This window comes from Mixophyes fleayi, chromosome 4 (assembly GCF_038048845.1).
Source record: "Mixophyes fleayi isolate aMixFle1 chromosome 4, aMixFle1.hap1, whole genome shotgun sequence".
NCBI lineage: Eukaryota > Metazoa > Chordata > Amphibia > Anura > Limnodynastidae > Mixophyes > Mixophyes fleayi.
Genome location: NC_134405.1, coordinates 53,424,253 through 53,496,341, shown reverse-complemented (window position 1 = coordinate 53,496,341; position 72,089 = coordinate 53,424,253). Strand labels below are relative to the sequence as shown.

Genomic DNA, 72,089 nt, shown 5'->3' with positions numbered 1-72,089 from the left:
GGGAGGCCTAATTATAAAATGTGAGTGCTATTGTTTTAACACCGGGGCTGGTTGGAGTTTTCTAAATCTCATGTACCCATTTTTTTCAAAATAGGGCATCCAATATTCCAGGATCAAGACAAGAAGGAACAGAGCTAAAGAAACCAGCTGCTACAAGTGGTGAAAGTGACCAAGACAGGTAGGAGAGAGCAGGACAGTCTGCCAACTTTCCTGAATCTGGTGGACAGTCCAGAATTTGGGTGACTGTCTAACTTAGTCAGGATTTGGTCTGATTGCAAGGACAGTTAGGAGGTATGACCCGTTTCACAACATTCTGCTTGTGAAGGCAGAGCTGTGTACTTCTAACAGTAGGGCCTGTGTATTTGTCTAAAATGATAACCATGGGCCCGATTCATCAAGGTACGCAAACGAATCGGTATTTGCGTTGCATACTTTGAGTGACGCAGACACTTACGTGCGAGAAATAAGAACCTCAAACTCCAAAAACACACCCACTTGTGGTCTTCTACACTTAAGTGATGGAAATAAGAATCGCAAACTCAAAAAAACACACCAACATGCGGATCTTTAAACAAGGTAGAAGCACAAGTGACGGATCACAAGCAATTGACGTGAAGCTAAGAAATGTATATGTCACGCCCAATGTGGGAGGTCCGAATAGTTTGTTTACACGTAACAAAACACAATGCCTGTGGCTTATTTTCACGGGATAGCTCTTTACTGATTAATCATTGGCAAATACCAATGATGTGGTACACTGTGAACAATGTTTTACGTTTGCTATTAATTAGTGTAATACACACTTTTACCAAAAAGACACATTGCTGAAGGCCTTTGTGTGTTTTGGATTTCAAGTCGCCGTATAGTGCGCAAAATGCATGGACATGGCTACATTAAAAGCACATGAATAATGAATCTATAAAAAATGTATGTACTATAAATCCATCAGAATTTTCAGGAAAATGCATAGCATACTCTTCCATAAAGGATACACACACACACACACACACACGAGTGTATACAACCTCCACACAGATAAAGGGCTTCTGTCTGGATTAGAACTCATGACTGCCTTTATGGAAAGTGGGAGAGCTACCCACTATCACGACCTGATGTTTGAAAAAATAGGAAGAACACCAACAATACAGCATGCGTGCTACACAGGCAACTGACACTTAAATGTACTCTTCATTATTCACACAAATTACTGACAAAATAGGAATTTCACAAGAAGCTCAGTGGTTAGCACTTTGAACTCACAACACAGCAGGTATGAGTTCTAATACAAAGCATATGCATAACAATTTTGTGGACTGTAATCATTTGGCTAAGAAGAAACGTAGAAAATTGACACAATGGTTTTTTTTTGTTTTTTTTTGTTCTTCACGTTCAACCACATTGTAAAATATGCCCTCATATTTATCCTGTATTGTAATAAACTAATTTTTTGGAGGGAACTTTCAAAAAGCCTCAGGGCCCACAGTTCACATGCACATTATTATGTGCATGCTGACATTTACTACTAGGAATGGACTAAGAGGGGGGTGGGGGGAGGTTTGTAGGGGACAGCCTCCTTGGAGTTAAATGCAACATTGCCTGCAAACCTACTTTCATCTGGATACACGGCGTACAGGATCATCACGCTCCCAGAGGAGAGACACCCAGACCAGGGCTTGCCCCGAAAGTAACGAGATTAGATAGGCCACCTTGGCTCTTTGAGTAGGAAAATGTTGTGGTTGTAGTTCGAATTGAATCGAACACTGGTTGAAGAAGCCTCTACAAATCTTAGGGTCCCCGTCAAACTTGGAAGGAGGAGGAATCCGAAGAGAAGAGGTAGTGGTAACTGGTACCTCTGGAGTGGGAGGTTCCGGCGCCGGGATGACGGGAGGAGCAGTAGAAGCAGCAACCTGAATAGAATCCATGCCAGCGTTTGAAAACATTGAAGAAGTTGCCGCTGACCACCGTCCTGTTGTTCCACTCGATGGAGTAGGAAGAATCATGTCTTTAGCAGATGGTTCCCCAGTAGAATCCGTCATGGCCTGTTGATACTGTCCCGGTTTGAGGGATTGGATTTTTTGATCAGCCCAACTTGGCGCTACTTCTAGCAAGGCGCGTAATCTAACGAACGGACGGTATTCACCAGGGACCACCGCAAGGTGGTTTGGTGTTAGCTGCGTCCGCCCGCAGGTTGCGGCCCTTACCAGGATTGTCAGGTGAGACCCTTCAGGGGAATGAGTGGAATGGGATGAACAGGATACAGCAGAAAAGATGGAGCACAAGCTCTGTAGACAATAGTGTAACAGAATAATGGAGTGTAAACTTTTGTGGAAAGTGGTTTAGCTGAGAGAGCTGGAGCATAAGATCTTGATGTGAGCGATATAGCCGAGAGAGGTGGAGCGTGAGCTCTTGTGGTCAGCAGTATAGCTGAGAGAGATGGAGCGTGAGCTCTTATGGTCAGTGGTATAGCTTGAGAGAAATGGAGCGTGACCTCTTGTGGTCAGAAGTACAAATGAAGGGATGGAGCGTAAGCTCTTCAGCCAATGGTACAGCGGAGAAAGATGGAGCTCTGCAGCCAGCAGCACAGCTGAGATATGGAGCTCTATAGCCAGCGGCACAGCGGAGATGAGGAGCTCTGAAGACCATATAGAACACGCAGGGAGAGAGACGGAACGTCTAATACCAGGCAGGTAACACGATCAACAGGCACTGAGGAGAAGGGGGTAGTGCCTTTTTAAAGTTTGGAGCCAGAATGGGTATACAATAGGGAGCATGCAAAGGACATAAAAGATAGAGTCTGCGCATGCGCAGAGTCGGAGACAGGACGCCAGCAGCCGGAGCATGGAATCAGCGTGAGGCATGTGAGAGTGTCGGGCCTCGGTTATAGAAGCCGAAGGACCGCTGTGGGACAATACTGCAGCGATCTGGCTGATGGTAAGCGACAGAGCAATGACTCAAACATACGGCGGTTCCTACCACATCTAGTAAACATTGCAACGAGCGCTCCACCTGTCTCTTTTATAAGTGAGGTAATTCTACAGCTAATCCATGGCAATGATCGATCTCTCCACATGTTTCTTGGATAAGTGAGGTAATTCTACAGCTAATCCATGGCAATGATCGATCTCTCCACATGTTTCTTGGATAAGTGAGGTAATTCTACAGCTAATACATGGCAACGAGCGCTGACACCCCCTGGATGCGTGCTTTTATCAGACACACCAAGCCAGGGTGCCAGACAATGCACTAAAAAGAGCAATTGAAATTCACAGTAAAAAGCCAGTTCATTAGTGAGCTTAGAATCAGCCCCAATGAACTGCTTTAGGGACGCTATTAATCAACATGATCAAAGCACCTTTTCTCTTTATGTGTATATTACACCATAAACTTCTTAGTGCAAATTAAGAAAAAAAAGCTTGCAAAGACTTGTAGATAAATAAAAATGACCAAAGCAACTCTTCTATAAAAGTTGTATATTACACGCTACACTTATTAGTGCAAATTCAGTAAAATAGAGTTTAATCCCGGCTAGGCCTAAAGGCATGTTAGACCAACAGTGCTGTGAAGTGATATCTACACTGTGAAGATGATGTCATCATCATCACCCTCATCAGTGTGTACATCATCATCACAAACTGTTAATTAATCTCCGCTGAAATCCGCCATTAGAGAAGTGTCTGTACTTGGATGTATTTGTCGGTAATGGCCTTCCCTGTGGAAGATGTAGTTCATTTTGATGAACATCGTCTTTTCCACATGTTTAGGAAGAAACCTCCTGACAAGGTTCCCAGCTTTGCTGAATACTCTTTCTGAGTACACACTGGAGGGTGGGCAGCTTTGGTATTGCAAAGCAAGTTTGTACATGGGTTTCGAAATGGCTTGTTTTTCCGACCAGTATGGAAAGGGACTGTCTGACATTCCATATCAATTAACTCTTGAAAATATTCCTCCACCATTCTTTGCATGTTAATAGTAGGATTGGATGGAGTTATGGCCAAGGTCACACTTTTTTTGGTAAAATCTTTCAAACCAGCCCAGATGTCAAACTGTTGTGGTTTGCCACCTGCACCATCCCTGCTTCTTTTTGGAAAGTGCAATTTCTTCTGAGCAGAAGCTGCCTGAGAAACTGAAGGAGGAGACGTCATCAAGCCAAGGCCCAGTTCAGCGATCAACTTGCTGACTAAGAGCTCCTTGCAACTGTTCAGATCTCTGTCATTTGGAAGCATTGAATCGATGTAGGTCTTAAACCTCGAATCAAACACAGTTGCCAAAACATAGTGATTCGACTTCAAGATTTTAATAACACTTGGATCATTGCGAGGCGAATTAAGTACTTGATCTACAAGGCCAACATACTTTTTGAAATTGCTTTCTTTAATTTCCTTCAGTTAGTCAAGCTGCTTTTCCAAAAGTCGAATTAAGGGAATGACTTGGCTCAAGCTAGTAGAATCTGAACTCACTTCACATGTCACAACTTCAAATGGTTTCAGAACCTTGCACAACATAGAAAGGATTCTCCACTGTGCAAGACTGAAATACATTCCCTCTCCTTTCCCAATGTCATGGCTTTTGCAATACGCTTGTATGGCTTTGCGCTGTTCCTCCATCCTCTGAAGCATGTACAGGGTGGAATACCACCTTGTTAACACCTCTTGCTTAAGTTGGTGGCAGGGCAAATTAAATTGTTCTTGGAGCTGCTGCAAACTCCTACATGCTGTGGCAGAATGCCGTAAATGTCCCGAAATTTTACAGGCCACCAAAAGCATCTCCTGCACCCCACGGCTTTTTTTCAAGAAGCTCTGGACCACCAAGTTTATTGTGTGAGCAAAACACGGAATGTGATGAAATTCACACAGCTGTAATGCTTGTGCAATATTGTTGTCTTTATCAGAAATAACATATTCTGGGGAGAGTCCAAGTGGTATAAGCCATGTATTAATGACATCCCTTAATTTTCGTAAAACAAATTATCAGCTGTATGCCTGTTAGTGAAGCCGGTGATACAAAGAGTAGCCTGCCTGTGAGAAATGTTACGTTGTGGTGTACATGCTGCTTCTGTTCCTGCTTGTGAAGGCGAATGACCAACCCAGTGGGCTGTCACAGTCATATAATCTTTGGTTTGGCCACTTCCACTTCTCCACATATGTGTGGTTAAGTGTACAGACGGTAGAATGGCCTTTTTGAGCCCAATTAGTACATTTTTACGGACGTTTTTATACAGTTGAGAAATAGCTGTTCTTGAAAAATGGTGTTGCGATGGAATTTTGTAACGGGGACACAAAACATTAATTAACTGTGAAAAAACAGCTGCGTTTATAGTGGATATTGGGCATAGATTTAACACTAGCATAATCGTCATGGCGTCTGATCTGCTTTGCGACTGGGTGACTGCTTTCATACTTGCTTCCTCTAGCAAAAGATTGTTTCACAGTTAATTGTTGTAAAGTACTAGTGCTCTTCTTCTTGGGCTGCTTATAGGTGGAAGATTCACCACCACCAGCAGCAGTGGGACTATCGCTCAAGAATTCTTCAGAGGAATCAATTATAGTGCAGGAGTCATCAAGCCTTACCAAGTTGGATGCAGGGCTAACTCAGATCGCTACTGAGGATATTGATGAGGATGGTGTTGTGGGTGTGGATTGCAGGTGTCAGGATGTAGGTGAGACAAGGGTCCTAGCTGATGGTCTGCTTGTTGTTATTTTTTTACCATATCTTTCAGCTTTTCCCAACACCTTGCCATAAACTCGCGTCAAATGGCGTAAGATGGATGAGGTTCCAAGATGGTTAAGGTCCCTCCAGGGCCGCCGAGAGGGGGGGGGGAGCGGGTACAGTTTACCCGGGCCCGGCCATGCCAGGGGGCCCGGGCCGGGCCCTCGCTGCTAATTAAATTTATTTATTATTTTTTTTTATTTTTCTCTGTTGCGCTATTTTTTTTAAAACTTTTTTTATTTTTATTTTCCCGCGGGGGGGGGGGGGGGGGGGGGTTCATGGGAGCTGGAAGAAAAAAAAAAAAAATACTCACGTGATCGCGCGGCGCCGTGTCCCTCCTCTCCTCCATTCACACTGACTGCTGGGCGTGACATCATCAAGTCACGCCCGTCAGTCAGTGAGGAGCGCCGCAGCCAGCAGGAAGAAAGAAGACAGAAGAGGAGACAGAAGAGCAGAAAAGAAAAGAAAGAAGTTGACAAAAGGTAAGTAAAGAAACGGAGAGGCAAGGGGAGGAAAACAGGGAGGGACAGTACTATAAAGAAAGGGGACAGAGAAACAGAGGAGGAAAAAAAGGAGAGAGCCACAGAGTAATAAAAAAAAAAGTGGGAGAGAGGAACAGAGGAGGAAAAAAAGTGGGAGAGAGGAACAGAGGAGGAAAAAAAAGTGGGAGAGAGGAACAGAGGAGGAAAAAAAAGTGGGAGAGAGGAACAGAGGAGGAAAAAAAGGAGAGAGCCACAGTGGAATAAAAAAAAATTGGGGAGAGAGGAACAGAGGAGGGAAAAAAAGTGGGAGAGAGGAACAGAGGAGGAAAAAAAGGAGAGAGCCACAGTGGAATAAAAAAAAATTGGGGAGAGAGGAACAGAGGAGGGAAAAAAGTGGGAGAGAGGAACAGAGGAGGAAAAAAAGTGGGAGAGAGGAACAGAGGAGGAAAAAAAAGTGGGAGAGAGGAACAGAGGAGGAAAAAAAAGTGGGAGAGAGGAACAGAGGAGGAAAAAAGTGGGAGAGAGGAACAGAGGAATAAAAAAAGTGGGAGAGAGGCACAAAGTAAAAAAGAAGGGGGAAAAGCAGCATGGAGGTCGCAGTGTGAGCATAAGGGGGTACAGTGTAGTTGTGATGAAGGGGCACAGTATTGTGTGTGTGATGGCACAGGGGGCTTGTTGCAATGTAGTGTGTGTGAGGTAGGTGGCGGCTAATTAATGGGCGCTATTTTGTTTGTAGGGTGATGGTGAGGCAATTTAATAGTAGGGACTATTAATTTAAGATGGGGTGGTTTGGGGGCTATTGAATCTTGGGGTGAGTTTAGGGAGAATGAGGTCTATTTATTAAATGTGACTATGAATTATTTAATGGCAGTGATGGTTGCGGGAAATAGGTATTGCTGGGGCTGTTTGCAGGAAGTGAAATAGGTTTATTTATTAAATGTAAATAGTATTATTTTAATGTTGGGGCTGGAGGAAGGCCTAATTATTAATCGTGGGTGCTATTGATTTAACGCCGGGGCTGGCTGTAATTTTCTAAATGTAGCCATTTTTTTTTCAAAATAGGTCCTTCAACATTTCTGGATCCGGACAAGCCACAACTAAAGAAACCAGCAGCCACAGGTGGAGAAAGTGAGAAGAACAGGTAGGAGAGAGCAGCACAGTGTGTGAAATGTTGTGATTCTAGTAGGCACAATACCAATTTTTGGTGAATGTTGTGCCCAATGTAAGGTGTAGGCCAAGACTGAACTGTTTGTGTACACACTGCATTGTTTGTATACTACACTGTGGTGGTAGATGTCCTGAAAGTCAGGAGTGCTTGAACATATGTGACGCTCCGGCGAATTGAGAGCCTAGTGGTTTTTATGTTAGCCACGCCCCAATGGCACGTTTGCCACGGCCCAAAATGCATGACCACACCTCCCAAAATTTTTGCACCGCCGTTTGGCTAGCTACGCCCCTGAATGCATGACCATACATCTAAATTTTTTTGCGCCGCCGTAAGGTGGCGCAAAAATTTTTTGGGGCTTATTTGACTATGAGGGGGGCCCCATGAATTTGTTGTACCCGGGCCCTGAATTCTTCTTGGCAGCACTGGGTCCCTCCCTCGACTGACTGTGGCTTTACATACACTACAATTGGCTAGACAACTGTTGTCTAGATTTGGGTAGAAATAATTCCACACATAAGAAGTGGCTTTTTTGGTCTTATGTCCAGGCATGACAATGGCCTACTTCTTGTCATGTGCCAGAACTGCTTCCACTGGTGCAGTACTTACACAAACAACCTCATTCTCATCAACATCCTCATTAGCGTCGGCTACACATATATCCCCCTCATCATCTTCCAAATCCAAAGTGGCATCCTCAATTGATGTATCACCGGCTACACTCGGGCTGTTCAGGCACACATCCGTAGAAATGCTGAAAGGGCCCTTTTATGGGTACACTATCAGAATAGTCACGATTATACATACCACTAGTGGATGGACTCTCCTCAGGAAATGGTGTAATTTCTGATTCTGAGCATAAATTTTCCTCTAATGCCGTACGGTTTTCTTCCAGCTCGGCTTTCACTCGTAACAGTAGTTGTGCACCACTTTTGGACTCCAAATTACTTGGTCTTGCTTGGTCACGAGTGACCTTACAAGAAAAAGCCTCAGAAACATTTTTAGATCTTGCACTAATAGAGAAAGGTGAAGGCCTCATTCTTTCTTTGCCACTGCGTGTGTAGACTAGCATGTTGGCAATATTTTGTTATGGGCAGTTAACTTTTCCTATATTACAGCTCTTTTTCTCTTCAACACGGTAAAAGGTGTTTTTTTTGTTGGATTTTTTCCCTGACTTCAAAAGACTATGTACTTTCACATAGGCTATACTAGATGACGTACAGGGAAGACTACCATCAGGACTGGTGGCAGCAGCTGTTTGCTGCTCCTGCTCATATGTATACTGCTGTGGATCCCCGAAGTTCGGGTGGGTTCGGTTTCAAGTAATTTGTGTGTGCGTGCGTCTGTGCGTGTGTGTGTATGTGTGTATGTGTGTACACATTTTAAAACAATACAACGAAAAACAAAACAAAACATAGATTTGTCAGCTGTCACATAAAACCCTGCTGCCTCTTTGACAGCCATGTCCGCCCTGGTGTAGATTCGTGTGTGTGAGTGTAGACTTTATTAACAGCTACTTCAGTTGGTAATTGTGTCACCTTCACAAGTCCTCCATGTGATGTCCTACTTTATGTGCTGGCATTGCTATAAAAAGTTCTTCAGTCGCCTCAACGTCACCACCTAGACTAGAAATATGCTGAAGACCAATGTATATCAATTGATTTTCCCTCTGCCAACTCACATGCCATTTTCAATCCCCCATCTCCAGCTACTTAGCTTAGTGAGAAGGGCAAAGGGATCTATTCTCTATAACACTTTCTTCAAATATAATAGTATCCAGTACATGTCTGTCTAACAGTGAACAAATATAAAACATGTAAATTTTACAATTTCTAGGGTTTCACATTTTGTCAGGTCTTGTGGAAAAATTCCTACTCCAATGTTCTACACAGAGATGCATATATTGTATGTCTAACCACCAGCGATCCACCCTTTGTGCATATATATAAAGACACACTTTTCACAGGAGACAAAAAGGCAGATATGCATTCTATAAAACATGAATCATATTCCCACAACAAAAACCTTTATCCTTAAAATCAGCAGCCTCTATAGACATAAATACAAACCCCTAGCTGCTTCTGTGACTTATGTCAATCTAGTGTGTGTATCCCTGACTCCGTCTGATGTCACAAATGTCTTAGCCCCATAAAAGAGACCATGTGTACATGTTTTCGTATCTTCTTTACAAGAAAAGAAAGTGAGATACTGACAAGAGAAGTAAAGACTGTGAAATAGGAAAGCCAAGAGATGATAAGAATACAAGGCTTTGAAAACAAACAGCGTTTTTGGAGCTCCCTAAACTGTCACCCTAATTACCGCTAATTAACATTGTGTGGCCACCCTAACTGTCCGGCCCGACTGGTGTATGTTAGGAGAGCGCTGCCGACCCGCCAGCCTGCTTGAGGAATCAACCATACCCCCGTGAGGTCTGCAACAGCCTTCTGGCGCCGGAGAGGTGCCGCAATCCCCATTCCGCCGCTGCACCTGAGACATTGGGGCGGACGATTATCCTGCAGACTGATCCCCTGCTGAAAGTCTCACTGTCTGGCCCGACTTGTCACTCCGCTCCGCTGATACGCTAAACCGGAAGTAGCAGGCGCCATCGCCGGCTTCACTTCCGGCAAGGAGTTAGATGAGAGGCACGCTGGGAACACTCTTAGAAAGTGTCTGACGGTCCACGTCTGGATCCAGCCCAGCTCCCCTGATGCAACGGCGGCCTTTGACTGGAGAGAAGATACAGACCTTCACCTGGTGCTGACTGTGACTGTACCTGGCTGTGCTGTAACTTCACCTGACAGCAGGTCTGTGTTTATCCCCTTTAAACTCTCACTTGCTCGTCTCTCCTATTGCTGTACTGGGACATATAATATCTTTAGATCTAGCTACACTGCCACCTTGTGGTCATACTAGATTCTAAGCTTTAACTTTTAAAGGGAGCTTCTGCATAAATTTGAGAGTGCTTCTCCAGTATAACGTGCTAATAACTGAGAAGGCAAATCTCTTGGAGACAACAGCAGTAGCAACTATTGACAGTGTTGTGAAGCCTGGAGCATCTGTCGGAAGAGTATCCCGACTAATGTCCTGCAACTGTAAGTTGTAAAATTATGTCATCTTAACTCTAAACATAGTGGAGGTGGAGGAAGCGTCATGCTATTGATGTTCTAAAACAAAGTGTTGAATATTTTTCTGTTCAGATTGGGAAATAATTGCAATCCTGCGCCACAAATCTTTATAGGTTTTGATCTCTGCATAATCCTAGAAACGTCTGGTGGAACTTTTCTCTCACCAATATGTCTCACAAAAAAAAAAAAATGAGCAATACTCCTAAACATACCATTATTAAGGCGCTAGAAAAGGCCAGTGGCCACTCTAAAGCATTACCGGATGCAGCTGACCTGGGTTCAGACTCAGACAACAACTCTTTACCTGAGACTGCACTTACTTCCAATGATGTGATTGCTATAGTCACAAAAACAATTCAGTCAGAAATGAGAGCAATTGTCTCGGAACTTCGTTCAGAAATATCGGACCTGGGATCTCGAACGGATGCTGTAGAAAATCAACTAGATGCAGTCTCTAAGCATCAACAAACAACAGATACCGAGATAGCTGAACTGCGAACAGAATTTAACTCATTTAAAGATAAAATAGAAGATCTGGAGAACCGTAACAGACGCAACAATATCCGGATTAAAAATATTCCAGAATCCGTCTCTGCAGAAGCTCTACCTGACTACATTGAGGGTTTATTCCTACAAATGATACCAGACTTTTCAAAAGAACACCTTATCTTGGACAGAGCGCATAGAGCCTGTCGAAGTCGTATAATTGGATGAACGAAAGTATATTGGTTTAATATTGGTTTGCCGTGCGTATTGCGAAGCGTACGCCACGTACCACGCGGCGTGATGCGATCGCATGGTAAAATACGCACGCACACACTCGCATTACAACATTTAGTTATTTATACAATTCATATTCATATTGGTTCCGTTACACTGTAATTTATGAGCAGATAGCATTTGATGTATTATTAGTTTATATATATATATATATTGATTACATGTACACTTCAGTGTTATTAAAGGTTTAGGTTATAGGAAAGGTGTTATGCCTGATATCATATTGAAGCCCTATTCATCAGTAGCTGACCGGTGCAGTTGGCGAAGTGATCGCACATTGCATACTTTAGTTATTGATATTAGGGAATAAACCTTTTGTATGATGCTGGCTATGAAAGGAGCAGACCCCCTGGAGAGACGACCCCCTCCTTTGGATCCTTTAGATTGAATCAGCCTATGAACTGTTTACCCTGGAGCCACCCTGTGTCTGGACCTATAGAAGCAAGCTACGTCATCTCTATTGTTCACAATGAAACACTGACTGTATATATATATATATATATATATATATATATATATATATTTATTCATAGCTGTGCATCCAGACCTCAGTCAACTCTGACACAGTATTCTAACAGATATACTGTCCATCAGGTCCCGTGGGTGCGCAGCGAGCACATGCAATTGCATTGGTATGTATTTATCTTTTGGTATTGGCTGTGCTGTACTGTACTGTACTGTATCATGATATAATAATGTATTGAATTGTTGACTATTTACATCTGCTAAAATAAATCACTTTGTGCGTTAGAAACACAATACAATCGCTTGGGCAATGCTTATTTGAAAACAATAGAATTACTTTAATAATTTGGGGGCTCGAAGGTGAGTTACGTTACCGGCAGGTATGCAACGCTTACGTTATTTGGTTCCTCAACAAACGGTGGATTGACGGACGCGTCGCATAGCAGGAAAGAACGCAATGTGTTTAAGACCTGTGGTTTACTTTGTGTTGAGAGACCGAATGTCCGTCATTGCATAGACTGAAGGAACGCTAATTAGAATCTAGGGACAAGAAAGAAAAATGTTTCTTTTTTTTGTCGTTTTACGTTTTAAAGTGTATTGCATTGCTGAGCGTATGTGTATTTCCGGCTGTGCGTACGCGAACTTCCGGTAGATTTTCCACGTGGTTAAACAATTGTTTTGATAGTTATTATATGTATATAGTATAATTACTTGTGGAAACCTCTGAGACATTATTACTGTTGTTGGGAACTTTTAATTTTTTGCGCAGAAAAGGTGTATAGTGTGTGATTTTGTAACGTAGATACACTGTTTATTATTCATTGTGCTCAGTTGCTGTCTGACGAGGCGGATTGCCAAACTGAAGGACGCTATACAGGGCAGGTATACCGAATGCGAAAACCGGGTTTTCGCAAAGCGCTACCAATAGATCGCAAGGTTTGCTAATAATTAGTATTGGTAGGCTGTGCGATCTAACTGCATGACAACCATCAGTGCGAATTGGTGAAGCAGATAGGAGGGATTATGTTGGAAAGGCTGGTTGATTGTATCGACTTTGTTCTCCCAGTTATAATAAACTCAACAGATTTTTGTGGTTTAGCCAGGGCATCGAGGAGCTGATAGCCTTTGGGTCCCACAGTGATAGTTTCTGTGTTAGGGGTCCTTGTCTAAGACAAGAGGAAGCGAGTGGACGCGGCTTGTAGCGAATACGTCCACGGACAGTAAGAGATCTCTAGCGGTAGAGTGATTGTAGAAATTGTTGAAATCAGTATATCTGTGTTCCGCATAGAAGGTTGTGGTAGCCGGGCTATCTAAGACACTGTTCAACATGGGTGCTAAGCATACGCTAGAGATGGCCAATGTACTGCCTAAAGAAGGCCTTAGGGATTCAGCAAGGTTTTGCATGTGTAATAAATATGGTGCATACGCAACGGCTTATTGCAACACAGGGGTCGAGATGACCAAAGAGTGTGTTAGGCCTTTCCCAACAATAGGGAGTTTTAATGCAGAGGTACAAAATAACGTAAAAGATAAAGTACGGTTGAGTAAGTCAACGAAAAAGAGAAATAGAAATAATGATTGTTTAAAATTGTGGCAAATGGAAGGTAACACGTGGCAGAGCAGCGAATGTTCAGCGGAAGTAAGCGTACCGGAAACAAGCATTCCGGAAGTGTGCATTGCTAAGCGTGGCGAACTGAGCGCAAACACGCCCCCGACAACTTCGGTCGGGGCGGGAAGTACAGCCAGTACCAAAAATGTGAAAACTGTAATTAGTAACCTGTATGTTGTTTTAAGTAATGTTAAAAGTAATGTTTCAGGACAAAGAAGAGGGACGGCCCCACCAGCAGGGGCAGCGGCTGAAAGTGGTGAGAATAATGTAAAGGTTAACACAGGGGGAGACATCCATTGTACTGCAGCAGCAACATCAGCAACTAGTTCAGAACATAGTCATTTGGTAGACTTACATCCTGTCTGCACTACAACAGTTCCCAATGGGAAAGCGGACAGAGATGGTGATGTTCCCTTAAAACATGTAGCAAAGCATGATACATGCACTAGATCTGAAACATTTTAAATTTTGTCTGATTTCCCTGATCCTAGGAAAGATTTGACCAAATGTCAGCAGTTTATTAGATATTATGTGTCACGATTTGCACTCTGCAGCTGCTGTCTGCAGTGACTCTTTTGGATTTGTTATGCTTTCCACTTGTAGTACCACTGCCCACCAAAAGGGGCACTGTGATACTTGATTATTCTCCTTGATCACTGGAAGTGGTTTCAGCTGCATGAGGCCTATTTATACCTGCCTGCTTCAAACAGTCTGGGCCAGATCATCAGGTCATTCTGAGGAGCATTCCCTGTGCTCAGCTTCTATCTGCTATCTGGACTCCTGCATATTTCTTCGTTGAAATCCACTATTTGCTGTTACCTGTGTCCTGGACTCCTGCATCTTCAACCATTATACCTGGTACTTGTAGTTCTACGCTGCCTGTTGAAATCCACTATTTGCTGTTACCTGTGTCCTGGACTCCTGCATCTTCAACCATTATACCTGGTACTTGTAGTTCTACGCTGCCTGTTGAAATCCACTATTTGCTGTTACCTGTGTCCTGGACTCCTGCATATTTCTTCGTTGAAATCTACTATTTGCTGTTACCTGTGTCCTGGACTCCTGCATCTTCAACCATTATACCTGGTACTTGTAGTTCTAAGCTGCCTGTTGAAATCCACTACTTGCTGTTACCTGTGTCCTGGACTCCTGCATCTTCAACCATTATACCTGGTACTTGTAGTTCTACGCTGCCTGTTGAAATCCACTATTTGCTGTTACCTGTGTCCTGGACTCCTGCATCTTTAACCATTATACCTGGTACTTGTAGTTCTATGCTGCCTGTTGAAATCTACTATTGCAGTTACCTGTTTCTCATCTGCACTTTGAACTGTCTCATGAGTTACCTTGTCATCTCTGTTTATTAATAAACTCATTATAATCACTTATCTCCTCTCCGTGGTCATACCTGGGAAATCCTGACAGTATGATCTGGCCATAAACCAAGCCTGCTGCTGCACGGCTTTCATCTCTTTTGGAAAGGATTTCCAGGGAAGTGACCTACTCCGTTTTCAACATTAAGACTATGGCTGCTATTTCCTCAGAAAATTCCCTGTTCCAGTTGCTCCAAGTGGACATTCTTCAACTTCGCACTCAAATAGCGCAAGTATCTTCCTTGCTGAACCAAGTGCTTAAGCAACTTCCAGTTTCCACCCCTAATACATCCTGCTGTAAGGAGTCTAACTATGCTGCTAACATTTCATTACCAAATTTGTCTGCCTTTGACTCTCTGCAAGCAGTACCTCCCAATATTCCTGTAACAAATTCCAGGTTTTCAGGTGCTCCACGCCCTCACCTGACCGAAGAGGAGCGATGGTGCAGGATGACCCACAAACTGTGTCTTTACTGTGCCAGTGATGTACATTTTTTACAGGATTGGCCGCTCCGTAGACTCCGACCATCTTCAACCTCTATCTCCAGCTCTAAATTACAAGCTTCTGTCTTCATTCCAGACATGTTATCTGCTCCCATGAGAACCCAGGTTCCCCAGTTCAACCCAGAGGGGGCGCTGCCCTTAAAGTCTGCTCCAGAGGGGGCGCTGCCCTTAAAGTCTGCTCCAGAGGGGGCGCTGCCCTTAAAGACTTCTCCAGAGGAGGCGCTGCCCTTAAAGACTTCTCCAGAGGGGGCGCTGCCCTTCCAGTCCGCTCCAGAGGGGGCGCTGCCCATCCAGTCCGCTCCAGGGGGGGCGCTGCCCTTCCAGTCTGCGCCAGAGGGGGCGCTGCCCTCCCCGTCTGCTCCAGAGGGGGCGCTGCCCTTCCCGTCTGCTCCAGAGGGGGCGCTGCCCTTAAAGACTTCTCCAGAGGGGGTCCTGTCCCTCCAGTCTGCTCCAGAAGAGTTGCCAGTCCATGCGGTCCAGCACGAGTTGCCAGTCCATGCGGTCCAGCCCGAGTTGCCAGTCCATGCGGTCCAGCCCGAGTTGCCAGTCCATGCGGTCCAGCCCGAGTTGCCAGTCCATGCGGTCCAGCCCGAGTTGCCAGTCTATGCGGTCCAGCCCGAGTTGCCAGTCCATGCGGTCCAGCCCGAGTTGCCACTTGGTGCTGTCTGCCCTCAGGCTTCTCAAAGTGCTGTCTGCCCTCAGGCTTCTCAAAGTGCTGTCTGCCCTCAGGCTTCTCAAAGTGCTGTCTGCCCTCAGGCTTCTCAAAGTGCTGTCTGCCCTCAGGCTTCTCAAAGTGCTGTCCCTGCCAGGCCTGCCGCCCAGTCCGGGCCTGCTCCCAAGTCTGCCGCCCAATTTGGGTGCCCTGCCAAGTCATCTGCCCAGTATGGATTGTCTTCTGCCAAGGGGGTCCTACCCAAGTCCCAAGGGATGTATGTTCAACCCGAGCTGGCCGAGTCTCATGCTAATTCGAATTCACCTTCTGTTCAAGTCTTCCAACCACCTACTTTCAATGGGGATATTCAGCAATTTCGTGCTCTTATTAAATTCTGTACATCCTATTTTCCCTCTGTATCCAACCTCCTTGATACTCAACGAAAGAAAGTGTTTTACATGTTGGCCAACTTTACAGGGGGAGCTCTGGAATGGGCAGAGCCCTTAATTGAAACCCAAGATCCCATTCTGTCTGATTTACAGCTTTTTACTGAGGCCGTGATCAAAGAATTTACACCAGCACCTGCTATTCTCACTCCCAGTGCTTCATCTATGCCACATGTTCTATCTCCAGCTACTCCCACTTTGATATTATCGTTTTCTTCACTCCATTTCCAGCAACCCTCTAAAAACCATAAAAAGAAAGTGAAGAGGAAGAAGAAGAAGAAAGATTCTCCTGGATCTCAACTCCCCTGTGGTGTGGTTTCTATACCCTTCCCGTCCTTGCATGAAGACTTCTCAAATACATGCCCAATTCTGGACTATGACTCTGACTTTTCTGACCATTTCTAGTATTTGGGCGTCTGGAATCCGCCCTTTAAGGAGGGGGTACTGTCACAATTTGCACTCTGCAGCTGCTGTCTGCAGTGACTCTATTGGATTTGTTATGCTTTCCACTTGTAGTACCACTGCCCACCAAAGGGGCCACTGTACTACTTGATTATTCTCCTTGATCACTGGGAGTGGTTTCAGCTGCATGAGGCCTATTTATACCTGCCTGCTTCAAACAGTCTGGGCCAGATCATCAGGTCATTCTGAGGAGCATTCCCTGTGCTCAGCTTCTATCTGCTATCTGGACTCCTGCATATTTCTTCGTTGAAATCCACTATTTGCTGTTACCTGTGTCCTGGACTCCTGCATCTTCAACCATTATACCTGGTACTTGTAGTTCTACGCTGCCTGTTGAAATCCACTATTTGCTGTTACCTGTGTCCTGGACTCCTGCATCTTTAACCATTATACCTGGTACTTGTAGTTCTATGCTGCCTGTTGAAATCTACTATTGCAGTTACCTGTTTCTCATCTGCACTTTGAACTGTCTCATGAGTTACCTTGTCATCTCTGTTTATTAATAAACTCATTATAATCACTTATCTCCTCTCCGTGGTCATACCTGGGAAATCCTGACATTATGGTAATATGTATGAGCCAACTAATAACGATTGGCGAGTATTATTGAAGACATGTGTTCCTCTCAATACTGATATACAAAAGTTCATTAATGATTGTATGTTGGAGGAGGATAAATCCTTAACCGAGGATGATAATCAGGACAATATTAGACAAATAATCACACGGTTGGCCATATATTTTCCAGTGATAGTGGACTGGAGTAAAGTTTTTACTATCAGGCAAGAGGATAGTGAAAATGCAACAGACTATTTTTGCAGGGCTCTGATGGAGATGGTCAAATATACTGGGGTATCAGACATAAAAGATAATGTAGATTACAGAGAGGTTGCTGTTAACGTTCTAATGGATGGATTCAGGGAAAACTTGAAAAGTAGGGTGCAAACTTCATTACCATAGTGGAGAGGAAGTACTGTAAGTGTTCTCAGGGAGTCAGCTATAGGACATGATAAAAATAAACAGAAAGAGACACTAAGTAATAGGGTAATGATGGTAAGTATCCTAGCACTAGAGGGACTGCACACATGACCACCAGCATACAACCCACATGACAGGAAACCCAGAATAGTGAGATGTTACAATTGCAGAGAAGAAGGACACATTAGGAGAGATTGTAACAAAGGAAAGTGACAAAACACATAGGGGTGGGTCACATAGATATCATCCAAAAAGGAATACACATAGACTAGAAAACTCACACCTGCCCGCACATGTTATAGCAGCAAATGCTGTGCGTGAAAGCACTATTCAACTCTAGAGTTCAGGTCAGACCTGTAATCCTACAACTAGACAAAGTAAAGTTTAAAACTGTGGTAAGTATTAGTGTGCAGGAAACGGATTTAAAAAGTAATCTTTGTTGATTTTGTTTGTTTTGTTTTATGTTGTCAAATGCTTGTTTTCCTAATCGCTGGCCGATGGTAAAGAATGAGAATGCTTGGTTTGTTGTTTAAAGATAACTATCTTGTTTTTCTTCTCACAGATAAAGGGGACAAAAAATGAGTATAGACTTAGTGATTAGAGGGGTGAGATAGAGAAATAGAAGAATTACTCTTGAAAGACTAATTAACAATAGACAAATGGAGCACTCTTCGTTTTAGGCTGCAGTGTCTCATGATAATTTGTTTGGCTGAGAATCATTATCCAGCAATGAAGTATATACATACTTTGCTCGAAAATATCGTTTATGTATCTCAGATGAGTCATCAACAGTTAATTTTTACATTTCTCTATTATAAGTTAGGAAAGTCCGTTGAAAAGGCATGTAGTCAATGAGATACCGAGTTCTTAATGAACAAATGACGGACGACACTGGATTGCACGGTTAAGACCCCCTAGTCATTCTTGGGAGGGATCATAGTTAAAGGAATACATCCATTTCCCCATAGAGTCAGAGTCCAATCCAGCTGTAATTTTGTTGTAAAAATCTCCCTTTCTGCATCTATGTTTGTATTCAAATCTTTATATTCCCATCATTCATTGCTTTCCTATTTCTCATTCTTTACACAAACGCTAGTCTCTCTCTCTCTCTCTCTCTCTCTCTCTCTCTCTCTCTCTCTCTCTCTCTCTCTCTCTCTCTCTCCCTCTCTCCCCCTCTCCCTCTCTCTCTCTCTCCCCCTCTCTCTCTCTGCTCTGGTGGAGATAAAATCAGACACAGTCTCAACAACAGGGCTAAGACATTTTTTTTTTTTCATAAGACAAGTTCAGAGATACACACACTAGATTAATATGAGTTACAGAAACAGTCAGGGGTTTTGTTTTCATGTGTATAGAAACTGCTGATTTTAAGCAGAAAGGTTCTGTTGTGGAAATACGATTCATGTTTTATAGATTGCATATCTGTTTTGTGTTTTTTTTGTTTTATGATTCGTGCCTCCTGTACAAAAATGTGCCTTTATATGGAGGCACAAAGGGTGGATAGGAGATTGCTGGAGGTTAGGCATAAAGATATGCATCTCTGTATAGAACATTGGAGTAGGATTTTTACCACAAGATACGACATAATGTGAAACCCTAGAAAATGTAGAATTTTCATGTTTTATATTTTTATACTGTTAGACAGACATGTACTGGATACTGTTATATTTAAAGAAAGTGTTATAGTAAATAGACCCCTTTGCCTTTCCCACTTAGTGAAGTAGCTGAATGTGAGGTACTTAGAATGACATGTGAGTTGGCAGAGGGAAAATCGATTGATATACATTGGTCTTCAGCATTTTTCTAGTCTAGGGGGCGATGTTGAGGTGACTGAGAAATCGTTTTATAGCAATACCAGCACATGATTAGGACACTACATAGAGGACTTTTTACAGTGACACAGTTACCAACTGAAGTAGCTGCTAGTAAAGTCCACACTTACACACACGACCATACATGGCTGTCACACCAGGGCGAACATAGCTGTCAAATAGACAGCAGGGTTTTATGTGACAGCTAACAAATCTATGTTTTGTTTTGTTTTTCGTTGTATTATTTTAGTTTTAAAATGTGAACACACACACACACATGCACGCATAAACATATTGGTTAATATATAAAGATTTGTGTTACCTGAGGAATAAACTGTCTGGAAGGTGAAGAGATGTGGTGAGGAGTCTGGCGGACTCTGCAAAGATGGACAAGGTAGACCAATAGAGCCATCCCATATCCCTCCTGCTGATGGGTTTTCCTCCAGGTAAAACAAATACACGTCATCCAATTACCACCATGCAGGATCCTCAAATATACACAGGTGTACCAATGAAAAATGTCTGGGTAAAGGTGTATTGAAATGTGTCTAATGTATTACTGTGTCATACTCAAAACTTTTGTTATTCAATGTGATAGTCCTAGAGTTATAATAGATGATAGGGGTATTCATGTTATTGATAATAGTGGTATAATGTATGAGTAGTGGTAACAAATCACATACTTTCAGTTAGCCATAAACCAGTGTGAACATAAAATAGTGGTACTCGGTAGAACGAATTGAATAGAATAAGAGTTGGAACTTGATTGAAGGGACTGATAGCTTCGGCCACTAGTCCTATCCCGCTACCAAAAGATCACTCCTGGGCAGACTCCTAACCTGCAGTTTTTGAAATGTTCTTGACCCCTCGTGAGATGAGATTGTAACTGGGAGGCTAGGTTAGACCTTGAGAGAAGGTAAATAGTGAGACAGCAACCGAGAACGTCCAAAACACTGTTTCCTGAAAGGTCACACTGACTGTCAGGATGTTGGATCGGGAGAGTAAGTTGTGGAGCAATAATTTCTTAGGCTCAGGTTATTTGACAGACAGGTACCAGGTGTAGGCTACCTGCATCACGGCTTCAAGGGTAGCAGAGACACACTGGTGCCCATTCCACCCTCTGCAGAGGGGCCAACACTCAGAGAAGGGTCCAAGGGCACTCTTGAGTCTGTTCTGGAAGGCCTCAAATGCAGTTAGTAGCACCTGAGCCGAAGGCTAAGACTGTTGTCCAGCATGAAGTTGTAGTTTTTCCTGTTTTGTGTTCTCTCATTTCATTCTCTTCTAAGGGCGGTTAATTCTTTTGATTATTAGCAGGTGAAAGAGACTGGTTCAGGTAATGATAAGGAGGTATTGGAGAGGAAGGAGAAGTTAGTAGCATAATTGGTCCAGCCAATTACTCTATTCAATTCAGGGGTAAAAGAAAATTTGGAAACCTCGGAGCTTGGAGAAAGTGTGAGGGGCTATTGTCTGAGTAGCATTACGTCCGTAAGTACGGTGACCCCATAGTTAAAAAAAAGAGATACACCCAGCGATGCCAGTCCAGTAATATACCCGGACTTGAGCAGGTATCCTTGAGAATGATTATCATTCTTGGGAGGGTAAGGTTTTAGACCAAACAAAGTGCTGGGCATGCTCACACGTGCCTCAGTGATTATAGTAAGTAGGATTAGTTCTCTTTCCACTAAATATTCTTGAGGTACCCGAACTATAGGCGGGAGGTCACTAAGGGAAAAAGTAGGACACCTAGGTCCCTTAGTCTGAAGTCTCCCAATGCTTTGCAAGCCGCTCACTGTTAGATCTGAGTATTGAGAGACTGGGAAGAACGAACAGACAATAGCCCGCCCACAAGTGTTGATGAAAAGAACTGATGGCATTATTAGAAGTGTGTATATTAACGCAAGCTGAAGCAGATTGTATATGACATTATCGATAGACATAGGATGATGCTATTGATGAACATGAAGTGTTTAAATGTATTCTGAACTTAAAGACATGCGTTGGACAGAAGAACCTGTTAAACTTGAAGAACTGTAGTAGAGAATTCTGTATAGCTGATACATGTTCTATTGTACCTTGTACCTTTCCAAATAATGTATTAAGTGTTTTATTGCACCCTTGAAGGGCATACAAAAGGTTGTCTCCAAGCTCCAAAAATGTACGGTTTATAGTAAAAGAAGAAATCGTTTAGAGGATTAAGACTCTCTCTTATGATAACTTGTTTAGATCTACAAACAGCGTGGTCATACACCAAGGGGGATTTGTATTACATAACAAAGAAACATGGTACTGAGATCCTGCATATAACATCTTTAAGGTGATAGTTTATTGTACTATCAAAGGGTGGACTATCAAAGTCGTATAATTGGATGAACGAAAGTATCTTGGTTTAATATTGGTTTGCCGTGCGTATTGCGAAGCGTACACCACGTAACACGTGGCGTGATGCGATCGCATGGTAAAATACGCACGCACACACTCGTATTACAACACTTAGTTATTTATACAATTCATATTCATATTGGTTCCGTTTCACTGTAATTTATGAGCAGATAGCATTTGATGTATTATTAGTTTATATATATAGACATTGATTATATGTACACTTCAGTGTTATTAAAGGTTTAGGTTATAGGAAAGGTGTCATGCCTGATATCATATTGAAGCCCTATTCATCAGTAGCTGTCCGGTGCAGTCGGCGAAGTGATCGCACATTGCATACTTTAGTTATTGATATGAGGGAATAAACCTTTTGTATGATGCTGGCTATGAAAGGAGCAGACCCCCTGGAGAGACGACCCCCTCCTTTGGATTCCTTAGATTGAATCAGCCTATGAACTGTTTACCCTGGAGCCACACTGTGTCTGGACCTATAGAAGCAAGCTACGTCATCTCTATTGTTCACAATGAAACACTGACTATATATATATATATATATATATATATATATATATATATATATATATATATATATATATATATATATATTCATAGCTGTGCATCCAGACCGCAGTCAACTCTGACACAGTATTCTAACAGATATACTGTCCATCGGGTCCCGTGGGTGCGCAGCGAGCGCATGCGATTGCATTGGTATGTGTTTATCTTTTGGTATTGGCTGTGCTGTACTGTACTGTACCATGATATAATAATGTATTGAATTGTTGACTTTTTACATCTGCTAAAATAAATCACTTTGTGCGTTAGAAACACAATAAAATCGCTTGGGCAATGCTTATTTGAAAATGATAGAATTACTTTAATAAGCCCTATGTCCAAAATCAAGTTCAGATCAACCTCCTCGAGACATAATTATAAGATTTCATTATTTCAAGACCAAAGAGAGAATAATGGCTTCCTCTAGAAACGTGCAGTCAATTCCGTATTCTGGTTCGCATTTGCAATTATATCAAGATTTGGCTCCCTCCACTTTGAAAAAACGCAGAGATCTTATTAACATAACGAAAATCCTACGCAATCATTCTATCAAGTACAGTTCCCGTTCCAGTTGATCGTTTCCAAAGATGGTAGGAACTACTCAGTGAGAACTCCGGATCAAGGCCTTGATTTACTCAGACGATTTCGATTTATTCAGGACTCTGAAGCTTCCCCTTCAACTTCTACCTCTCAGCAGAAAAACCCAACCCCGCCGACGTCCTGGCAGCGAACATGATTTATTCATGCTATCTAACTCCAGTCTCTTTTTCTCACTCTGATGGACTTTGTTATGAGGTTTGAGAAAGTTTTTTTCTTGCTTTAACTATGACTCTTACTGTAGATATACATTTGTATTGAGGTTTTATACAGGTTCTTTGCAGATGCCCTCATCTAAAGGAAAGCTAGTTATGATGTCCTTGTAAATACTCTAGAATATGTATCCAACTACCGTCTCACATTATTTAGAATCCTACTTACATAGACCCGCTCAGTAGTACTTGGACCTATTCCAAATCAGAGTGCCCCGCCCCCCCCCCCCCAAATATACATGGAGTTTCCCTCTCCTTTTCTTTATTTGTGTCTTTAATAGTTAACCTGTAATCTGGCTTAACCGGATACTATTCAAACCAACTCTTAGTCCTGGTGCAAACTTGTAAAATGTTTTTATTTGAAATGTTCTGATGTACGACCTACTTGTTATTTACGCCATGTTATTTATAGCATTTTGACTTGTTATATATTCAAGATGTTTCCCCGCACCCACGCCTCTATTACTAGCACAATTGTGCTCCAAACATGCGCTATATACTAATTATGTCTACACTCTTTCATCTTCCTTCCATGGCGCTCCTCCCCCACTAACTCTCACACCTCCACTTCCAAAGAGATGGTGGTACGCGACACACTATTTCTCTTTTCAACAGGTCCTGCATCTCACCTCGAGATCAGAACCGCCTTGTTCTTACTTTCCCTTCTTCCTCATGTGTCTCCCCCTCACCACACCCAACTACTATTTTTGAATAGAGACTCAGGCCTTTTTTGTAGTGTAGAATATCCCTCACACTTCCATCCACCATGAACTTCAAAATTTTATCACTTAATGTCAACGGCCTCAACTCACCAAACAAGCGCACAATGGCCTCACAGTATTTCAAGCGGAAGAACCCAGACATAATTTTTCTGCAAGAAACGCATCTCAAAGTCCCGCACCCTACACTGGCCTCTAAATCATATCCGCACGCTTTTTACTCTTCTGCAGATGCTAAGCGCAGAGGTACAGTAATTCTAATTCACAACAGAGTCCCGCTGTCTGTAGACTCCCAGACATCTGACTCTCTTGGTAGGTATATCATCCTTAGAGGCACCCTAAACCAACGTCCCATAACTCTGGCTTCAGTATATGCTCCAAACGTGCAGCAGGGAAACTTCTATGCAGACTTTTTTCGGCAGCTGTCCTTACATGCAGGAGGTATGATTATCATTGGAGGGGATTTTAATACTATAATAGACCCAGTACTGGATAGGTCCAGTCAAACACATATATCTGTGGGTCATGTCGGGAAATCTAAAAAGCTGAAATTCCAACTGAAATCATTCAACTTGTATGACGCTTTGCAAGTGTTATATCCTTCTTCCAAAGCTTACACTCATTACTCAGCACCTCATGACCTATACTCAAGAATAGATTATTTTTTTGTTGACCATTTGACAACTCAGAGGTTGGGGGATGTTCGGGTCCTCCCGGTGTCCTGGTCTGATCATGATGCGGTCGAGCTGATTCTGCGCTTACCTCATTTCCCTCAGTCATGCCCTAAGTGGTGTCTAGATGAGTCTATACTCCTTAAGAAAGAGCATATCTCCCAGATTTCCCAAACTATCTCTGATTACATCTCCCATAATGCTTCCCCAGACATATCACAATCTGTCCTTTGGGAAGCCCATAAGGCCACTATACGGGGTACCCTCATCAAATTGACAGCACAGCAGAGGCGGAAAGAAAGAGAGTGTATTCTGGAGCTAGAACAACAGATACAATTAACTAAAACTCACCATCAAACTAATCTTAAAAAACGTTTATACTCCAAGCTCCTTTCTCTCAAAGGGCAACTAAATCAAATATTATCTAAGCGAGCAGCTAAAACTCTTCTATGGGTCGAGCAGAAATACTATGAAAAAGGAGATAAGGCGGATACGATCTTGGCTCGCAAACTCCGTGCCCGACGTACTCGAAATAGAATAATGTCGGTGAAGGATGCCGTGGGGTCCCTACTCTTTGACCCTCAAAAGATAGCGCAGCGCTTTAGGGATTACTACGCCTCGCTATATAACTTGCGTCCCACATCAGATGACCCAGCCCAGCTTAAGGCAAATATTAAAAACTACCTTCATTCTTGCCGATTACCTAAACTCACTAGAGCACAATTAGCATCCCTCAATGCAGATATTACGTCAGAGGAAATCTCCGATGCTATCAAAACTTTAAAGCGTCAGTCTGCCCCAGGCCCAGATGGATTTCCAGCTATTTATAACAAAAAATTCTCCCGCCAGCTAGTACCCATGCTCACGGGATTGATGGGATCGATTATGGAAGGAAGCAAATTTGATGGTGCCACCACCAGAGCAGGGATTGTGGTGATACCCAAACCTGACAGAGACCCCACTGAGGTAGGTAGTTACAGACCCATATCACTTCTTAATGTAGATTTAAAGCTTTTTGCTAAAATACTTGCCAATAGATTGGGTCGTGTTCTCCCATCATTGGTCCACCCTGATCAAGTGGGTTTTGTTCCGGGTAGACAAGCCTCAGATAACACCAGAAGAATAATAAATTTAATTCATTTGGCTAATCGCACGTCTCTCCCTGCTCTGGTGGTCGCTTTAGATGCTGAGAAAGCTTGTGTTAGAGTGGCCTGGCCCTTCATGCAGCAAACCTTAGTGAGCATGGGGATTCAGGGAGCTTTTTGTAAGGGAATCTCCGCATTATACCATAACCCCACAGCATCGGTTTTAGCTAATGGTCTCACCTCCTCTCCCTTTAGTATAAATAATGGCACCCGTCAAGGTTGTCCTTTATCTCCTCTACTTTTCGCTCTAATTATGGAGCCCTTGGCAGCAAGGGTTAGAAATAATCCGGACATCACAGGCATCCCCACGAGTACTAGGGACCATAAGATTGCATTATATGCGGATGATGTCATACTTACCCTCTCTAGGCCACATATTTCCCTGCACAGCCTTTTTAAGGAAATTGCGTCCTATAGCTCACTCTCGAAATATAAAATAAATGCCGATAAATCGGAAATCTTTGACTTAAACATTCCACAGCATATTATTCAATCGCTTAAGGCCAATTTTAATTTTAGATGGTAACATAGTAAGATTAAATATTTGGGAATCTATTTAACTAAAAGCTACCCCTCATTATACGCAGCTAATTTTCCCAGACTCCTCAACACAATTAGAAATGACCTATCCCAATGGAATAAATTTCACATTTCATGGATAGACCGAATGGCCTCTATCAAAATGAATGTTTTACCTAGATTATTGTATCTATGGCAGACTCTCCCAATTCAGGTTCCCTCACATATCCTTAAGCATCTACAGCAGATGATTTCCAAATTTGTTTGGGCAGGTCGTAAGCCTAGGGTACGAATGTGTATCCTTTTTAAGCACCAGACTGCTGGTGGCCTAGGACTCCTAAACATATTAAAGTATTATCAAGCTACACATATGTCCCAATGTATTCTCTGGCATTCCCCTACTTATAGTAGAGTGTGGACTCATATTGAATCAGATATATTACAGTTATACTCCCCATACTCCTTGCTTTGGATCTCACCCCAACATAGGACAAGGCGCCTAGCCCAACTTCCTACAGCCCGTTTTTCTGTTTCAATCTGGGAACAAGTGACTAGATCCTATAAAATGTTATCTGAATACCCACTTCTTGTCCCGCTTTGGAACAATAAAAAATTTGAACCTGGCCTAGATCACAAAACATTTCATCACTGGACCTCTCACAACCTCCTCTTTGCCTGGGATCTGGCTCCAATGAGGGTTTTCCCTACATTTTCAGAATTGCAAAATACACTAGGTCTGCCGCAAATTTACTTTTATCAATATTTACAGCTTAGGCATTTTTATCGATCCCTAAGGACTCCTCCCCCGTCAGACCGATGTTCGCCCTTAGAGTCTCTATGTCGCACATCAACCATTACTGGAGGCTTAATATCCACTGTTTACCAGCTGATCAATGGCTTTGGTCAGCCAGATAAGGAACCGCACGAACTAGCTTGGGAGTGGGACACTGGTGTCAGAGATGACCTAAATGGGTCCTTTCTCCTGAACACCGGCTGCTATGTGTTGTGGGTATAGATCAATAGAGAGACAGAAAAGTTCAGATATCAGGCTGAAGCTCAATCTGGTTCTGACCAGCCCTTAGTCAGAGTAACTTTATTTATACATAGAAAAACAGGAAAGAAGATAAGAATACAAGGTTTGTGAAAGCAGCTTGTACATATCAGCAGTTTGTGGTCATGCCAAAAAGCAGATGTCCTTATCTCAGTCACGTAGGCCTCAGGTGGGGATTTGTGGGGTGTGGGTTCCTGGAACAGAAGTTGCTTGATGTGCACATTTTCTTGAGAAGAAACATGTTGAAAGAAGCAGAAGATAAGATAGCATAAGTCATATGATGTCTGAAATAGCCTGCAGCTCTGCAGACTATTTTACACACATACAGCATGTCAATTATACAAAATGCATTATTCAAAAGCTCATAACATTGATGTCTCTTAGATAAACCCCTCTTTTTATCATTTTTATAATTGTCCTGCCTATCCGTTTGGTGTACACAAAGCATTCCTGCACCTGACCTACTTCACTCAATGGAACCTCTTCTAGGCCCTAGAGAATGGTAAAGATACATTCAATCAAGTCTATAGTTTATGTACACCGTTCTAAGGGGGGGAAAGGTTGGGGGGGAGAAAGTTTGATGGTGTCTTTTTAGAGCTTAGTGAGAGCAAGGTGAACCTCTGATTCTGGTTCAGGTTTCTTTATGCTTGCAAGCTTTCTATTGAATACAAATTTATTTTTGCAATTTTTCAAGCAACACTGGAAAAAACATAGGCTTAATTTAAAACAAACATACAGTATTAGCAGAAGAGCACATATCTTGGCTATCCATATCAAAATACCAGAGATCCATGTGAAAATACCTTTACCCCAATTGCCTGGGTTTAGCCATGAGAAAACTGATGTCCACCAGCTGTCGTTTACTGTATCGGGATCAAAATTGTCTTTTCTGAACTTTTCCTTTAGTTCTTTAGCCTCAGTCATATACCTGTCTATTGTCTCCTCTGGGTTATCAGTGTCATTTGTGATGAAATTACAACAATGTATACCATACTCGGTTTCCAGTGTGAGGCAATACCCTTCAGTTTGGACAGTGATATAGTCTAATACTAATTGGTGCTGGATTAGTTGTGTTTTAAGGGCCTGTAATTCCTTCCCTACATACCTGAAGGATTTATCATAGATTTCTGTTATATTGTCTAAAAGTCCTGCAACCTTTATTATCATATTGTAGTTTGCCATGTACCCCCATGACCCTATTGAGATGATGTTGCCAAATCCAATGCCCACATTGTGCCCTTTGGACTTTGCTATGAGGGGGATGTGTTTATTGTCTACTGTCTTGATTTCTCTCTTATCGAGCCTATGATCCCTTCCACTCTTCAATACCTTACTCAGATTATAGTGAGATATAACATAAAATTCAGGGACCAACCAGGCTAAGTAGCATACCCCAACTGAATTTGGTGGGAGCTACCTATATGCATTCTGCCCACATACATAATAGATATCATCTGGCAATAGGTAAGGGATGTCGTAGAATAGGCACAACGTAGATACCTGCAGTCCCAAATGGCATGAGGTATCGTTCTCTTCTTGATTGCTATCGAAAGGGGGCAATGTCCCATTCCAAGTGTGATTATATTGACCATATTGACAGTTAATACAGTTAGAACTTCTTATATTGTAGATAATTCTGTTGCTTATTTTATTTGGGGAACACTGGGCGGAGCATTAGGGTAGGTAAGGCTGAGCGAAATTCACCATAACCCGGCACCTAGATTTAGGGATTGCTCCTAGTGGGAAACTTTTATTATGGTATCTGATACATATTTGGCCATGGGGGGTCCATATTGATTCATTAATGATTCGATTGGATTATATTCCCTTATTGAAACAGTAGTCTGGTCTTATCGTATTAGGGCCTAACTTGACCGTAGGATACCTTGTGGTGTTATATTTGGGGCTGACCATACGTCCACAGGTGAGATTTCTTTCCCTGAGCTTAGTTAATTCCTCAGTGCTCAAAGGTATAGGGACTAGGGCCATATTTTTACCGTTTGACGGAGTACGGGAACATACCCAGCAATTACTGGTGTTAGTCACCTGGCCAACAGTTTCATGGAAATGTAATAGAGTATTTCCTAGTTCTTGCAAGGAAGAAAAAATCAAAGGGACACATGAGAGAAAAACACAAAGAACCATACTCCCCTTCATGGTTTATCTTGGGTTACTGTGGCCTTTTTACAGTAACTGGCATGAATCCACAGATCCTTCCCTTCGAGTTTCACTGAGGTGGGAGTAGTCAACAGTACTTGGTATGGTCCCTCAAATCGTGGTTCCAGAGCCTTTCTCACGTGTCTTTTTACGAAGACTTAGTCTCCTGGCACCAGGGCATGTGTTCCAGTGCAGTCTTCTGGATCTGGGATTGAAGAGAAAACTTGAGAATGTATGTTAGTGAGGGACTTCTGCAGTTCTTTCACATAATTAGTCAGTTCACCTTGGTGTTTCACTAGAGATTGAGGGAAATAACACCCTGTTTTTGGCGGCCCCCCAAACAGTATTTCATAGGGGCTTAGCCTATGTTTCTTATTAGGTGTTGTCCTGACTGAGTATAGGGCAAGGGGGAGGCATTGCAGCCAGGGCATCCCCGTGCTCTTCATGGCTTTCTGTATTTTGAGCTTGAGAGTGCCATTTAGCCTTTCTACCTTGCCACTACTCTGTGGGTGGTAGGGGGTATGGAATGCCTGACTGACCCCCAAATCTGACATGATGGACGTCATTTCCTCCCCGGTAAAGGTGGTACCTCTATCTGACTCAATTACCTCTGGGACCCCATATCTGCATACTACTTCAGAAAGTAGTTTCTTTGCTGTGTTTTTTGCTGTAGCCTTAGCTACTGGCCACGCCTCTGGCCAATTTGAAAATATATCCGTAGCCACTAAGACATATTCATATATTCCACATTTGGGCAGCTGAATATAATCTATTTGTATGCGTTGAAAGGGGTAGAGGGGCTTAGGGGTTACCCTGGGAGGTACTGTTACTGTGTGGCCAGGATTATTGGTGTTACAGATGGCACAGGCCTTTACCAGATTACTGGCAGCAGTGCTGAAGCCTGGTGCAATCCAGTGTCTAAAAACAGAGTTGATTATAGCATCCTTTGAGACATGAGTGGGTCCATGCACTATAGTGGCCATTGTGGGAAAAAGGACTCTGGGAGACAGTGTCTTTCTGTTGTGGCCCATATGCCTTTTGTGCATTCTGCACCCCTCTTTTTCCACTCTTCCCTCTCAGGCTCTGATGCCTGTTTCTGGAGGATTTTCAACATTTCCAGATCTATAGGGGATGTGAGAGGAGTGGCAGTTGCTAGATAGTGTTTTACCAGTGGTAAGTCTGCTGCGGCTCTCGCAGCCTGATCTGCCAGCCTGTTTCCTCTCACCTCCATAGTCTGATCTCTGGTGTGTGCTTTTACTTTCATGATTGCCACTTCTTTAGGCAGTTCCAATGCTGCAAACAACCTTAAAATGATATCTGCATTTTTAATAGGTTTACCATTGGAAGTCATAAAATGTCTATTTTTCCAACTGCTCTGATAATCATGTGCAACCCCAAAAGTGTATCTAGAGTCTGTGTAAATATTGGCTGTTTTGCCCTCCGCATGCTGGCATGCACTGGTTAATGCTTCCAGCTCAGCCTGTTGTGCTGACAAACTTGGTGGGAGGGGTTGCTGAATCAATATTTCAGTCTCTGTTGTGACTGCATAACCTGTTTTGGGAGAGCCCTCCTCATAGTACCTGGACCCATCTACAAACAGGAGTAGATCAGGGTTGTTAAGAGGTGTTTCTTTGACATCACCAGGGGGTGTAGTTTCCTGGTCCATTAAGGCTAAACAATCATGATCACAAGAAAAAAATTTGTGTTGTGTTTCCTGCTTTGTCACAGCCTCAACACTTTCTGTACTGTCTGTGTCTGCAGCATCTATACTGTCACTCCCCTCTTTTATATCCATGCAACTTGGATGCAAATTTGCTGGATTTAAAACTGTGCATCTCTTCAGTGTAACATTTGAGGGTGTCAGTAGTGCCACTTCATATTTAGTTAATCTAGCCACTGAGATGTGTTTTGTTCTGGCTTGATTCAGTATTTCCATGACTGAGTGTGGTACCTGGATGGTGAGTGGGTTATCCAACACTATATCTGCAACTTTCTATAGCAATAAAGCAGCTGCTGCTACTGCCTTTATACATGTAGGAGCCCCTATTATGACAAAATCTAGCTTCTGGGAGTAGTATGCTAGTGGTCTTTGTTTGCCCCCATGGTCCTGCATTAACACCCCATGGGCATATCCTTTTTATTCATGGCAGAACAAATTAAAGTAGAGCTCAGAGTTGGGGAGCCCAAGGGCTGGGGCACTTGTGATTAATTCTTTAATCATTTCAAAGGCTGCTTGTTGTTCAGCTGTTAGGGTAATCGGGCCGGTGGTGTTTCCTTTTGTAGCAGTATAGAGGAGGTCAAAAAGTACTGAGGCGTTGATTAGCCACTCACGGCAGTACCCTGCGAGTCCTAAAAAAGCACGTAGCTGTCTTACTGCTGTGGGGGGAGGGAACTTTTGTATAGCAGTTTTTCTGCTATCTAGCAGGTGTTTAGCGCCTGCTGATATACAGTGACCTAAGAATTGGACTTGGGGTAGAGCTATTTGCAGTTTGTCCTTTGACACCTTGCAGTGGGCTTGTGCTAGGAATTCTAGCAAACTTTTAGTTTCCTTTAAACAGATTTGTCTGCTGTCAGTGCAAAGCAAAAGATCATCTACGTACTGTATTAGACACGTATTCTCGTGTGCTGGGACCCAGGAGGCTAGGACAGTGTGCAATGCTTCTGAGAAGGCGGACGGTGAAATTGCAGCTCCCTGCGGCTGCCTGGTCCAACAAAACTGGGCATCGTTTAATGTGAATGCAGTGCATTCTTGGCTGTCGGGGTGTAATGGTACAGAGAAGAATGCATTTGCCAAATCAATCACTGAAAAGCTGGTGGGTGAGGCTGGGATGTCATTGAGCAAAACGTGTGGGTTTGGGACAATGGGAACATCTATCACCATTCGTTTGTTAATTTCCCTTAGATCGTGCACAAGTCTAAATTGGGCTTTCCCATCGGCCGATCTCTTCTTAACGGGAAAGAGTGGAGAGTTCCAGGGGGAACGGCACCGCCTTAAAACCCCTGCTTTCTCGTACTCTTTTGCTTGTTCACTAATGGCTTCGTTTTGCTCTCCCTTAAGGGGATACTGTCTGCATGAGACAGGGACTGTACCATCTTTAAGCTTGATGTGAACAGGGGGAACTGTGAGTAGTCCAACATCAGTTTTACCTTTGGACCAAAGGGTGTCGGGTAAGGATTGGAAAATTTCTGGGAATGAGTCTCCATGAGGTTTTTATCAGGTTCTGTAACCCGTTGTACCATTGCTAGAGCTGCAAGTACTTTCGAGTTTCTTAATAAGGGGTCTGAGGGTTGTAAGTAAACCTTCCCATCTCTATATTTTATGGATGCTTGTATTTTGGAAAGTATGTCTGCTCCTAATAAATTAACAGGGCATCCAGCAGAGACTAAGAACTGAACATCAATTGTCTCTTCCTCACCAGGTATTTGTACTGGAATAGGGACGGTTTCTTGCAGACTCACGGCAGTACCATTGAGTCCCGTGGTGGTAATTGTTTTATCGGTCAGATATTGTTTGATAGCAGGGGTATGCATTATACATGAACGGCTTGCTCCAGTGTCAAGCAGGCAACGAGTTTCAATTTTTCCATCAAGCAATATGTCAATAAGAGCTTGAGGACCCATATATTTTACAACCCCTGCAGACACTAGAATGCCAATTTCCTATTCTGACTTTTGCTCCTTTTTCTTGAGCCACGCCTTGTATTTCTGACAATCTCTCTTCAAATGTCCCACTTGTTTACAGAAAAAACATGCCCCAGGCGCTGTAGCAGTCCCGGGGCCCCTCCTCTCTGCTGCAGTTTGGACAATGTAAATGGGAGCTTTTTTCTTTCTCTGATCTTCTCTATCCTCCATTGCCCTCAGTATATCCAACAACACTTCTATGTTTAAACTCCCTGCCTTGGATCTGTTTCTAAGCAGAGCCTCTCTCATTTCTAGCTTAAGGCCCATGAGAAAGGTATTTTTCAACAGCTGTACTTCACGGAGTTCAGCAGTGCGAAATCCCCCGTCAGTGTGTTTAATCAGGCAGCGGTCATACCATTTACGGCAGTCTTCACTGTTTTCTTGTTTAAGGGGGGTACCTACTGGGACCTTGCGCTGTTCTGCAGCCACCCATACACCCATTTTTGCCAGGAATGTATGTGCAGAGGCCAATGTCAGGGCATTTTCCCCTTCGGGACATTGTACATTATCTGAATTTTTAAAAACAGCGGTCCCACTTGGACCAATTACAATGTTGGCTAGTTCCTCTAGATCTGACCATGTACAATTGTAAATTCTGTTCATTCTTCTAAAGTAAGCAAGACACTGGGTGGGGTGTTTTCTGGGGTCTGGGCATTTGTCACATATGTCCCTTGTCTCACTCGGGGTCCAGGGTCTGTGCTGTGTAGTGGTGCGCATTCTAACATCAGGGGCATTTTTCACCTGCCCCTGGGTCCATCGTTGTGGAGGTGGTCACAGGGAACATGCCTTGGGGCGGGTCATATCGCTGGTCTGTAGCCTTTTGTGACTGACCACAAAATGGACACACTTCAGAGTATGCCGGGACGCAACGATAACATTGTTTGCAGACGGTCCCATAGGGGAGGCCGACTCTAGCCTTGTCATTCAGGGAAATCTTATCAGGGTTATACGGTGGGGGTCCTGTAACAACAGGAAACACCCATTCTCCATAAAAATTGGGCCGTTGTGTGGGCCTTTGTCTTAAACTGGGACCTGTCTGACCGTCTATAAGGGGTCTTAAATCGGGGTACATTATTGGCCCCGACGGGGAGACGGGCAAGGGTGCATTGCTGGCTTGAACATTGTGGGCTGGTGGTAATACATTTTCTATTTCATCAGTGTCACTTAAATTTGTCAATTGTAAAGTATTATAATAGTCACTGTCATCCTCCAATTCTTCCGCTAATTTATACCATACTTGACACCTTTCAAAATAGCCTTTTTCTTTCAATATTCTCTCATTGTCTTTTATAAACTGTTTCCAAAATGGAACTTTCAGCTTACCGTCTTCAGACACTACTGCTGCTGTAAACAATTTCTTCATTCCTTTAGTGAGGTCTTTACCTCTATGTCTAGACACATACTGTATGGGGCTTAATCCCCCGTATTTCTGGGGCTTGTGCCCCGTTTTGGACCCTTTATTTCCCATCGGGAATTACCTTATGGTCCCTTTATGTGAATGAGAAAATGTTTCCTTCCTTACAGTAGTAAGTTTGCAGGAGGTTTCCCTTTCTGAATATTCCTGACAACTTTCAACAGAATCCAACAGAAAAAGACAATTATCCACAATACTGTTAAGCACTTCAAGGCTATGTCAATTTGCTCCAGATTTTGTGTTATGGTATTATTCATTTCATCTCATGTAAATTTGTAAAACGTGAAGGATTCAAGACATGACAATTATGACACACAAAACAACTCGTATGGTCACTAATATTGATTAATCAATCCCTACCTTGATACCCTCAATAGTATATGTTGCCAGAGTTCGGAGATCTCCGTCAATCAGACTAGGATACCCTCAAACTGGGACACTTCCTCCTTTCACAGAGACAGCACTTTAAGAGCAAAAATAAAGCTTTTTACTCACCAGCTGAATTTCGATGTCTGTCTGTGTGAAGAAGAAGAAGTCCCGATGTCGGGGGGTCTGATGTATTGGAGATCTCGGACAAGAGCCCCCACTGAAACTGTCAGAGATGACCTAAATGGGTCCTTTCTACTGAACTCCGGCTGCTATGTCTTGTGGGTATCGATCGATAGAGAGACAGGCAAGTTCAGATATCAGGCTGAAGCTCAATCTGGTTCTGACCAGCCCTTAGTCAGAGTAACTTTATTTATACATAGAAAAACAGGAAAGAAGGTAAGAATACAAGGTTTGTGAAAGCAGCTTGTACATATCAGCAGTTTGTGGTCATGCCAAAAAGCAGATGTCCTTATCTCAGTCACGTAGGCCTCAGGTGGGGGTTTGTGGGGTGTGGGTTCCTGGAACAGAAGTTGCTTGATGTGCACATTTTCTTGAGAAGAAACATGTTGAAAGAAGCAAAAGATAAGATAGCATAAGTCATATGATGTCTGAAATAGCCTGCAGCTCTGCAGACTATTTTACACACATACAGCATGTCAATTATACAAAATGCATTATTCAAAAGCTCATAACATTGATGTCTCTCACACTGGGGAGACCCTGACACCAAAAGAATGGTCAAAGATTAGAATTAATGTAGCTAAGACATCAATTGCGGTGAGAATAAAGGAAAATTCATGTAAAATTTATTACAGGTGGTATTTAGTCCCCTCCCGTCTACATGCTATCTTTCCTACATCCAGTGATCGATGTTGGAGGGGTTGCGGACTGCGGGGTACCCTGTTGCGCGTTTGGTGGAGCTGTCCTAGACTGCAATTTTACTGGCAGCAAATTCATAAGCTGATTGAATCTGTGACACAGATTAAGATGCCCGATTCCCCTCTTTACTCCCTCCTACCCAGACGGCTTCCTGACGTCGCCCGACCCGTACAAAAACTCATTGGTCATATGGTAAATGCAGCTAAATGTCTGATAGCCACTCACTGGAAAAATATTGCCCTCCCCTCGCTCTCAGCTACCATTAGTAAAATTTGGTCAATTTACAGAATGGAAAGCATTACAGCTGTCCTCAAAGATAAACCACAGAAATTCCAAAATACATGGTCTCCTTGGACGAGCCATTTCAATGCTGAACCCCCATTAACAACCATTTGACACTTATCCGCTCCCATAAATTATGATCATTAGAGGCTTGGAATGTCTTGTATTTTTAAATGGTAATCACAGACAATCTGATTACACCTCCATATAGCCAAGTCTATCGCTATTTTTCTTCTTTGCCACCTGATTTAAGGAACAATAGGTTATAAACTTCCCCCTCCTCTTTTTCTTCCCCTAATCCCTCTTTCCTCATTGTTTGTCTTCCCCCTTTCCCCATATAGCAAAAATAAAAACAACCCTCACTTTTTTACAGAAACATGCCAATTTTCTTTGTGCTGTACATGCTCCCATATATATGCATGTCTGTTATTTAAAGTGAATTGTTTCACATATTTGTCATATGATGTCTCATTTTCACTCCTGTGTTGTTTTGAAAAACTACAATAAAAATTTATTTAAAAAAAAAAAAAAGAAAACACAAGAAAGTTATTCTTAAACAACAAAGGAAACAAACATTTTCATTCCTTACCATCGGCCAACGAACAGGAAAGCAAACACAAGACAACATAAAACAAACAAGCACTAACAACAAAATATACATTTAAATGAGTTTCTTTCTGAACATGCACACTGATACTTACCACAGATTAACATTTGCCTTGCCTGGTCCTAATTTTCTAGCTTTCACTCTAATATTTTCTTTACAATCTTCCCTCAAATGTCCCTTCTTAAGGCAGTTAAAACACTTCAAAAATTTATGTTTCTTTCGTCCCTTATCGTCCCTTGATATGTAATCTTTCTAAAGCCTGGATATTCACCATCATTAGCCTATCACTCTGCGCCATTTCCCTTTTACATATGTTTTTATCATGTTCCACAGCAGACTCTATAATTTAATTTACCATGAGGCCTCTCCAATTAGGAAAAGAGGTTTGTACCCTGGTCTTTAAATCCTCCCTGAGACCATCCATTAGTACTGCAACAGTTACTTCCCTGTGTCCCACATTTTCCTTTATATCTGGTATCCCTGTGTACTTAGTCATGGCTGCCAGAGCCCTAGCAAAATAGTCAGCTGTAATCTCACTACCTTTTTGTTTGATAGTGAAAAAAATTCTCTAGTCCACTATCACTGGATAATATATAGCCAACTGTGAAATGATATGTCTAATATTTTCCTGATTATCATCCTCGGTTAAGTATTTATCCTCCTCCAACATACAATCCTTAATGAACTTTTGTATATCAATATCGAGAGGAAGACAGGCCCTAAACACCACTCGCCAATCTTTATTAGTAGGCTCATGTGTATTACCTAAATGTCTAATACATTTCTGACACTTGGCCAAATCTTTTCTTGGATCAGGGAAATCAGACATAATTGATAACAGTTCAGTCCTAGTCCATGAAAAATGCATTGCTACATGTTTTATGGGAACTACATCATTTTTGTTTGCCTTCCCATTGGGAACTGCTGTTACGCGGACAGGATGTAAACCTACCAAATCACTACATTTTGGACTACTTGCTGGAATTACTGTTGCAATACAATGAATGTCCCTCTTTCTATTAATTTCTATATTATTCTCTCCCATTTCAGCCACTGCCCCTGGTAGTGGAACCGTTCCCCTTCCTTGTTCGTGTGATGCCTGTTGCATGTTACTGGCATGGGCAATGGCTGAAATGACGGTGGGTACATTTTCTTTTTCTGAAACATTACTCTCATCATAATCGGCTGTACTTACCAACCCAACCCAATTTGGCCGCGAGGGCGCGCATGCGCTCAGTTCTCCATGCTCTGCAACGTGCACTTCCGTTGTGTGCGCGCTTTGCACCGCGCCTACTTCCGCTGAGCACGCGCTCCCTTGCCACGTGTACCCTTCTGGTTGCTACAATTTTAAACAGACATCATGTTCAATTCTCGTTTTTGTTGATCGTTTTTTTAATCAACCGCATTTTATCTCTAACATTATTTAACAGCTCTGACTCGAAACTACTGATGTTTGGGAAATGTTTCACACACTCCCGGGTCATCTTGACCCATTTGGCGCAGTACGCTGTTGCGTACGCACCATATTAATTATGCATAACATACTTTGCTGAACCAATCGGCCATTCCTTAGGCAGTACAAAATTGGCCATCTCTTCTTGGCTGTGGACGATTTCAACAGGTACGTCCCCTCAACTCCACATCACTGAGTACCACTGAACAATAACACACGATTGTCAACGTACTCAATGGAGTACCCAACTTCCCAATACCCTGCCTTTCCTAGTTTGAGTACTTTACAACTGTTAGCACCCGATACTTATTATGAATATCAGTGGTTGCAGCGTATTTCCTCCCACATCTCCCAAGTCACAATCACGGCTGCACAATCAACCATGCGGTCCGATCGCACCGCCTACAGATAATAATTATCGGTAAGCTTTGCAATTACAAGTGGGAATGCCGCAAAAACCTGTTATTTTTGCTTCGAGTATACCTGCCATGTATACTCTGTGGCGTCTCTTTTTCCCCTGATCTTTGTTAGAACAGAACGCCACTCACACAAAGGTTTCTTTATATCCTGTCCGCCCTTCAAACAGAACCTTTGTTTTCAGGTCACCTTTTTACTGTGTCTCGTCAGACACACCTGAACAAAATCCCTGTCTCTTTTCAACAGTACATAAACTCTTCTCTGATCTGCCTCTTTTAAACAGTATAAGAACTCTTCTCTTATATGTCTCTTTTCAACAGTTTACAAACTCTTCTCTTATCTGTCTCTTTTCAACAGTAAATAAACTCTTGTTTTTATGCCTACCATTCACATACACATACAACATTTTGTTTTCTGCGCAGAAAATACATCTCCCAAACAATAGTAATATCTTTTCAGAGGCTTTAGCAAGTCATTATACTATACATATAACAAACTATCAAAATGACTGTTTAAACACGTGGCAATATCACCGGAAGTACACATACTCAATGCAGGCATTACACATGCGCTATGCAATACAATACATTTCAAACGCAAAACGACAATACAAAGAAACAGTTTTCTTACTTGTCCCTAGTTTCAAGTTAGCGCTCCTTTAGATTATGCAAAAATGGACATTCGGTTCCACAACACAGAATGATGAACAGGTTTAAAACACATTACGTTCTTAGCCGTATATGACGCGTCAATCCACCCTTTGTTGAGGAACCGAAATCCGTATGCTTTGCGTAATGTCCAGTAGATTAACATCCAGCTGCGAGCCCCCAAATTATTAAAGTATTTTTTTCATTTTCCAATAAGTATTGTCTAAGCGAAGATAATCCTCAGCAAGGTTCAACAAAGAACACGCTACCACGCTGTTCTCGTCACTTTCACGGTTTGTGGCTGCTGGTGTCTTTAGATCAACTGCTGCTTGTCTGGATCCTGGAATGTTGGAGGCCCTACATTTCCCTATGGAAGTCCCGGGACTCGGTGCATCAGTCCCGGGACTTCCATAGGGAAAACCGTGAAAGTGACGAGAACAGCTTGGTAGCGTGTTCTTTGTTGAACCTTGCTGAGGATTATCTTCCTAAAGACTCAGTGACCTGTATCTCTGGCAACGAGGTAGCGTGATAGTTATTGGATCCTGCTGTCCTGTTCCAGCTTAAAGATACCCAGATAAGCATATATCTTAATCTTTAATGTAAGTGTACATCTGTATTTTACTCTGCAATAAATATGTAATCATTTGGTATTACACTATGAGAACCTTTTTTCTTCATATAAACATGGTTATTACTGAGGATATATGAAGTGCCTGTCTGTGATCCTGTAAATGTTGAGCAACAACACTCCACCAGCCTGAAGGGGAATCAAAGTTATTCTAATCTATGAAGGGACCAACTATACCTACAGATAAGCTTTAAAGTTATTTTATCTGGTACGCATATTGGTATGGTGCTGGTGGTCTTGGAAATATTTCCTCCTGTGTGTGTGTTTTTTTCCTTACTGATTCACTCCTAACACCTGAGTGCCTATATCCACTTGGTGATCTAAAATTCTGGCTTGTGGTACACCTATCTGTATTGTTGAATACAGTATTATACTATGTGGCGCCCCCTCCTACTTATTTTGTTTTAGATTTATTCCAGTCCACCATCTGGCTTTGTGGGAATTTTGGCAGCCTCCTGAACATAGGATACCTACTTCTTCCAAAGGACAATATTTGAATTGGAACTTGTTTATCTTCACAGAGTTACGCGCTGCACTATCTATTGTAATTGTATATATATATATATATATATATATATATATATATATATATATATCTATAAACCAAATACCTTCTGCTTATAAACAACTGTGGAATTCAACCATTATGAATATGAAATATATGAATAAATGAATGTGAGAGTGTGAGTGTATGCGTACATGTTTTATCTTGCGATCGCGCCACGCCACGTGTTATGTGGTGTACTGATCGCAATCGCACGGTAAAACAATATTAACCAATATACTTTCGTTCATCCAATCCAATCCAAAATACGGCTTTGACAATACACATATGTGAAGGATGGACCTCCTATTCCACCCTGTCTGTTGTGTTGCTGGGGACCGGCTGGGCATGCCTTGCTACTGTCTCTTTTCTTTATCCCAAATTGTGCCACTTTAACCGCAGCAGGCAGTGCCTGCTACCACCACTAAGCTCTTTCACCGGCACCTAGAACAGGTTCCTTCTGGGTAACTTTCACTGCTAGTGTGCCCCCTTGCTGGGCACCTGAACTGCTACCCCTGACCTCTTGGCTTCATATCAGGGTTGCTGAGGATGGTTCACCCTGGCCTATCCCACTGTCCAGAGCTGCAAGGTAGGAACATAGCAGGACCAGACTTGGATTAAAAATCAGCCCTGGCATTTAAAGTACACAGGCCCACCAGGAAGGAAACTATGTGCCGCCGCTCAGCGCCGGCGCTGATAAGGGCATGACCACATTGTGTTGTGGCCAACATGGGGCATTGATACATACATTTTTATAAAATATTACATTTATCACGCCCTCCCAGCCACATCACGCCATCCTACCAGGCAGATTATGACACCGCCATCCCACTGTACTTATCTATGCTTCTGGTGCTGCTGATATCCATCAGGGTGGGAACTTACAGTAGAGTGAACAGGGAAGCTCATTGTCTCACGAGATTACCCAATCTTGTGATACCAAGAGCTTTTCGGCTTGCTCTGCAGTCTGTGTCCTATCCGGAGACTGGGAGCAGCTATCAGTTCCCATCCCCTAAAGAGAGGTGGATTAAGGCTCAGGGAGCCCAGGGTAATTAAGACAGCAGGGCCCCTATTATGTTACATGGTTATCGTTTTAGACAAATACACAGGCACTACTGTTAGAAGTAGACAGCTCTGCCTTCACAAGCAGAATGTTGTGAAGCGGGACATACCTCCCAACTGTCCTTGCAGTCGGACCAAATCCTGACTAAGTAAGACAGTCTCCCAAATTCTGGACTGCCCCACCACATTCAGGACAGTTGGCAGACTGTCCTGCTCTCTCCTACCTGTCTTGGTCACTTTCACCACTTCTAGCAGTTGAATTCTTTAGCTCTGTTCCTTCTTATCTTGATCCTGGAATATTGGATGCCCTATTTTGAAAAACAATGGGTACATGAGATTTAGAAAACTCCTATCAGCGCCGGTGTTAAAACAATAGCACTCACGTTTTAAAATTAGGCCTCCCTCCAGTCCCCACAATAATAATATTCATATTTTATAAGTTGAACTATTTCCCTTTAACCAGCTCCAACATTAAATTATCAGTATACCCATTTACTCAAAACATATTTCCCTCCCTCCAAACAGTCCCAGCAATAAATAAAATAGCATTAAAGTTTAATAAATATAACCATTTTCCACAACCATCCCCAGCAATAAATAATTCATATTCACATGTAATAAATAGCCCTCCTCCCCAAAATCAACCTCATATCTCAATTGATAGCCCTAAACCACCCCAGCATTACATTAAATTAAAGGTTCCTTCACCTCACCTTAAATAATTAGCCCCCATCTACACTCCACCAATATATAGCCTACCTCCCTCACTATATTAAGATCCTTCCTCACCTCACATATTATATTAAAATACTGCACGCACACACGCACACTATATTTAAAATATTGCAGACACACACGCACACTATATGGACATGGCCAAAAATACACAAGCTCACTATATGAACATGGCCAAACACACACTATGTTAACATGGGGTCACACACACACACACACACACACACACACACACACCATATTAACATGGTGACATACTACATTCACTAACGCACACACTACATTAACATGGCCACACACTATATTAACATGCGGCTACACACACACACACACTACATTAACATGGCCACACACTATATTAACATGGGGCCACACACACACACACACACACACACACACACACACACACACACACACACACTATGTCAACATGGACACACACACACACACTATGTCAATATGGACACAAACACACTCACTATATTAACATGGGGACACACACACAATATTAACATGTGGACACACACAGACACACTTACCTTGTTACATCCGATCCAGCCATCCACATGACAGCCAGAGCAGCAGCACCTCCTTCCTGCGCACTGCTCAGCGAACGGAAAATCAGTGACGTGTCGCCTATGCAACTAATCACATGGGACGGCACCACGTGACAGGTGACGTCCCATGTGATTACTTGCATTGGGTGCACATCACTGAGTCTCTGTCTGCCGAGCAGAGCGCAGGGAGGTGCTGCAGCTCGGGCGGCCTTGTGGACCGGCCCATCTAGCTATCGGCCCTTCTGGTATTTGCCAGAAGTGCCAGATGGCCAGTCCGGCCTTGACGCAGAGTATCGGTACTGGAATGCTGGGTCCCAACCTCAGAACATCTGGATAACGGATTAGATTGTCTAATCTGTAGGTCACAGGAATTGCCGCAGGTAAGTAGGTGTCAAAACAGGATCTTGGAGCAGTAATGTTTTATTAGCTCAAGTATTCCTAATAACAGTTACAGATATTAAAATACTACATTGTCAAATAGAGCTCCTTTTTATACAGATTCTGACACAAGTCCTGGCAGGGGATAAACCAGCCCCCTATTCCGACCAGACACCAAATTGTCTGATATCACATCAGATGATTTAACATCAGGATGTGATATTTCTCTAGACGTGAAGTTAATGCAATTTACATTAAAATTTAGCATAAAATTCACAGCAATATGTGATATCCTACATAACTTGCATCCTGAGTTTACATTGTTCAGATGGGTTCCTGTCTCTCTAACAAGAAGTGACAACATGTAACAACCTCTTGCTGGGCCTTCAGGTTAAACCATGTTTTTGTCACTTCTGCGATGAAAAGACTTACTTAGCATTTCCTGCTTTCAGCAAACAAGACTTTCTCTGACCTGGCATAATATATTAGAAATCAATACATTTCCTATACCAAAATACACACAATATGAAAAAATACCAGTACATTTTAAATGAAATACAGTGGTGCCCTGAACCCTTAATTAAAGTAAATATCTAAAATAAGTTATTTATAAGTGATCCACCCACACAATAATGCACTGATGCTCTGGTGTATACACTTAGACTGGGCCAAGGATTAAAAAGTACAATAAACTGTGAGAAACAGGTGATGGATAAAAAGTCCTCAGTCCAGTGGGTCCCCGTTTCATCATAGTTCCTTTATGGATTCAGAAATCATTTGGATAAAGCCAATTATACAGGTAAACATTGCAAATAACAATAGCAAGAACCATCATTATAACTCAAAATATTCAACAATTATCACCCCACAGCATTCTCCAGTACCCCAGTGATACAGCTCTCCATCTGTGAGCACGGCCAAATCTTCACTCCTATACCAAATGTTAAAGTCCTATTTTATTGTCTCCTTGCTTTTGGCAGGATCACAGATTCCCGGAAGCTTTTTCTGTTGTTTCTGTACAGCGATCACTATTCAAATACTTTCAACGCCATAACCCCTAGGTAGCTACTCTTACCCCCAGCTGGCACCCCCAATTGGCTGTCTTTGGAGAGTGACCAGAACATCATTGGCTTAGCAGTGTTTGTCTCCAATGTATGATGCTCCCTGGAATACCTGTGATGCTGGCTCCAGGTTGTCTACTGGGGAAGAGGAAAAATAATTTGTCTTTACATTTCCATACGTAAGAACTTCACCACTTCAATATGTAATTGCCCTGTTCTCTTCCCTTGTTCACTTGTTCCAAGTGAGCGGCCTACAGAAAAGGGGTTGACGTGATTGTCCAATAAAGGTGTAATAGCATGTAAATTCGGTATTGTTTTCTTAAATCACTTTCTGTTCTGCTGATCAATGGTCAACCCGTTTTCAGTACACACATAAAAAGATGCAGACCGGTGACTAATGGAGAAGTTTGTAGCTGTATTTCCCTCTTGAAGTGGTAGCAGGTGTCTGACTTATAAGGGAAACTCATCAGCTCTTTTGGTCTCCAGTACCACCTTTATGCCGATGACACCCAACTCTACCTTTCCTCTCCCAATCTCTCTTCCTCCCTCCTCTCCAGGGTGTCTGCCTGCCTCTCTGCCATCTCCTCCTGGGTGTCCTCTAGATTCCTCAAACTTAATCTCGCTAAAACCAAACTTATTTTTTTTCCTCCCGCTCATTCCCCCTCCCCTCCCGACCTTTCTATCTCTGTTCTCAACTCCTCTATTTCCCCTGTTCCTCAACTTCGCTGCCTCGGTGTCATCCTTGACTCCTCTCTCTCTTTTGCTCCTCACATTCTCTCTCTCGCCAAATCCTGCCGCTTCCAGCTGCGGAATATCGCACGCATTCGGCCCTTCCTCTCCCAAGATGCCACTAAGGCTCTTGTCCACGCTCTTATCATCTCCCGCTTGGACCACTGCAACCTCCTCCTTACCGGCCTCCCCCGCACTCATCTCGCTCCCCTTCGCTCTGTACTCAATGCAGCCGCTCGGCTCATTTTCCTTTCTCGCCGCTCCTCTTCTGTCTCCCCCCTATACCAATCCCTTCACTGGCTCCCCTTCCCCTACAGAATAGTGTTCAAGCTCCTCACACTTACTTTTAAGGCCCTCTCCAACTACACTGCTCCCTACATCTTAAACCTCATTTCCATCCACGCTCCATCCCGCCCTCTGCGTTCGGCTAATGACCGTCGCCTCACCTCCCCCCTGGTTACCTCCTCCCATGCTCGCATCCAAGACTTCTCCCACGCTGTCCCCCTCCACTGGAACCAGCTCCTCTGCTCCATCAGAACATCCCCCAACTTGTCCAGCTTCAAACAGGCCTTAAAAACCCACCTCTTCCTCAAAGCCTTCCAGTCCCCCACCTAACCGACCTCCTTCCAGCCTCCCACCTACCGCCCTCCCTATCCTGCCCTCCTCCTGCCTCCCTCCTCGTCATTCTCCTCTCCCCCCTCTCCCTCTCTGTGTTCTCCTCCTTTTCTCCTCCTACCCTTGTGTCTCTGTCTGTCCTACCCTCCCCTTAGATTGTACGCTCCTTCGAGCAGGGCCTCCTCTCCTCCTGTTCTCCACCACCTTAACTCTGCTCTCCAGCTCCCTGTCTCCTCCGTGAGGTCCTCCTGCCCTTCTGCCCCTCTAGCTTCACAGCTGGGGGCTCTAACCTTTCATCTAGCTGTACTTTGAGCTTCTGAGTTACTGTGCTTTTTGTTAACTGTACCGTGCTGCCTCACCCTGTATCATGTTTCTGTATGTCCCTGTACGGCGCTACGGATACCTAGTGGCGCCTTATAAATAAAAATTAATAATAAAAATAATAAATATATATATATATATATATATATATATATATATTGGCAAAAAACAGGGATACTCTGCACTCTCCAAACACATAACTAATGCTGTACTAAATTATTTTCTATATTACAAACAGGAAATGTTAGTTCCACATATTGCAATATATGTTAAGCTGACCAACTCTCGCCAAAGTCTTCCCATTCTGGTCAGTCCTATTTTATGCTATGCTATTTTATCTGGGCTTAAGGCTTACCTGCACACAGCTTTTAAATGCAAGTCTTTCCCAAGCACTAGCAACCATGGGAGACCTGGGACTCACCTGACACAAGTTGGAATTAATTAATGTAAAGAATGGGTTGCAAGAGTCATGGGACTTACATTGTATAAACAAAAACAGACATAGATCCTCTGCACTCTCCATGTACAGACTGGGGTGCAAGAGGGGGTTGCCAACATTGTATTGACAATTTATACAATGTGGGCAACCCCCTCTTCCACCCCAGTCTGTTTTTGTATATATATATATATATATATATATATATATATATATATATATATATATATATATATATATATATATACCGTATATAAGCCGAGTTTTTCAGCATACTTTTGTATGCTGAAAAAGGGCACTCGGCTTATACACTGGTGAACTTACCTGGTGTCCGGTCCCTCGGCTTCAACTTCTGCATATGCGTTCCAACACAGGAAGTTCGGCATTTGGAACGCAAACTTGCGTTCCAAATGCCGAACTTCCTGTTGTTGGAACGCATATGCGTTCCACTGCCGGGTAAGTGAAACTCTCTCTCTCTCTCTCTCTCTCTCTCAAGACTGTGCGGAGAAATTGTTTGACCTGGTGGATAGTTTTGCTGAAAGCAACAAACGAAAAGTAGCAGTGTGGCCTTTGCAAATAATTTTACTCGTTCTGTGCCCAGAAATTATCCAGGACATTTCTAAGGAAGTTGTAGACGAAAACAAAATGAACAAGGTGAGAACCTGATACGTGGGAGGGATTTGCAGCATAGTTAACTTTCATGGTAAGATGGCGTTTTAGCCAATTGTCCCCATGCTTTTAGGCAGTTTATGTGGAAATAATCTGTCTGAATATAACATTTATATTAGGTTAACATGGTAAGTCATCCAATGTTAAGTTGTAGCTTTACATTTTTGACATATTCCTGGGTAAACATTACACATATAGGAAAATTGTAAGGTGTTACTCCAAAGCAAACGTGCCCTTTGTGACCTCCCACCTCAATCTGCCATGGTGGCTCACAGGGCTGAGGAATTCAATTGGTCCATAATACTTCTGTAGAATTCTGTTCTAGAACTGTTTTAGGATTATAGTACTGTACAGGGCGCTCTCTCTCTCTCTCTCTCTCTCTCTCTCTCTCTCTCTCAGTGCAATTACATAATGAACAAACAATACAACCACCATGTTCATACATTTATATCCCTACCCCTTTATTTAGGTTAGGTTGTACCCAATGCCAATGATTTTATAATCATTTATAAATGTTCCTTGTCATCTACTGTTATTTATGGTTTAGCTAAAAATGATTTCATAGATTGAACCTATCATTTTTATTTAGGTTTTTAAATTAGCGCTCTTTTCCACCCTAGGCTTATACTCGAGTCAATACGTTTTCCCAGTTTTATGTAGTAAAATTAGGTGCCTCGGCTTATATTCGGGTCGACTTATACTCGAGTATATACGGTATATATATATATATATAAATATATACATAAAATAATGTTGAATGAAGCCTGAGACCTCCTGTTTTGTATCCGTAAATTCTGGAAGCACTGCCAAGAACCAGTAAGCTGTGCATTTGACATTCAGAAAGAGGATAATCATAATCAAAGTCTTTAAGTACAGGCTGCTTGTGCATTTAAACCCTTGGTGTATTTTCTACCTACAAATGGGTAAATAACTACCCATTCTTCCGTTCACAGGAATGTCTGTTCAGGGTACCCAGGTGTTTTATCAGTGTACATTTTCTCATTTACTTTAATAGGCGTTTAGGCTCTTTTACAGTGAACATTTCATAACACTATACAAAATTACTTTGATTATGACCCATGGTAAAATGTTATAATCTGAGCAGCAGCATTATTAATGATGAGAGGAGATTCCCTGAGATTTACTCCTTATTGATTAATGCCAATACTCTGCTCTCATCACAGAAAAGTGTGGGGAAGAGTCTCCGAGTTAGGCATGAATACCTACCAGCTAACATGACCATGAGTTTAAAAGTGACAAGACAATGGTAAGTAGACAATGGTAAGTAGAGGCAGGGAAGTCAAAAACTCCTCTAGAAGGTTACTAATGAGGATAATTTTGCACTCTAACTTTTGGGAGCCGCTAACACTAAAGACTTCCCGAGTGATGTCTGACAGTCCATCTGGAGTTATAACCTCCAACAAGCTTGAAAGCAAATTGATCCCGAATATGTACGTTGCATCACCCTTTAAGCCCCTCTTCTGGGTCTCTTGGTCCAGAAGGGGATGGGAACAAGTGGAGACATTTGTCCCAGTATGAGGGTTGGAGGGCACTATCTTGCGGAGAGTACCAGTAAGTTTGTTGTGTCCTCACGTGCCCAAGGGCTCCCTGAAGTCTGTAGTAGTGAATGATTAAACAATGGAGCCAGCAATTGTCACACAATTCAATATAATCTAAGAAAATGTCTCTAAATCCAAGATAATCATAAAATGAACCCGTTATTGTTTTTTCTATCTAGAAATGCTAACCTGCAGCCTGGGATTTTTGGCTCCTGGAATCTGGCCGTTAGTGTCCAAAATACTGCAGTTCATACTATAAGCAATACGTCACTGTACCCGTGTAATGTGCTACAAAACAAGACTAAATACAATAGTAAGTGACCATGCTGCTTTAAGCTAGGTACACACTACAGATTTTTCCACCAACTTTTTATGCCAATCGATTTTACATGCGATCGATGTTCCGATCGCTTGGTTCATGGACTGCATACACACTAGCCTTGTTTAGGACAATAAAGGGAAGAGCGGACGTCCCTTTAGCGACTTTTTACAGCCATGTTGTGGTGAGCAATAACTGTAATTTCGTACTCACTGTTGTGGATCGGTCGGAAGTTTATACACACTTCACAACGGAAACGAGATTGGAACGGAAATGTAAAACGGTACAACTAACCAAATGAGGCGTTAATCGTCCATTTGGGCAGACTTTCGACCATTGTGTCACTGCACACACTGACCCGACTTTTGAACGAGCGGTAGTATGTGGGCTGATTGAGCCGATTATTGGATGAAAACCGTGTAGTGTGTACCCAGCTTTAGAACTGAATATATAGCACTGTGATACTGCAACCCCTTTGTACTCCATATGGCAAGATCTATGGTACTTTATTACTGATGAGAGAGGGTCCCTAGGAGGGACAACCTTTCCTGACCCTACTCTCATATAAAAATATAGAACTACAAGTGTTGGCAAAAGAGGATGTCAAGTTGCCTTTGTTTTTCAATGTGCCCAGCACCCTGCTCTTGCCACACCAGCGTCTCTTCACAATAAAGATGGCAATTTAGTTCCTAGACAAGAGTGCCATAAAGTTGTTTGGATTGGGAGCAGAGACAATCTGCCTGTGCTAACCACCTGGGTGTACAAGAGTCCTGATCCTCTTTATGTCGTTCAATATGCAGCCTGCTCTGTACGGATTGTGACAAAGAGCATCTTCTTTATGACAAGTGCCAGGTGGAGAGAGAAGAGCCCCGATGGGCCATTTTAGCCTTGTAGAAACGGGGAGATGTGTCACATGCCGGGCAGATCCGACGGGGTATGGGGGAGCTTCCAGCGGGGATTCCTGGCTTCCTTATTAGCAACTAGTCCAGCAATGGCCATAAAGGGTTAGGAGAGACCTTGGAGGACGGTTGTGGTGCAGAGAACCAGCTCGCTCGTCTTCTCATTTCGTATAAAAGTCTCTTTTCCTCGGTCACAGAAACACAACGTACGAGGAAAGCTCCCCTTACACTCAGACAGGGAAGGGTTTACGTGACTGCGTATCCGCCAATAGAAACACAGAGCGGACTGTGCACACCAGCCAATCACAGCGCAGCCGGCAGTGTATATAAGAGACTTCTGCCGCCCTCTGTGGATAGTTCTTTTCTATTTGTGTACTTGTAGTGAAGATGGCAGAAACCGCACCAGTCGCCGCTGAGTCTGTTCCTCTATCAGAGGGCGCCGGCAAGAAGAAGAGACAGCCGAAGAAAGCCGCAGGAGGAGCCAAGAAGAGCCCCAAACCCTCTGGTCCTAAAGTGTCCGAGCTGATCCTGAAAGCCGTGTCCGCCTCCAAAGAGCGCAGCGGGGTTTCTCTTGCCGCTTTGAAGAAGGCTCTGGCTGCCGGAGGTTACGATGTGGAAAAGAATAACACCCGCGTCAAACTGGCTGTGAAAGGTTTGGTGAGCAAAGAAACCCTCATCCAGGTGAAAGGCAGCGGCGCTTCCGGCTCCTTCAAGCTGAATAAGAAGCAGCTGGAGAGCAAAGAGAAGGCGGCCAAGAAGTCTGTGCAGCCCAAGAAGCCGGCGGCAAAGAAAGTGGCCAAATCCCCTAAGAAGCCCAAGAAAGCTCCGAGTGCGGCCAAGAGCCCGAAGAAGGTGAAGAAGCCAACGGCGTCTGCCGCAAAAAGCCCGAAGAAGGCTGCCAAGAGTCCGGCTAAGAAGGCGGCTAAGCCCAAAGCTGCCAAGAGCCCGGCTAAGAAAGCGGCTAAACCTAAAGCTGCCAAGAGCCCGGCTAAGAAAGCGGCTAAACCTAAAGCTGCCAAGAGCCCGGCTAAGAAAGCGGCTAAACCTAAAGCTGCCAAGAGCCCGGCTAAAAAGGCGGCTAAGCCCAAAGCTACCAAGAGTCCGGTTAAGAAAGCTGCGGCAAAGAAGTGATGGAAGAGCCGCAGCCTGATCTTTCTTAACTCCCCCCAAAGGCTCTTTTCAGAGCCACCCACCCTCTCACGATAGAGCTGTATGCACACGATATGATCTATAAGGGGGAAACACGGGAGTGAGGGGTATGTATTAGGTAACCATATACGGTCTCCAATCCTTACACTCAACCACATTTGCTGTCATAACCTTGGGTATTGCTGTGAAGAGGCAAATGTGACTTCATAGCAATATTACAGTAAGTCTGCAAACTCATGCGCTGGATTTTAAATCTAGACAAATGACTGATCGGTCTGTTGACTACACAGAAAACCACCGTTTCTCCTGCAACACCTCCTGATAATCATTATTGTGTATTGCAAACGCTGGTGGTTACAGTGCAGTCTATAACATGATCGATCTGATTGCAGATAGATTCTTCAAGGGTCACTGACATTCTCGGCAGTCTTAACCGTATTGGAACTCTCAGGTACGCACAGTTCTCGCGACGCCAGCAGTCTTAATTGATTCTATCCGGTATACCCACTGTCATAAAGGAGAATATGCAAACTTTAACCCCTTGCATTACACCTGCCGCAGGTAACCATCTTTCCTGGCACACATTGTGAACAACTTTGGCACAAAGGATAAATAGCATTGCCGACAATACTTATGTCTCTTGGGGAATACGGTTTATTCACTCTTTTACTCATAGAAATGTAGCAAAAATATAATGCACAATAAATATTCACTTTGATACTCTATTTGTTAGACAGTTAAATGTATCCGTAAATTCCTTAACTAGAAGTGGAGAATTAAACATATCGGGATAACGAGGGCAAAGTTTCCCTCAGTGACCACATGAGGTCGCTCTTCGGTCAGATTAGTGTGGTTACCAACTTCCAATTTCTGATGTTTTGTAGGAAAGAGCCAAGAATTCAAAGCGTGTTCAATTTATAAACATGAAAAAAAGAAATATACAAATTCTATGAAATGTTGTATAATAAATGTTAATGGACAAGGATTATTGTCACATTTTATTTACGTTTCTTTATGTGCACCATATCGATCAACTTGTACACCTGCATTTTCCACATCATTAAAAGTACGAATAGACCATTCAGGAAATGAATTGTTAAATGAAGTCCGGATGAAGAGCCAGATTATAGTCCCAAATCACTTGTCAGCAGCCTAGTATAGTTACAGCACAAACCACAATAATTACAGCCCGATTAGTGAGAAGATGGGTGGCTCTTAGAAGAGCCTTTGTGTTCATGTAGGACAGAGGATATTACTTGGCGCTGGTGTACTTGGTGACGGCCTTAGTGCCCTCGGACACGGCATGCTTGGCCAGCTCTCCCGGCAGCAGCAGGCGTACGGCGGTCTGGATCTCCCGGGAGGTGATGGTGGAGCGCTTGTTATAATGAGCCAGGCGGGAAGCTTCCCCAGCGATGCGCTCAAAGATGTCATTAACAAAGGAGTTCATGATGCCCATAGCCTTAGAGGAGATACCGGTATCGGGGTGCACCTGCTTCAGTACCTTGTACACGTAGATGGCGTAACTCTCCTTCCTGGTCTTCCTACGCTTCTTCCCATCTTTCTTCTGGGTCTTGGTCACCGCTTTCTTGGAGCCTTTCTTAGCAGCAGGCGCTGACTTCGCTGGATCAGGCATTATCAGTTCTTTCTCTCTATACACGATGCTGAAAAACTGTTTCTAAACGCCCTCAGATCGGCTTTATTTATAGGCAGCGCATGCAAATGAGGAATCACGATTTATTGGACAAATTTATCATGTGACGGTCGGTGTATTCATAACTCCACCCTTCACTTCCTGACTGGTCTGCGCATGAACCTGAGCGGCATTGGTTAGGGAAAAGCGGACCAATCACAGAGGAAGCTGTTTGTGCCTTCCAAGTATATGAAGGAAGGAGACGAGCAGAATTACTTATATTACAGTGCTAGTATATTAGTCTGAGCTGAACATGTCTGGAAGAGGGAAACAAGGCGGTAAGACCCGGGCTAAGGCCAAGACTCGCTCATCTCGGGCCGGTCTGCAGTTTCCTGTCGGTCGCGTTCACCGTCTACTGAGGAAGGGAAACTATGCGCAGCGTGTGGGAGCCGGAGCCCCGGTGTATATGGCCGCAGTACTCGAGTACCTGACGGCTGAGATTCTGGAGCTGGCCGGGAACGCCGCCCGTGATAACAAGAAGACCCGTATCATCCCCCGCCACCTGCAGCTCGCCGTGCGCAACGATGAGGAGCTCAATAAGCTGCTCGGTGGGGTGACCATCGCCCAGGGAGGTGTCCTGCCCAACATCCAGGCCGTGCTGCTGCCCAAGAAGACCGAGAGCCACAAACCGGCCAAGAGCAAGTGATTTGCCGCTGGATATTTCCACTAAAGAACCGACGTCCCTATAACACAAAGGCTCCTCTCAGAGCCACCCACGTTTTCCTATAGGAGCTGATTACAATGCGGTTGTTTCTTTCATTGCAGCTTTGTGTAGGTTCACAGCAGTTTTTTTTCACTAGTAAACCCGGCCCGAACTTTTATCACCACTTTGGGTAGATAAGTGAGATTATGTACAGGGACGATCTTTGTGGGGAACAACTAATGTTAATAGCTCGTTCAGTAGGATAACGTGGCTGAGAAAAGCCGTCAGTATCTATACATACACACACTAGTTTATGCCATTTGTGCGGGTGGTTGAAACTAGTTGAGTACAACCTTAGTTTTCTCGAAAATAAATAAAAAATAATGTTAAGTAGGTAGGAGAATCAGTGTGTGCAAACAGCAACTGACGAAATGCACGTTGTGCTGATAATACAGGCTGAGGTGCCGCTTTGGATCCCCATAAATGATCGAATACCGACCCGTGTCTTATACCAGACAGTTATTACTTTAGATAAATAATTGATAACATACACAGATCAATGCTAGAGCTCGTTTAGAAGGATTTGGTGGCTCTGAAAAGAGCCTTTGTGTTATGTATGTAGATGTACGGATTATCTTATGCCCTCTCCCCGCGGATTCTGCGGGCCAGCTGGATGTCCTTGGGCATGATGGTCACCCTCTTGGCGTGGATGGCGCAGAGGTTGGTGTCCTCGAAGAGCCCCACCAGGTAAGCTTCGCTGGCCTCTTGTAGGGCCATGACTGCCGAGCTCTGGAAGCGCAGGTCGGTCTTGAAGTCCTGGGCGATCTCCCGCACCAGACGCTGGAAGGGCAGCTTGCGGATCAGCAGCTCAGTGGATTTCTGGTAGCGGCGGATCTCTCGGAGAGCAACCGTCCCGGGACGGTAACGATGCGGCTTCTTCACGCCGCCGGTAGCAGGGGCGCTCTTCCGGGCGGCTTTAGTTGCCAGCTGCTTGCGGGGAGCTTTCCCTCCGGTAGACTTGCGGGCGGTCTGCTTGGTCCTGGCCATTGTTCTATTACAAGTGTGTATTAGTAACTGAAGAAAAGCTGCTTAACCAACTTTATTTATAGAAAGTGCTGCGCTGTCATTGGATGATTTAAGGTCGCCTTTCATCCTCATTGGTTCAATCAGCTCGCTGCATGTTTCAAAAGGTCCGCCAATAATCTTTATTGTTTTTTTTCGTTATTTTTTATATAAGCCATCTGACAGGATGAGGAATTAAATGATAACAATTAGGACAAACGGTATTTTCATGTTTCAATAATGATTATTACGATTTAACAGAACCGGGAAGTATTTCCTAGTATTTCAGCGGGAAGAAATAACAAGTAGATACACATACTTACCACACGGTGGTGATATTGCGTCACAATCTACAAAACAGTACTAGGATCTAAACAGCCCACGTTCAATATATACTCCCCCTCCCCATTCCTTCTATTTTATTCTTCTACAGTATAGCATCACTTTTTGATAGTGGCATAATTACTTATTTTAAATGATCATTCTGATGTAACTATCACATAGGTTGTCTCTATTATTCCTGTTATAGTCAATTGAAAATACATTGTGACACAGAGCAATAGATGACATTAGCTCAGGGACTTTATAATGTGCCCTTGTTGGAACACTTGGAGAATTGGGTGTCACAATATGCAGCACCCACAGGCTATTTGCCAGGATCTAGAGGAGTTTATCAGCAGCAACTCCTGCACCGAGTCTTCTCTCACTGAGTTTCTTTTCAGCCTCTCAACCCCTACAGTACCGAAAAATCTATAAACATATATAGATGCGCCAAAGGAGTGTTTAAGTTTGAAAAACAATGGCAAAGTTCATCTGATATCCCTCCATAGGAACAATAATCTAGTCTTATCATGCTCTCCTCAATTAAGGCTGACAACCTCCTGATTCAGAGCTTGTGGGCTGTTTGAAGAAGGATTCTCCCCCTCTACAATTCCTGCAGCCAAATACAGTTGTTCGATTCACAGTTCCTCTATAATGATGTACTTATTAGAGAGAATATTTCTCAAAAGTTGATAGAAACATTGATGTCCAGGTTAAAAGGATGTTAAAATTCCACATATGTCTGCCTGATTCGGAATAAATATCCACTAACGCGTTTCGTCAGTCTGATTCTGACTATGTCAAAGATACTTTGTGGTCACTCGTTGGGGTCCAATTATATATACAACCTGCTGCAATTAGTACAGCTGTAGCAGTCATTTAGGTCAACACCTAAGATCGTTCGTAGCACACAAATATTTTATGGCACAGCAAAATGTAAAAATATTGGGCTGCTTATGGGTGGAAGATTCACCCTCAGCAGCAGCAGCAGTGGGACTAACGCTCAAGAATTCTTCAGAGGAATCAATTATAATGCAGGAGTCATCGAGCCTTACAAAGTTGGATGCAGGGCTAACTCCTATCACTACTGAGGATATTGATGAGGACAATGTTGTGGGTGTAGATTGCAGGAGTCGAGATGTAGGTGAGAGAAGGGTCCTAGCTGATGACGGACTGCTTGTTATTATTTTTCTTTCAGCTTTTCCCAACACCTTGCCATGAACTTGCGTCAAATGGCGTAACATGGATGAGGTTCCAAGATGGTTAAGGTCCCTCCCTTGACTGAATGTGGCTTTACATACACTACAATTGGCTAGACAACTGTTGTCAGGATCTGGGTAGAAATAATTCCACACATAAGAAGTGGCTTTTTTTGGTCTTATGTCCAGGCATGACAATGGCCTTCTTCTTGTCACCTGCCAGAACTGCTTCCACTGGTGCAGGACTTACTCAAACAACCTCATCATTATCAACACCCTCTTTAGCACCCTCGTCAGCTACATAAATATCCCCCTCATCCTCCTCCAATTCCAAAGTGGCATCCTCAATTGGTGTATCGCCAGCTACACTCGGGCAGTTCAGGTACTCATCAGTAGAAATGCTGAAAGGGCCCTTCTTTATGGGTACACTATTAGAATGGTCACGATTGCACATACCACTCGTGGATGGACTCTCCTCAGGGATTGGTGTAATTTCTGATTCTGAACATACATTTTCCTCTAATGCCTTACTGTTATCTTGCAGCTCGGCTTTCACACGTAACAGTAGTTGTGCACCACTTTTGGACTCTGAATTACTTGTTCCTGTTTGGTCACGAGTGACCTTACAAAAAGAAGCCTCAGTAACATTTTTAAATCACGCACTAATAGAGAAAGGCGAAGGCCTTATTCTTTCTTTGCCACTGCGTGTGTAAAATGGCATGTTGGCAATTTCTTTTTATGGGCAGTTAACTTTTCCTGTATTAGAGCTCTTTTTCTCTTCAACACGGTAAAAGGTGTTTTTTTCTGTGATTTTTTTCCCTAACTTCAAAAGACTATGTACTTTTACATAGGCTTTACCAGATGATGTACAGGAAAGACTACCATCAGGACTGGTGGCAGAAGCAGCTTGCTGCTCCTACTCATGTGTGTACTGCTGTGTCTCCATTTTAATAAGACCCCCAAACACTTTGTAGTGCAAATTCAGAAATATATAGTGCTGCTATATTAGAATTTCAGCAGTCAGCAAATCGTTTTTTTAGAAGGGGGAAATATAACACCCCAAACCCTTTGTAGTGTAAATCAGGAACAATGCCTCCTCTATACTCTCTATACTTCTCTCTTCCTGCTCTATTCCTCTGACCTAACACTCCCCTGTCCCTCTCTCAAATGGCGCTAGATCGCCGTGGAGGCGGCTATTTATTCATTCTAAAACTCGCGAGATCCGACGGCGTCACAATGACGTTTTGCCTCGTTTTGGAATCCGAATAGGCGCCGGAGTACCGAGTCGACTCGGCTCGGTACTCGGATTCCGGAAGTTCGGGCGTTTTTGGTTCTCGGGGACCCGAGCCCGCCCATCTCTAGTATAAATAGTAACAGAAAAAGATGTGCCTTCCAGCAGTTGTCTCCACTCCTCTAGTGCTAGTTTTATGGCAAGTAATTCCCGGTTTCTAATAGCATAGTTCTTTTCAGCAGACGATCATTTTTGGAAGAAGACTCCACAAGGGTAAATTTTCCCATTAGAGGAACTTTGAGACAAGATAGTCCCAAATCCAATGGAGGATGCATCTACTTCCAGAAGGAAGGGGAAAGTAGTGTCGGGCTGTTGCAAAACTGTTGCATAATTAAAGGCTTATTTTAGTAAAGCAAAGGCCATTACTGCCTCGTTAGGCCAGTTTTAGAATCAGCTGATTTTTAAGTCAAGGCTGTAATGGGCGCAACAAGAGAAGAAAATCCCCAAATAAAGTGACGATAATAATTAGCGAACCCTATAAAACGCTGAGTTGTTTTGAGACAGACAGGCTGGGGCTATTCCAAGATAGCCTTGAGTTTCTCGGGGTCCACTTGAGATCCGGAACCAGAGATCACATACCGAAGAAAATGAAGCTGTTCTCTCTCCAAAACACATTTTTCTAATTTACAAAAAAAAGTGATATTGTCGAAGCTGAGTGAGAACGGCAGCCACATGTTCACGATGAGATCTTAAATCAGAAGAGTAGATGAGAATATCATCCAGATATATATCCACGAACTGATAGAGCATATCTTGAAAGACCTTATTCATAAAAATTTGGAAAACAGTGAGTGAATTACACAGCTTGAAAGGCATCACCGTATACGCAAAGTGGCCATCAAGGTTGTTAAAGTCTGTTTTCCATTTGTTGCCTTTTTTAATCCGACTCAAATTATAAGCTCCCCTTAGATCCAATTTTGTGAAGATGGAAGCTCCTTTTATCCTGTCAAAGAGTTCCAAGATCAGGAGCAGTGGGTACCTGTTTATAACAGTGATGGAATTGAGACCCCTATAATCAATGCAAGGGCGAAGCCCTCCATCTTTCTTATTGACGCAAAGAACTATGCCCCAGCAGGGGAGGTAGATTTCCATATGAAGCCTCTCTTTAGGTTGTCCTCAATGTAGGTAGACATGGCCTGGGATTCAGGTAAGAAGAGAGGATAGACGCGATCATGTGGAGGAGTCTTGCCAGTTAACAACTCTTTAGCACAATCCCAAGCCCGATGAAGGGGTAACTTGGAGGCTTCTTGTTCACAAGAGACAATTGTGAAGTTAACGTACTGAGCCAGAAGATCCAAGGAAGTAAACAAATATGGTAAGGATTCTCTCTTTGGAATCAGCACCTTCTGAAGGCATCGGGAATGACAGGAGGATCCGCAAGATACCACTTGCGCTTTTTGCCAATACAATACCTTTGAATTGAGTTGGAGTTAAGGAAGACTTAATACCAGCAGGTTAATGGATATAGGGATAATCAGAAAGGAGATGCATTCAGTGTGCAGCGCACCCACCTGAAGAGAAAGAGGAATAGTGCAAAATCTGACTGATTCCCCCACAATGCGACTACGTCAATGTTAGTGATAGCTATGAGTTGAGGAAGGAGATGCAAATGTACGGCTGCACTGGAGTCAATAAGAGCGGGCAGTGAGACCTGATGATCAGCATAACAAAGCAGCACTTCAAAGGAATAGTTTGAGTCACACAGAGAGATCTCTGATGTACCTAACCCGGCCTCTCTGGAGGAGATTGGGTTCTCCCGTTTCCCAGGTGCTTAGAACAATTGTATCAAGAAATGTCCGGGCTCACCACAGTACAGACAGAGATTATTATTAAAACGTCTCTCCCTCTCCTCAATTGAGAGATGTGCTCAGCCTATTTGCATGGACTCCTCAACAGGGACAATGGGGTTTTGAAACCTGGGAGCCAAACACAGGTTAGAGCGACAGGAATGTTCTCTCTCTTGATTTCTCTCCCTAAAACTAATGTAAATTTGGTTACAAATGGAGATAAGGGCATCAAGATAAACAGGACATTCCTGACCAGCTAGATTATCCTTTATAAAATTGGATAAACCCTGCCAGAAAGTTGCTTCCAGGGTGTCATTGTTCAACCGCAGCTCAGAAGTCAAAGTACGAAACTTAATGGCATATTGACCCAGAGGAAGCGTACCCTGTCGTATATGAAGAATGGCGGAGGCTGTACTAGAGAACCTGCCTGGTTCTTCGAATACTTTCATAAACATCTCCAAAAGCATAGTGTAGTTATGTAACAAAGGATGGTTGTGATCCCAGAACGGCGAGGCCCAAGCCAAGGCTTGGCCAGATAACACAGAAATGATATATGTGACTATGGTTTTTTCAGTAGGAAAATTTCCCGGCTGCAATTAAAATTGTAAAGCACACTGAATTAAAAAGCCCCAACAGGACTTAGGATCAACATCAAACTTTGGAGAATTAAGGATCTGGAGCTATGACGCAGAAGAATGTGTTACTGCAGAGCTTTGCACTGGGGGACCGCAAGCCGGAGGATTAACTTGGGTAGTCAAGGTGTTTTTTAATGTATCAAGTCGTACACAGGGAGTATCCAGTAGCGAAGTCTCAAGATAAGCCGAGGTCTGGTACACAGGTCAAAACCAGTAATGAAGCAGGCACGAATCACAGGGAGAAGAAGCACCTAGAAGGCAAAGCGAGTCAGACGCTAGATAACTTACACCATACAAGTGTCAGAGCGATTCTTATGTAGGAAGGGGAAGGTCAAATTCCCTGCTGGAGGTCACATGACCAGCAGAGCCGCACAATCGGAAGTCCCCACACTACAGACAGGACGGGAACAGGAGCGTGGAGCAGGTAAGTTTCTTACACGTGCTTTGTCAAACTGCCTGGAATAAAGTAACTGTTCGTTGGAGGGGATTAACATTGCAATGTTCCACTGTTTGGGATTATTCGTGCTAAATTCAAATTGAGGAATACAGGGAGCCGTGACGTTGCTCTGTGCTATTTTCCACGGAATGTTTGTTTGAACTGTGAAAGAGAAGTAGTGAACTGTGTTTAAACTGCCACTGTATAGAGACTGCATACCCATATATACCTCTGCTTAACATCCAAATGTACTTGTATGCTATGTGTTTACTAAGTTAAAGCAGCTGTGATAGAGTTTAGTGTATATTGTTAGTGATAGTTATCGTTGTTAGGGGTCTATTTATGACCCTTCGTTTTTTTCACTTGATACTTTTCAATCCTTATCTCCTTGATAAGGACTGAAAAGTAACGGCTATGTATTAAAAAAACTTCTCAGGGACATCAGTGCCGATAGACTGCTGTCCCTGAGAAGTGACTCACCTGATCATCGCAGTCTTTTCTCAAGTTTAAAGGCTGCGGTGATCTTCTCTTTTTTTTCCTTTTTTGTTAGTGCGCATGCACCGACTAAAAAGTTGGTGCATGCGCACTAGCATTCTGGACGGCAAACTGCAGGATGATTGACAGGGAGGGATCACATGATCCCTCCACACATGCGCTGTTAGCTCTGCTCTTCAGAGCAGAGCTGGACAGCGCAAAAGTTTTCAGATATGTTAATGTACGCCAGCTTCAGATGGCGCCAGCTTCAGATGGCGTACATTAACATGTAAAAAAAGAGAAAAGTTTCTCTAAATAGACTTGCATACATAGCGGTTCTGAGCACTTCCCATACACTGTTATGGGGAGTGCTCAGAAAAACGATAGGAAATGCAAAGCAGCAGGTATCTGAGATATCTGCTGCGATGCTTCAATAATACATAGCAATTTCACGGTAAACACCCGAAAACTGTTGTTTTCGGGTGTTTAACACAAGAAAAATCCTTGATAAATAGACCCCTTAGTGAGATATTGAAAGACAGTTATTAGAAGGTATAGAGGTACCTCTTAGCTACATCAGACTAGTGAGGAATGTGTAGGTTATATTTTAGATACTAATAAGTATTGTTTCAAATTATTTGTCACCATTTATTTGAACCAAAGCAATCTATTTTTTATATAAAAGTTAGTAAAAAAAAAACAACTTAGAGATCCATGCCTAACTAATAAACGTGTCGCTGTGACTTTTAAAGACGGATTTGGAGTGATAATATTTCCTTTGTGTGTGTCTTTGTGAGATAGAGAAAGGGAAACATATAGCTGGAAAGGAAAAATGAGTCAAGAAGCATCTGCTTAACTAACTAAAATAATGTTGCACCCCTGGGCACTATGAGCCATGTCCCAGTTTAACCACTTTTCTAGCACAACACGGACGACCACCAAGGGCAGCAAGTAAAAAAAAAAGTCTCAGCCAACGATCTGTGTAACCTCTCTGGCTGTTTCCTGTCGGCTGGGTATCCATGTGTTATAGTAGCTCCTTCAGAGGAAGTAATGGACTGCCTAGTGGTGCATAGAGGACCCACCTGGCAATATTTAAGAACTGTCAAAACATTACATGCGATGAGTGCCTTGTACTGGATCAGAGGCGATGCCAAGCAAGTTTAACCTTTATTTTCAATGTCCAGCACCCTGCTCTTCCCTCATGAATTACTTAGCAAAAACAGTTGGATGAAAAAACAAATAGGTTTTTATTCTAAATAAAATGCTTTCAGTAAATACACACTCTTTAACAAACAGTGTCAGGGGGTTGAAAGCACCTAAGCCAACTAAACAACTCACCCTATAGGGGCAATATCCACAAAGTCACTTGGAGCAATGACCTGACTGCAGAACAACATGTTCTGCTCCTCTGTCAGAGAGGTTGGGACTGAGTCCAATGTCTTCCTACTTTTACATAAAGAACACACAGGAAAACTTTTAAGTACTGTAAATTGCGACGCTTAAAACACATTTGAAACTATGTCACTGAATAAAATATATAACTACTGAAGAGAGAGGATGACAAGTGGGCTGTACCTTTACTTTTCAAGGTGCCTGGCACCCTGCTCTCCGGACATCATATTTTATTATCCTCTTACAGTACATTAAATAAACAGAGACAACCTATTTGAGACCGTCAAATGAGATTGATCATTTAAAACAAATGATTATATCATTATCAATAAGGGATGCTATATGAAAATATGTATGGAGATACCAAGTCACGGGAAGTGTATATTTCCTGTGTATGTGAAGACTTTGTTTCAGAAACTCTCTTTGTAGAATGTTTGGAGCTTAGTACTAAATTGCAGTATGTGATGCGATATCACCACCATATGGTAAGTATGTGTATCTACTTCTTATTTCTTAGAAAATTCTTCTTGATTCAATTCTAATGTAATTATGACTGAAACATAAAAATGTTGCTTATTGTAACTAATTTAATTTGTGATCCTGCCATCTCGCTTATTAGATTTAAAACAAAGTACTAAATACAAATTATTGGATCACATCAAGCTAACTGATTACGGCTTGTGTAAGGAGGGCCTAGGGCCAGGAGACACAACTAGCACTTTCTGTGATCACCAACTTACATTTCTCCTGAAATCCTCAGAGGAGAAGAGTATGGAAATATGCTGGAGAAAAAGTAGGTTGTTCCTCCCTTCAAGCTTCAGATCACAGATGATTATGGGTTGGAGAACTTTGACACTTAGTTTACCAGTGAGCCAGTGCAGCTTACGCCAGATGATGTGGATGTAATAAAACAAAGAGCCTGACCGATTTGAATATATTAACACATTGTTGCTCTCAACAGAAGAAAGAACTGTAGTGTTTATGGACTAACAATATGATTGATCCAGTAATTGTATCCTGTAACAGTATATGCACGGGAGGCTGGAAAACTGATGCCAGGTTCTTAGTACAGGCCACGCTACAGGATTTGCTGCTGAAAATCTGCTATAAGGGAAATGTCCATAGTGGATCTCTCCCTCAGTAGTATCTGCTCTCTGCATCAACAATGGTTCTCCGGTGCCATGTGCCGCTGTCCTGGAAAATCCACAAAAAGGAGGAAGTGGAGGAACTGTCAGAATCTGGACTGGTGACTTTCTCTACTTGTAAATCTGGATATTACAGAAAGCTGTGTATCTATCGCTGACATATAAAATTTTACCGAAAAACTAAGAAAAGGAATTGAACTGGAAATATTAAATTTTTAAATGACTTTTTGGAAATCAACAATGTAATGTGCCTAATTTAGCTTGTAGTGTGTGACATTATGCTGTTAATTTCCTAATGCAGAATTCCACGCAGACTAAACCGCCCAACCATAGATCCCCATAACACATCCCTTAGCCTTAACCGGTGGAATTCAGTTACTCTTGTATTATTCCCCCATCCACGTCCTAGTCAAGCACACGTTTTGTAGACGTTGGAATCTTGATTTGTTTTGTAGCTGCTGGTTACTGGTGGAAGACAAGTCCCCAGTCCGTAGCATATCTGACAGTGTTACAGAGGCAAAGTCGCTACTCAGAGAATTAAGGTTAGGACACCAGAGACGAGTAACAAGGCTGGTTTGCATTTAATGAAATGTGATCACTAACGTGTACGCTCTATTTACATCAATGTCTTATCCTACATTGCAAAATAATCTGCTTTGTGAACATTTGCTTGGGGTATAGAATACGTAAAACTTAGTTTTTTTTCATCAGATCCTCTATACGTGATTATTTGCAGCTTCTGAGAAGTGATTACAGAAAAAAAGTTCCCTTGTTTGCAGTTTAAACCTTTTAATAATAATCAGTAAAAAGCACACAAAAAAAACATCAGTTGCTATGGAATAAAAATCATAAGATTGGTTGAAACTGATGTTCTTCCTAAAACTTAGATTCCTACCCATATCCCGTTGGGCACTGGTTCTCCATCATTACAATTTAAGACCAGATCACGTTTTACTTTCTATTAGAGACATGCTAAACCTTCTTTTCAGACTTTTAACAAGTCATTAAGATAATTAAACAAGAAAGAAGCCAAATGTGGAGGTTTGTGTGTAATTTGTACATACATTCGGTTCTTTGCTGGGTGGATAAGTAGTGAGTGAGCGGTGTGTCAGACCAAACTATACTGCATCAGGGATGGGGCAAAAGAGTTGGTCCTGTGCAACTTCATGTACTTGTTTTGTGAAGGATTAATTACGTATATATGCTGAAAGTTTAACAACAAAAAAAGAGGATACAAATACTTAATTTTATACATTTAACTAAAGACATTAAGGGGCATATTTAACAAATCACGGTAGTGCACTATTGTGCACTTACCGTGGAATTAAAGTCCCGATGTGCCCTCCGCAAATTTATTAAAGGTGCATTGCAGCAGATATCATGGATATCTGCTGCTTTGCACTCCTGAACGTTTATGCGAGCAGTCACCATTCAACAGAATGGTGACTGCTCCTGGCCGCAATCTAACAAGTCCCGAAAAAAGAAAAATTTCGGGAACTTGTCTTGATAATGTACTGGCGTACATCATCCGAATTGAAGAAATCCACTGCTGTCAGCTCTGCTCCGAAGAGCAGAGCTGGACAGCGCATGTGTGGAGGGATCACATGATCCCTCCCTGTCACTCAGCGCGCTCTCTCTGCAACGATAGTTGCAGAGACAGAGTGGGGACTTTGTACGTATGTGCACTGCACATGCGCAGTTGAAGGAAGAAGAGGAACGAAAACGAGATCCCAAAACAGCGCATCCGAAGAGGGGGGTAAGTGTGATTTTTTCTATCACAGAAACAGCAGTTTTTCGGAACTGCTGTTTCTGTGTTCCCTTTTTAATAAATTTGAGAAATAGTTCAATCCTTATCCTTGCGATAAGGATTGATAACTATTTCTCACTTTTGCCGATTAATGATAAATGTGCCCCTAAGTATGTTCCTGTGTTGTAATGTGTTATATATGTAAAATGTACTTGCTTTATAAATGAAATGAAGGATGGAATTGTGGTTCTGGAAGGGACTAATATATGGGAAAAATTGGTCGGGTAAGTATCTTGTCCTCTGATTTGGACTAGTAATATAACATTATAGCTAATTTAAAGATTGTAAAGCAGTAAATATGTTCTTTTTAGTTGTCTAAATTTAAAGGCATTAAATTGTTTGCACAGAAGATGGTATACTAATTCATAAATTAGTTAAGATAATTCATATTCTTTCACATGAAAGACGTTATTGAATAATTAATGAAAAAATAAACACAAATTCTTGGCGGGCTTTTGAAAACTTGCTACAAAAAATCGCAAACCAATCAGGATCATTCTTTAGCTATCCAATCATAGCGCAGGACTGAGCATATATAGATGTGTTTTAACGGCTGTTTCTTCAGTTACTAGTACATACGTGTAGTAGAACAATGGCCAGGACCAAGCAGACCGCCCGCAAATCTACTGGAGGGAAAGCTCCCCGCAAGCAGCTGGCAACTAAAGCCGCCCGGAAGAGCGCCCCAGCTACCGGCGGCGTGAAGAAGCCGCATCGTTACCGTCCAGGAACTGTTGCTCTCCGAGAGATCCGCCGCTACCAGAAATCCACTGAGCTGCTGATCCGCAAGCTGCCCTTCCAGCGTCTGGTGCGGGAGATTGCCCAGGACTTCAAGACCGACCTGCGCTTCCAGAGCTCGGCAGTCATGGCCCTGCAAGAGGCCAGCGAAGCTTACCTGGTGGGGCTCTTCGAGGACACCAACCTCTGCGCCATCCACGCCAAGAGGGTGACCATCATGCCCAAAGACATCCAGCTGGCCCGCAGAATCCGCGGGGAGAGGGCATAAGATAATAGTACATCTATATACATAACACAAAGGCTCTTTTCAGAGCCACCAAATCCTTCTAAACGAGCTCTGGCATGATCTGTATGTTACTTTATAAGAGGCTATTACACCCGCTGTTTACCGGTTTATGTGGTATCTAAATGTCATCGCTTAAAAACAAAACACGACTCGAATACTGTGCTCCGATCATCCGTTCTTTACAGTTTGTCTATGGTAAGAACACAACACGTGCACCCACTCTAGCTACAGGTTTTTTCTATAACATTAAGTTCTTACATTGCATAAAAATGACACGAGCCAAACATTAACTTCCCCGCGGCACAGCTCCTTTCTGTCGGGAAGCTCACAAATCTAGATTGATACATGGTCTCGGTATAGACGTAAAATAATGTCCTGTAAAATTACACAAATAAACTGCAATGGAAACAACCGCGCTGTAATCAGCTATTACAGGAAAAAGTGGGTGGCTCTGAGAAGAGCCTTTGTGTTGTAGGGACGTCGGTTCTGTAGGGTAACATGCAGATCAAATCACTTGCTCTTCCTCCGTGATTGGTCCATTTCAAGATAACCAATGCCGCTCAGGTTCATGCACAGACCAATCAGAGAGTGAAAGGTGGAATTATGGACGTACTGATCGTCACATGATACGTCTGTCCAATATTGCTTGATTCCTCATTTGCATTCATTTGCCTATAAATATGGCAGATCTGGGAGCTGTTTAAAACTGTTTATTCTGTAGTGTGTAGAAGGAGTGAATCGATCATGTCTGATCCTGTAGAATCAGCGCCTGCGTCTAAGAAAGCCTTCAAGAAAGTGGTGACCAAGACCCAGAAAAAAGATGGGAAGAAGCGTAGGAAGACCAGGAAGGGGAGTTACGCCATCTTCGTGTACAAGGAACTGAAGCAGGTGCACCCCGATACCGGCATCTCCTCTAAGGCTATGGGCATCATCCTTTATTAATGACATCTTTGAGCGCATCGCTGGGGAATCTTCCCGCCTGGCTCATTATAACAAGCGCTCTACCGTCACCTCCCGGGAGATCCAGACCGCCGTACGCCTGCTGCTGCCGGGAGAGCTGGCCAAGCATGCCGTGTCCGAGGGCACCAAGGCCGTCACCAAGTACACCAGCGCCAAGTTATCCCTTCTCCGCCCGAAATGAACACAAAGGCTCTTCTAAGAGCCACCCACTTTCTCTACAATCGGGCTGTAATTATTGTGTTTTGTGCTGTAACTGTAATAGGCTGCTAGCAAATGATTTCAGACTATTATCTGGCTTTTCATCCGGACTTCATTTAACAATTTCCTGAATGGTTTATTCGGACTTTTAATGATACGAATACTTAAGGTGTACACGTTGATCTATATGGTGCACTTAAAGAAACGTAAATATAAATGTGGTAATAACCCTTGTCCATTAACATTTATTATACAACATTTCATAGAATTTGTATTTCTTGTGTTCATTTTTAATTTATAAACGCGCTTTGAATTCTTGGCTCTTTCTTAGAAAACATCAGAAACTGGAAGTTGGCAACCACACTAATCTGACTCAAGAGCCACCTCATGTGGTCACTGAGGGAAACTCTCCTCTAGTTGTCCCGATATCTGTTTAATTCTCCACTTGTGGTTAAGGAATTTACTGATACATTCAACTGTAACAAATAGAGTATCAAAGTGAATATTTATTGTGCATTATATTTTTGCTACATTTCTATGAGTAAAAGAGTGAATAAACCGTATTCCCCAAGAGACATAAGTATTGTCGGCAATGCTATTTATCCTTTGTGCCAAAGTTGATCACAATGTGCAAGGAAGGATGGTTACCGGCAGGTGTAATGCAAGGGGTTAAAGTTTGCATATTCTCCATTATGACAGTGGGTATACCGGACAGAATCTATTGAAAGACTGCTGGCGTCGCGAGAACCCTGCGTATCTGAAAGTTCCAAAAAGGTTAAGACTGCCGAGAATGTCAGTGACCCTTGAAGAACCTATCTGCAATCAGAACAATCATGTTATACACTGCAGTGCAACAACCAGCGTTTGCAATATACAATGATAATCAGGAGGTGTTGCAGGGGAAACGGTGATTTTTCTATGTAGTAAACATACATTTGTCTAGATGTAATAACCAGCGCATGAGTTTGCAGACTTACTGTAATATTGCTATGAAGTCACATTTGCCTCTTCACAGCAATACCCAAGGTTATGACAGCAAATGTGGTTGAGTGTAAGGCCTGGAGACCGTATATGGTTACCTAATACATACCCCACACTCCCGTGTTTCCTCCTTATAGATCATATCGTGTGCATACAGCTCTGTCGTGAGAGGGTGGGTGGCTCTGAAAAGAGCCTTTGGGGGGAGTTAAGAAAGATCAGGCTGCGACTCTTCCATCACTTCTTTGCCGCAGCTTTCTTAGCCGGACTCTTGGTAGCTTTGGGCTTAGTCGCCTTTTTAGCCGGGCTCTTGGCAGCTTTAGGTTTAGTCGCTTTCTTAGCCGGGCTCTTGGTAGCTTTGGGCTTAGCTGCTTTCTTGGCAGCTTTGGGCTTAGCCGCCTTCTTAGCCGGGCTCTTGGCAGCCTTCTTTGGGCTTTTTGCGGCAGACGCCGTTGGCTTCTTCACCTTCTTCGGGCTCTTGGCCGCACTCGGAGCTTTCTTGGGCTTCTTAGGGGATTTGGCCACTTTCTTTGCCGCCGGCTTCTTGGGCTGCACAGACTTCTTGGCCGCCTTCCCTTTGCTCTCCAGCTGCTTCTTATTCAGTTTGAAGGACCCGGAAGCGCCGCTGCCTTTCACCTGGATGAGGGTTTCCTTGGTCACCAAACCTTTCACAGCCAGTTTGACGCGGGTGTTATTCTTCTCCACATCGTAACCTCCGGCAGCCAGAGCCTTCTTCAAAGCGGCAAGAGAAACCCCGCTGCGCTCTTTGGAGGCGGACACGGCTTTCAGGATCAGCTCTGACACTTTAGGACCAGAGGGTTTGGGGCTCTTCTTGGCTCCTCCTGCGGCTTTCTTCGGCTGTCTCTTCTTTTTGCCGGCGCCCTCTGATAGAGGAACAGACTCAGCGGCGACTGGCGCGGTTTCTGCCATCTTCACTACAAGTACACAAATAGAAAAGTACTATCCATAGAGGGCGGCAGAAGTCTCTTATATACACTGCCGGCTGCGCTGTGATTGGCTGGTGTTCACAGTCTGCCCTGTGTTTCTATTGGTGGATACGCAGACACGTAAACCCTTCCCTGTCTGAGTGTAAGGGGAGCTTTCCTCGTACGTTGTGTTTCTGTGACCGAGGAAAAGAGACTTTTATACGAAATGAGAAGACGAGCGAGCTGGTTCTCTGCACCACAACCATCCTCCAAGGCCTCTCCTAACCCTTTATGGTCATTGCTGGACTAGGTGCTGCTAAGGAAGCCAGGAATCCCCGCTGGCAGCTGCTCCATACCCCGTCGGATCTGCCCGGCATGTGACACATCTCCCCGTTTCTACAAGGCTAAAATGGCCCATCCGGGCTCTTCTCTCTCCACCTGGCACTTGACATAAAGAAGATGCTCTTTGTCACACTCTGTACAGAGCAGGGTACATATTGAACGACATAAAGATGATCAAGACTCTTGTACACCCGGGTGGTTAGCACAGGCAGGTTGTCTCTGCTCCCAATCCAAACAACTTTATGATATTCTTGTCTTGAAAATAAATTGCCATCTTTATTGTGAAGAGACGCTGGTGTGGCAAGAGCAGGCTGCTGGGCACATTGAAAAACAAAGGCATCTTGGTATCCTCTCTTGCCAACACTTGTAGAGTAGGGTCAATAAATGTTGTCCCTCCTGGGAAACCCTCTCTCGTCAATAAAGCAGATATTAAAGTACCATAAATCTTACCGTATGGAGTACAAAGGGGTTGCAGTATCACAGTGCTATATCTTCAGTTCTAAAGCAGCATGGTCACTTACTATTGTATTTAGTCTTGGTTTGTAGCACATTACACGGGTACAGTGACGGATTGCTTATAAACTGTAGACTTCTGATTCCCTCAGCTTAACACCATACATTAATATTGTTAATCTTAGCACTATAAACTTAACTATAATAAAGACACAACAACTTTGTAGTGGAAAATAAAATAATATTTTTATTTATTTATTTACCTATAAAGGGTGGCGGCGAGAGCGATTGAATCTGCTAACAATTAATATCGAAAACCGAACAGTGTATGGCCCACAGGCACTAACCACTGGTCCCAGGCACCACAGTCCTTTACGATCGGCCGCTGCTAAATCTGGCGTTATAGTGACCACTCCCTTCTGGGCTCCCCAAGACGTACGCGCACAGTGCTGGTCAAGGGGTCCTCGCACAGAGGTACCAAGAGCCAGGGTGCTTCGAAAGGAGCGGTGACGTGCGGCCAATCAGTGGTAGCACCGTATGAATTAGTCGCTGATTGAAAAAGCTCTCCTGCCACGCTGGAGTCCTTTAACGGACCCCCAGCCCGCCACCCATAGACCTCACTAACTGACCTACTCTCCAAAAAAGCTGTTCTATAAAAATCCAATTGCCTTCCTCTGACAGGTGAACCCCATCATTCCTATTTCGGAGGAAAAAATGGCAAAATACCTTCATGCCCCCGTATAAAAGCAACAGCGAGCAGCAAAGCCCAAGGTTAACACTGGACGGGGAGTATATTATTGCGTATCCATCACCTATTTGGTCTAATATACCTTTTGTACGCGTCTGAATTCCAGCGCCCTAAAGCTTTAATGGCGCTAACGGAAGAACCACTCTCAGCAGCAACAGTAGCCGCCCCAATCCTGAAGGAGTGAGTGCCAAATAATAACGGGTCTAGGCCCACGTGCTTCAGTGCACTCTTAAATATGGCCGTGAACTGATATTTCGACAAAGGTGATCCGTCAGCATGAATCATCCAGGGCTCAGAATCATGTGGTCTAACTCTTTGAAACTCAATGCACAGTACCACGGGGCAGATATCACAATCCCCTTGTGCAGAAATGGATATCCATTGACCACGACCCACTTGATCTGTTTTGGATCTGAGGATTTGACAAGACAGCATGTTAACATCCAACAACATGTGCTTTGCTGACAAGGCATTCCCCAAATTATGCTTAGACTGCGCCACCAACTCACTCACTCTAAACGCAGCAAAGAAAGCGAGCGAAAAAGCTAAGCGAAAGAGCAACAACTCATAAACACTTTCTGTAATGACCGCCAGCGCAGAAATAAGCTTCCTCAAGATGTTCTTGTCCACCGGCCTTCTAATATCCTCCTTACCTGGTTGCACTCACAACCAACCTTTCAAGGCCTTAGTGACCAAGAACCCTTTAGTAAAATCAGTTCACCTATGGAGTTTGGCCATAAACGAGATTCCTGCCAGCATAGCCGTCATTAAAGTTTTAGAAATGCCCTGCTGATACTTAAACCAAATAAAATCAAGCATGTCCGCGCTTTGACCTGAGTCACACCGACCGCGCGACTGTAAGTACTGTCCCCATTGGCGCCATGCTGCACGATATGCTCTCCTGGTGGAAGGGGCCAAAGAAGCTTCCGCCAGTCTCGACTACCTGCCAAACAAAAGGGGGACATGGCGTACCCGTAACGTCTGCCTGCGAAGCCAATTCCCTAAAACGTGCCCACTGTCCTCTGGATAACGCGTCCGCCACCTCATTCTCCGCACCAGGCACATGTCTTGCTCTGAATGTAATGTCATTCTCAAGGCAGCGCAGCACCAAATGCCTCAACAACTCGATTGCAGGAATGGATGATGTGCTCCGTTTATTAATGCACTGCACTACTCCCAGATTATCGCACCAGAATATCACCTCCTGCCCTCTTAACAGAGACGCCCATAATTCCACCGCTACTACAATGGGGAACAACTCCATTACCAGTAGGTTGACTAGCAACCCTTTACCACGCCATGCCTCTGGCCACCGATCCGCACACCATCTACCTTTAAAGTATGCTCCAAAACCAACCGACCCAGAGGCTTCTGTCACTAACTCAAGGTGCTTATTAGAGACTGGTGCAGCCGGCCAGATAGAAATCCCGTTAAATTTCTCCAAGAACCTTAACCACATCCGCAAATCCTCTCTTATCTCCTTAGTTAGTGTAACCCTAGCGTGTGGCCGCGACATTCCCACTGTAGCCAGCTGCATCTTTCTACAGAACACTTTTCCCATAGGAATAATTCTGCAGGAAAAATTAAAGGAACCCAACAATGATTGTGCCTG

At 43.2% G+C, this 72,089-nt stretch overlaps 6 protein-coding genes and 1 pseudogene across 6 annotated transcripts; 4 read left to right on the top strand and 3 right to left on the bottom strand.

Moving 5' to 3' along the window:
- The first annotated feature begins 50,201 nt into the window (after window positions 1–50,201).
- LOC142149819 (histone H1-like) lies at window positions 50,202–50,951 on the top strand. The gene has a single exon (XM_075205122.1). It carries the CDS (start codon window positions 50,208–50,210, stop codon window positions 50,949–50,951), a length of 744 nt encoding a protein of 247 aa, XP_075061223.1. The 5' UTR covers window positions 50,202–50,207.
- A 758-nt stretch (window positions 50,952–51,709) lies between these two features.
- LOC142149818 (histone H2B 1.1-like) lies at window positions 51,710–52,621 on the bottom strand. The gene has a single exon (XM_075205121.1). The coding sequence runs from the start codon at window positions 52,600–52,602 to the stop codon at window positions 52,222–52,224; it is 381 nt and encodes a 126-aa protein (XP_075061222.1). The 5' UTR covers window positions 52,603–52,621; the 3' UTR covers window positions 51,710–52,221.
- A 291-nt stretch (window positions 52,622–52,912) lies between these two features.
- LOC142149817 (histone H2A type 2-B) lies at window positions 52,913–53,305 on the top strand. Its single transcript, XM_075205119.1, has one exon. It carries the CDS (start codon window positions 52,913–52,915, stop codon window positions 53,303–53,305), a length of 393 nt encoding a protein of 130 aa, XP_075061220.1.
- A 633-nt stretch (window positions 53,306–53,938) lies between these two features.
- On the bottom strand, window positions 53,939–54,349 carry LOC142150663 (histone H3). The gene has a single exon (XM_075205858.1). It carries the CDS (start codon window positions 54,347–54,349, stop codon window positions 53,939–53,941), a length of 411 nt encoding a protein of 136 aa, XP_075061959.1.
- Window positions 54,350–65,443: 11,094 nt separating this feature from the next.
- On the top strand, window positions 65,444–65,854 carry LOC142150662 (histone H3). Its single transcript, XM_075205857.1, has one exon. The coding sequence runs from the start codon at window positions 65,444–65,446 to the stop codon at window positions 65,852–65,854; it is 411 nt and encodes a 136-aa protein (XP_075061958.1).
- Window positions 65,855–65,866: 12 nt separating this feature from the next.
- On the top strand, window positions 65,867–67,584 carry LOC142149816 (histone H2B 1.1-like; annotated as a pseudogene).
- Window positions 67,585–68,057: 473 nt separating this feature from the next.
- Window positions 68,058–68,938, bottom strand: LOC142149815 (histone H1-like). The gene has a single exon (XM_075205118.1). It carries the CDS (start codon window positions 68,936–68,938, stop codon window positions 68,246–68,248), a length of 693 nt encoding a protein of 230 aa, XP_075061219.1. The 3' UTR covers window positions 68,058–68,245.
- Window positions 68,939–72,089: the final 3,151 nt, after the last annotated feature.

Bases quoted from the DNA above. Each gene is read 5' to 3' on its own strand.
- LOC142149819 (XM_075205122.1), top strand. From the start codon at position 50,208: ATGGCAGAAACCGCACCAGTCGCCGCTGAGTCTGTTCCTCTATCAGAG.
- LOC142149818 (XM_075205121.1), bottom strand. From the start codon at position 52,602: ATGCCTGATCCAGCGAAGTCAGCGCCTGCTGCTAAGAAAGGCTCCAAG.
- LOC142149817 (XM_075205119.1), top strand. From the start codon at position 52,913: ATGTCTGGAAGAGGGAAACAAGGCGGTAAGACCCGGGCTAAGGCCAAG.
- LOC142150663 (XM_075205858.1), bottom strand. From the start codon at position 54,349: ATGGCCAGGACCAAGCAGACCGCCCGCAAGTCTACCGGAGGGAAAGCT.
- LOC142150662 (XM_075205857.1), top strand. From the start codon at position 65,444: ATGGCCAGGACCAAGCAGACCGCCCGCAAATCTACTGGAGGGAAAGCT.
- LOC142149815 (XM_075205118.1), bottom strand. From the start codon at position 68,938: ATGGCAGAAACCGCGCCAGTCGCCGCTGAGTCTGTTCCTCTATCAGAG.